Raw genomic sequence first — 55,458 nt, forward strand, 5'->3', positions numbered from 1 at the left:
AAATCATGAATTTTCGCTTTCAATGAGCATAAACATAATGTAAAAAAACAAAAACTAAATAGAAAAAAATACGTACATGTAGGAAATTTAATAAGGAATAATTTGACTGCAAAAAGAAGTTCATCGACCGTTTAGTTATCGAGAAATAAATTGTTATGTGTAAAAATTCGTGGGTCATTTGCGCGTACCCTAACCAACAAATGAGCTAGAACAACAAAAATATGTGCTCATTCGACTCTAATGACAAATAGAGTATTGTTTTAAGCCTAAAACATCGAAAAAAACTCATCAAAATGATTGAATTATTAATAATAGCTATAATTGTGTGCCAGCTCATTGAAAAAACCTACAATTTCGTGTTATTTCGATGTTGGCAGCGCTGAAAATTTAACATTGGAAGTATAGGAGCCCCTCGCGTCCCGCTTCGTCCCCCTCTGAGACTCCCGAACCTCCTTAAATTGTCTCTCTGACACGTGCACCCACACCTACGCACACATTCGCGATTAGACAGACGTCAAGATTTATGCTGGTATCTATTTATCGTGTTGTATAATAACAATTGTTATAAATGTATACTTACTTCTTGTGAGGGCTAATTGAAGTTGATTGGATCACCGATGGCTTAAATTTTAATTTCGAGGATTATGAAGCCGAAATGACGGGCGGCTAAGCCAACTTGAGTTGTACACGATTGCGTGTTTCGATCACAAATGACGATGTCGGAGAAAAAATGTCACGCAGTAAAGCATGCGGAGGTTTCGAGAGATGCTACCATCCAACATAGAGCGCTAGCATAAAATCGGAAAGATACGTTTCACTTTCCAGGAAATAGTCGGCGCGATGCTCACGTTTACTGTAATGAAATTCGAAATGTTCTTGAAAAGTTTCATGAAAAGTAAAGTATAAACCGTCGGGAAAACGTGTAACGGGCCACCAAATTCCTAAATTTATCAAAAAAAAATTTGATTTTTTCTTGATGAAAGGAAAAATATTCCTTCATCTTTGCACAAATTTTCACTCAGTTATTGTGCGTAAGTTATTGTGCAAATAGTTTTCATTCTTTTCTTGATGATACGAAACAAGCGTTGTAAACGAGTTTATTCTCTTTGATCTTTGATTATGCAGGTTTAATTGAAGCAAAGTCTCAAAACTTGGTAACAGTCGAGTACTCGAAGAAAATTAGAGTATCCTCTACAAAGTGATAATAAAAAAACGTCATTACAGTATATTTTGATAAATTTTAATTTATTTTTAAATATTATCTATACTCATTATTATAAAAATTTTACATAATTTTTTGAAAAATAATCAATTGATACGTTTATTATACAGAAGTGCGGTTATGGATGTATTTAAATATTTATTCAGTCCAGAAAACGCCACATGTTTACTATATTTATGTAAAAAAACACGCATGGTACGACACTAGTTTGTATTATTTAAAAAATTGTTTGCCCTCGGCGTAACAAAAACAACGTTGGTTAAAAAAATAATATTTGAAATACGCTGGACTTTTCATTTTAGTTATAATGAGTGCATTCAACCGCTTTCATCGATTTTATTTGATTATTTTACTCGATTACAATATATTGTATTCTACGGATGATTTAATTCATTTGTTCAATTGTATATGATTTAAGAGTCGTTGATTTATCCTGTCAATGTACAATTTCTACTTCCATTAGCTATACATATTATCGTTTTAAATGCTAAGATCTCTAAGTATTAAGATGATTAACTCTACGCTTCTAAATTATTTTTTAAGAATAAAAGTTTTTATAATAATTTCATGTACATTTTTCGATTTGATCAAAACATTTTTTTACGTACGTTTGTTACCATGGTAACTCATTGTTTTAGAAAGGTACATCCTCTCGTGTAAATGCTTCATATAAATTATCATATCTATTTATATATTTATTGTGAAAGCAAAATAGTATATTTTTTCTTATACATTTTATTACTTACAGTCAATAAATTAAAATCTCAAAACAACATTATATCTTACGAACTAAATTTTTAATATGCACTCGAAATTTCTTGTGCTCAGTACATCGTTTGAAAGCAACGTTCAATAACATTTTTGGAATAATAAAACATAAGCTGTGATATCGGCAATCATGAGATGTTTTGATTTCTAATTTTCTTAATCAAATATTCAAAATATTCGCACACTAAATTCCAGAAGTTCTCATGGAAAAATTGCGATGTCTACTGTTTGCATTGGAAATATTTTCATTGCTCGGCGATAAAAAATAAAATTGTTCTTACATTTCTTACTCTAGACTATCAAACGTTAATCTCATAAAATGTCATGGTATCTAGGATCATAAAATAATCATATTATTTGAGAGGTCACCAAGTATGTGTTAATTTAATCAAGTTTCCTTTTCTCATTTGTTTTCATTCTTATTTTTTTCGCTTTATTTCTGTAAAAGTATGTACAATTCAAAAATTCATGAATTTTTTTCAATAATCGAAACTATCACATTATTGATTGAATTTTTATACAAAAATACATGTTTGTAAAATGAAAACCTTCAGTTCAGTCGCATACTAAATATTCGAGCACATTTTTACTAAGTATTTTGTGAACATCAAATATGACTTTTTTTTATCTTAAAACACATTAATAGATTAAAAATTCTATTTTTTACTATCACTAACTGAATATTTTACATTTGAATTTTTCTTCAAAAATGCGAATACAAAATAAAGTTGGAATAGAATTTCAGAAAAGATAAATAATTCTTTAAATCACAAAGCTTACGATAAACTTTTCTCAAAAGTTTGCCAAGTTTTCTTCAGTCTTCCATGGGCAATTTTTTATATGCCAAACGACACGTTTTTCTTCATTAAAACTTCACAAACGGTTTACAAGAAATAAGATGATTAAATTGAATTTGTAATCGCTCTGAAAACTCGACAATTATTTTTAAATTTCTCAGCACGTAGCCGAAGTTTAATAATATTATAACCGATACAACTATACACTTTCTATGCGAATCTCGATTAACTTTATTCCGCGATTATCGTACATGTTCCTAGATCACAGTTCTAGTTATATATCTATGCATTCACATACAATAGTTATATGAGTATAGAATCGACGGAACCGATTATGGTATTTTTCTTAAAAAGAATTTGAGTATTACCTTGAACAAAATTAACAATTCTGTACATTTTTCATTAAAATTATAAATTGAGCTATTTCAGCCATTTTGCTTATAAAACAAGTTTTCATTTTATATTTGTTAGCGCGCAAGTCAATTTATAGGAACAACATGTATAAATTTTAGCAATACTCTATAACTATAATAATTTTCAAGTTGATCCTCTCAATCAGTTACTAATTTGTAACCATTATTTCAAACTGAATCATTGGAAAACATAATCTCGATTCATTTATATTGCATTTAACTATTAAGGTATCCACTTTTACTCTAATCTTTTTTATTCACCCTGTTTTTTTATATTTTATACTCCTGAATCCGCAAAAACACCCGCAATATATCATTTAACTTTTCACGCCTCGTTCGTTGGCTCGGGCCACTTCCAAATACTACTACTTTAAAAGTTAATAAACTGTATGCTTAAGTATGATAATCTATAGTAAATATTTGTAAAAAAATGCAATAAATCTACAAATACGTGTAATGAAAGAGAAAGAATCTCAGTCTATGCGTATGTAAATTAAAAAAATGGGCTATCACTCGCTTCGTCTCTTTGAAAAAACTGCGACACATATTGCTGGGCAAGTCGGATGTCCTTTTATTTTCGACAGAGAGAAAGCATATTTAACTACGGCATAAATACACGTTATACATACAAATGGGAGCAATATTCATAATTGAGCGTGTAAGTATAAAAAAAAGTAAATGTAAATAAATTGTCACTTTTGTACTGAAAATCACGAGCGCGAGCGACGCTCGTTCACGTTAAGATGTGACGCGCATGCATATCAGCACCTGATTTATGAATCAAGGCCAGCTGCATTCATAATCTCAACGAGATGTACAGTTACGTATCATATTTTCCGAATACGTAGTTTAGAAATGGCATGTCACCGATGTACACGAGGATCTTTCCCATCGAATTCGCAACAATTCATATTTTTTTTTATATTATGCTTGTTCGTGCTTGCGTTTCTACATAAACCTATTAAATTATCTCCACGTTCAATAAATAAACAAACAAATATAAATCTACAATTACGCAACGATCGAGAATATAATTACGATAAAAAAGACCAATGTCTTGTGGGATCGTTTACATTGGCATTATTTTAAAATTCATTCATTTTGTATACGATCAACATTGGCGTCGAATAGTTTGGTAACTATATCATAAAAGTATATGTCGACCAGTGATCGCCGTGCAAAAAATTACGATAACATTTAACACGATGCGTTTTTTTTTTACCACAATAGAAAAAAAAAACGCGCAACGTGCGATATAAAAATTTTCTTAATCTATGGGTTTGTCGCTGCAGCCGCGGTCAGTCGATGATAGTCTGCGCTTGGAGTACGTATCTAACTGTCGAGGATATCATCTGTCTCGGCCGAGGCGACTTCGTTGATGGTCGCCTCGTAGATGACGGAGTCGCTGGTTGGGACCTGCTGCTGCTGCTGCTGCTGTGGCTGCTGTGGCTGCTGATGCGGCTGTCGTGGCTGTGGCTGCTGCTGTTGCACGACGGACGACGTGACGGTCGAGCTCGGGCTGTTGGCCTGCTTGCGACCGCTGCCGTTCTTCTCTGGGTTCTTGTGGGTCTGATAGTGCTTCGCCAGATGGGCCTTCTGCCTGAAGCACTTGCTGCAATGGCTGCAGCTGAATGGCTTCTCGCCGGTGTGGGTCCTCACGTGCACGTTGACGCTGTACTTGTCCTTGAAGCCCTTTTGGCAGATGTAGCAGTAGTGCAGGGATCGCTCCTTGCGACCGCTTTTAGGTGAGACCGAGCGACGGCCGGTGGTGCTGCCGCCGGTGGTGCTGCTGGAGCCGACGGCGGCACCGCTGCTGTCTGTACTCGCTGGATTGCCACCGTCGACCCCGTTGGCGGCGTTCTGGCCGCCGGCAGCACCGACCGCGACGTTGCTGTTGGCTTTTCCTTTCGGTGCCTTGGGCTTGCGTTGGTACTTCTTGCCGGGGGGCTTTTTGCTCTTGCCGCTGTTGTTGCTGCTGCCGTTGCTGCTGTTGCTGTTGGTGCTCAAGTTCGGCTCCATCTCCGCTATCGGCTGGCATTCCATCACTGCGTTCGCTGCAAGATAAATACAATCGTCGTTTATAACAACAGCGGAAAAATATATATTAATTATACGTGAAAAAAGACGAAGGAAGAAGCACTCACTCGAGATATCTTGGGTTACTTGGGGCGGGGTTTGGACGACGATGGCACTGACGAGATCGGCGGCGGCCATCGTGATGGTGCCCAGGTTGTCGTTGGACGGATCGTAGGTGTAGACGAGCTGCTGAACCGTCGGCTGTTGACGCTGCTGCTGTTGCTGCTGCTGCTGGTCACCGGTCGAGTTGCAGACCGGCTGGAGATTGCAGTAAGACTCCATGGCGGCGCAGTCGACGCCGCTCGACAGATCCAGTTGCGAAAGAATCAGATCGTTGGAAATGATCTCGGTGCCGGGCTCGGCGCGCACCGGCGCCAAGAATCGCAACACCTGCGAGCCGCAAGCCGCCGCCACGCTGTTCGAGTAGATCTTGCCCTGCAGCGCGTTTCGCAGTAGGCTCTCGTCGGCCGACTCGGTGCTTTGTTGCTGCTGCTGCTGTGTTTGTTCTTGCTGAGGTTCCGTCTGTGGCTGCGACTGTTGTTGCTGTTGCTGCTGCTGCTCTTCCGCATTGTTTCTGTCGGACAGCTTCCAGTCGTTGTTGTTGTCGCCGGATTCTTGTGCCGGACTGAGAGTGGTCGAGACGAAGGTCGTGGCTTGAGTCGAGCTGGGATAGTGCTCGCCGTTGCCAACGTCCGCGACGACCTGTTGATGCTGCTGGTGCTGCTGGTGCTGCTCGGCAATGACGACGACGTTATTCGCGGTAACCGAGCCGACGGCGACGCTCATGTGATCCGACATGGCCGTGGCGTCCTCCATGTTGAAGATCGACTCCATGTTGAAGTCCCCAAGCTGATTCGAGCGCATCCAGTTGTCGGTGACGCAGGCCGAGTTGGGACTTCGACAGTCGAGGCCGTCCATGGAGCTCGGCTCGCTGTTCTCCAGCACGGTCAGGGTGTAAATCGAGCCGTCGGTGTTCTGCCCGAGGGCGGGTTGCTGCTGGAAGCCGTCCGCGTCGACGACGGCCGTCGTCCAGCAGTACTTGTCGACCTCGCTGCCGCTACCTCCGTACTGCTGCTGCTGCTGTTGCTGCTGTTGTTGGCTGCCGTTCTTCACGTCGTCCGTCGCCCAGAAGTTGAGGTTGGCGGCGGCAATGCTGCTCTCCAGGAGATTGCCGGCGGATTGGAGTCGGATGCCGGCGCGCCCGATGACCCCGGCGGTGGTCAGATGGCCCAGCGAGCCGGTGATCGTCGAGACCGGCGGCAGAGCCGTGATTTTGTTGTTATTCGTCTCCCTCTGGTAGTCCTGGGAGGCCAGCCGAGTGTGCACCTGGCCGCCCTGCAGGTAGCTCACGTCGTCGTTTTGAACCGACGCCGTGTCGATCAGGATGTTGTAATACTCGTTGCTGCCGGCCTCGATCGTGGTAACCGGATTCTGGCTAGCCAGCTGATAAAGATTGTCGTGGTGCATCTCCATGATGTACTGCGTTTGCTTTTTTATTCAAAAAACTGCAACAAGAAAAGTGAATAATGTTAATACAATTGTGCTTTATGGAAATTCCATCGATGTATCTATGCGATACATCTATAAGATAATGTATGTATAAGATAGATAACAGACGAAAAAAACGTACTCGATGAGATGAGAGGGGTCTAATTATTAACCACAGTCTAAACCACAGTTTTTATTACTTACTCAAAGGTTTTAGCTACTAGTGTTAAATTTGTAAATATTTCTCTAGGTTGTAAGATAAAAATAAAATGAAAAAACTGTAGTTTTTCAAGCTTTTCTATAGTTGCATAAGATATAATCAATAAGAAAATATAAACAAATTGTAAACACTCAATCCTAACTATGAATAGCAGCGAGAATCTTACTTGGATCATTCTGTTTAAAATTAGACTTAATTATTGGCATCTTTGTATTATGTTTATAGCCACACATTTATATGTACAACAAATAATATTTGAATGAATAAACATGTGTTTCTCAAAAAAAAAAAAATTCTGTAAGATGTAACTTTAAGATACAGTTGTAAGATAATGTATGTATAAGATAGATAATAGATGACAATCACGTGCACAATTAACGACGAGAACTTTTTTTTCAAGATTTCAAGAACTTTTCCTTTTTTTTCAAGATTTTCAACGTGAAAGAAGCTTATAGAGATTAATCTAATAACAAAAGCGTTGAGATAATTAACAATCATGATCCACGTATTCAAAGGGTTGCAATTCTCAACTCCGATGATTTTTAAAGATCGCGCGCGATTGAAAAAAAAAATCCCTCAACCAGGTGATTTATAAGTCGAGGAAAAACAACGTATGAATAGGAACACGCACAACACACACGCGTGTTAAACGTATCTCGACAGTTCTATATTTAAAGCTAATAATTTAATAAATAATTTTCACTCGGGAAAACGTAATAATATATACACTGAGAAAAAAAATCATTGATTCAATGAAATCTAATTTAATATTTTATTTACTCTTAATTCAATCAAATGATTGATTGAAGCGATGAAACTTTGGTAAAATAAAAAAAGATTATATCAATGAAATTATTTCATATATTGTATCCTAAATAAATATTTCATTGAGTCAATGATTTTTTTCTTACTGTATAAACGCCGCTTCTGTACGCACCTATTCAAGTCGAGTATTTAAACACGTGTGTCCGTGTGAGTTTGTAAAACACTTCTGCGTCTGTGTGTCGGGTACTCGCGGTTCTATAGGATATATCGTGTGTAAAAGAGCTCATGTCTGTGGCCTTGACGCATCTGCGCATGTGTGAGTATTATATGCACATGTTTAACTGTAGTTAAGGTAAAAACACCGATTATGGAACGGTGTACCAATTTGTGGAACACCAGCATTTAAATCCGTATAAATAAAGTTTTTGTTAAAATTTTAGCTTGAAAGCAATTGAAAAGTATCAATTTGCATTAGTAATATAATCAATAAAAAATGATTTCGAAGCTAACTGTGTAATAATAATTTTATCATGGAATAAATTAATCAAGTGTGTCTGCAAAGCGCGTTCCATTGATAGGAATACCCAAAAAAACCAGTGTTCCTTCAGTGAAACAATACAAGTTAAGATCGCCCATTGATTTGTTGATTCCAATATTGGAACAATCGTTGATTTCGTTGTTCCTATATTGGAACGTGCAAAGTTTGCATCTATTCCATCATTAGGTACCAAAGATACTTTGTTAATATTACTTATATAAATAAATAAGAAAATTAAGGACAACTTTAAACACAGGGATTCGATATTAAAGGTACAGCGCATCTAATGATAAGTTTGTTTTAAAGTTTTATCAATTTTTCAAGTAGATACACGTGTTTGAAAAGAAGCTGCCTCGAAACCGTTTCATAATCGGTGTTTTTACCTTAACGGTCAACACTTGGGAGAATAGACCGCGCGAGGGACGAAATAAAAAGTAGTTAAACTTGATCGAGTAATATTGGCGCGGCGAGATAAATGAGCTTACGCGTGTCTGTGTGTGCGTGCTTGGCGATTCCGTACTACTGATTAGCAGCTCTCTCTCTCTCTTTCTCTCTCATACTTCATGTATACGGTTCATGGTTCATTGTGCGAGCGCAGCTTTGCGCGCGTTTTATTGCGCGCGCCTTGCATAATTCAACGTCTCGCGCGCTCTCGCCGAGCTTTTCCCTCTTTTTTTCCTTTTTTTTTTTTTTTCATTTTTTCGTTCTCGACGTCTGCGTTGAACCGTCTCAGCAGCGTTCAATAAGTTCATGGAAATTGTCCGAGGGCGCGCGAGGCCACTCGAGAGGTGGTGCGCTGTACGTATATCGGCGCGGGCAGGGAGCTGGACAAGCGATTTACGGCGCGCGCATTAAAGCCGCGCACACGTCCGTCGGCGTGAAAAATACACGCTGTATAATAAGTATATCGACAACGTTTTATACCGCATGGCGTCGGCGCATAGAGCGTTGTTGTATGGTATAACACACATAATGCCGAGAGAGTCGCCGATAAGGCGGGAGCGGTTAATTATAAACACACGATCGGTATCGCGGGCGGCTGCGAGTCCGTATACGCCCGGGATTTCCACGCGAGCGCGAGCTCTGAAAGTTGTGTGTCTGTGTCTGTGTGCGGCTCGTTGAGACAGTATATATATAATCTATGCAGATAAGATCTCTCGCGCAGACTCTTGAAACGGACAAGTGCTCCGCGGACTATATGAGATCGGTACCTATACAGGCAAAGCGCACGAGAATCAATTGTGCTCGCCTTGTTTAGGTACACACGCGCGTATACATACACCACTGCCACGAGTGCTGTTGTTATTCTTTTTTTTTATCCCCGTGGTTGTATTTTTTTTCGCGCACAGCTCGAGTATGTATACATAAGACATGTGTGTGTGTGTGTATCTCATTGAGGCGCGCGCGCTAAGGATTATGTGCCAAGATTGGAACGTCAGGATTAACGTATGCATATATCACCAACGCGGTGATTGATCGCGAGCTTACGTGTGTGTATAGTACGCATGAGATATTGAATGCGAGATGCTGAATTTTTAGAACCTATAAGCGGCAACAAAGCGCTCGTCTGTGTGAATTCTGCGAGGGAAAGCACAAGGATGATATTGTGTCTATTATTGCAAAAGATTCCTGATCAATCTACCACTTCGATTTATATACAATTATTTTTACTCTGCCACTAGTGGATTTAAAGAAAAATTGGTACACGCCATCTAGCGGCTGATACTCAAAGTGATATTGAGGCATTTAATGTGGTTCAAGATTTGTCTACATCTCCAATAATCAATTTTAGGTCATCAGACCATTATTAATGTTGATACTTTCTATCGGGGCTCAAAAAGTTTGCTCCTTTTCCTATTTAAAAATTAAATGTCAGTATCATACGGATGGACCTACTAGTTTCAATAAGTTGAGTAAACCAAGGTGCCGTAAAAATTTGTCACAGATAAAAAAAATGAGTTGAAACAAGGAGGTGCGAGAATGAGAAAGATGACAGATGTTACATCAGCAGTAACACTCTCGCACTGGCTCTCTCGACGAGAAAAGAGCAAAGCAGTTACTTTGCTGGTTTTCATTTTTAAAATCTCTCCCTTTCAGCCCTAGTTTCGATAGATAGCTTTACAGTTCATACGAAAGTGATGATATTTTCGCTCCTACCACTCCTCGCGATAACTCTCAAGCACTTACATTTCTTATTTCATCTTATGACTCGAACCGATTTCATTGATAAGTTCGCCTCTGGACGTAACTAGGGGATTATATTTACAACTGTAAAAGAAAATGTAACCGACAAGAGGAAAAAAAATCATCGAATACATCAAGCATAATTGCTCAACGCTGTCAGGGAAGATGCTTATGAATAAGTTGCACGTATATGCAAGCCACAGGAGAGAGAGAGAGTTAACGCACGTCCATATGTCAACCGTGTACTATATAGTAGATCAGGAATCTCGCGCGAACGAGTTTGTCGTATGGACGCCGTAGCGCAGCAGCTGTTACCAGTGACCATGTGACCGAGTGAATTGCGGACTGGTGTGCAACATATATATAGAGCTATATATAGATATAGGTATATATAATACAACAACATGCGGCTCGCGCAGATTCGAGAAAAGGTGCACTTAATGCGCCTGGCACGATCGAGTGGAAATGCGCTACTTTAGTTATGAAGTCTCTCTTTCGCTTGGCAGCTTAATATAGCAGCGGCGGGGCCGGTTCGCGCGTTCGTTCGTCGCTCGTCGTCGTCGTCATTGGTCAGTTTTGCATGATGTATAGGTATACAGACACAAAAACAACGATAGTTTGTATGTATCGATTGTGCGCGCCCGAGAAGGGGTATATCTTGTAAAAGTTGCGCAACGAGGCTTCCTGAAACTCTCCTGTACCGGATCGTCCGCCAAAGTCCTTAATAATAAACCCCCGGCACTGTTACACCGAAAACTCGATATATTTATAAATAAAAAAAATATATATAACAAACGACGTGGGTACGTGCCGTATTATCGGCAGCGCGCATCGGTACGTCCGGATGAAATCGGTATGCGCGCGTAAAGTTCGTCGTGCGCGGCTACGTATTATATACGGGCGCAATCGCGTTATTTTATGCACGGAGACGAGCTTAGCCATTTGTATCGCGCGCTGCGTGGGTTTATATTATATGCAGCCTTGCGCGACATTGGACCGTAACGCTTGTATATAATATATAATGTACTCGCGCGAGAGAGGACGACGCGTTTTTCCTCGTGCGCGGGGAATTCAACTGCGGAAATTGACTTTTTATATACATGCATCTCGCTCGCACAGGACGAGTATATATAATATATATAATGTACATTGTGTGCACTTAGATCTAAGGCGCATTATATTATATATATATAGAGGCGCTCGATCGCATGTGTATGTGTGTGTGTGTGCGTATATAATGCTTTATACACGGCTATAAGGCTATATAGATATTCGCTCGAGCTCGAGCTGCAGCAGCAGCGGCAGTAACAGCGCCGCAAGAGGACGGAGGGAGATTTGGGTCGCGAGATTCGGAATGCGTATATAGTCGCTGCCGTTGCTTCAGGCGCTCGTAGATCGGAATGCCGCGCGTACATACACTACTACTACTACGGCCGTGTTCGTATGTTCGTATGTTCGTATATACACGTGTGTGTGTATATGTACGCGAATCCTGTACGTATGTATATGCACGTTGCTCCGAGTTTAGTTCTGGGGATATCTTTTCGCGCGTATACATAGAGAGTACGAACGCAGTTATGGGACAGACACACACACTCGTTGCACCGATCGAAATTTAATTCGAGTGCAGCTTCGGCGCATTGTAACGATGTCGCGCGATGCCGCGATCGATCTGCGTGCACATACGGTATATATACGTACGTACGTACTATACAAATATACAACGTTCAAGCTGGGCCGATTCGTTATTTGCATACACGTACGGACTAAGAGTAGTAGCACACAGAGATCGGCAAAACATCGGACGTACGTCGTTGTGTTCGGTATATGTACGCAATCGCTGCGGGTATAAAATTTATACGAGAAACACAGAGTCGCGAGTAAAATTTGCTTCGCTGCACAAATCCCGTTCGGAGACGATCGACCGAGTATATAAAGATTCGCGCGAAGAAAATGAAGGAGACGATCCGTGCTCGTGTGCGTGCGTGTGTACCCTATAGGATGCGCGGTGATAATCGATCGCGGGCTCGATCGATCTCGCGGCTGAGTAGCATATAGCGCAAGAGAGCGAGAGATAGATAAGCGAGGGCTAGCGATACACGGCGTACCTAAGTATTATTATCTCTCTCTGGCTGTATGGTCAAGAAAAGCGCGTTGGAATAGAAAAACAGCGGCGGCGAAGGGAGAGGGAGTGCCTGGCGCGTACGGATAGACGTAGACTACTCTCCTGCTGCATGCACCCAGCTGCCCCGCGAGTTTTCCTTTGTTCTTTCTGGCTGCGGCGCACACAACGGAGCTCGCGGCTCGAAGCGAAGCTGCGCTATATATGTGTGCAGAACAGCCAAGGACGCATGAGCAGCAGCAGCAGCTACAGCAGCAGTGCATTTATATCCTATATACACACACACACTCGTGTGTGCGAGTGTGTCGAAATATCCCAGAGAGCCTGGCGCTGTGCCCCCGTGCCTATATAGCACACGAACGCACACATACGTACGAACGAGCGTGTATGTGTGTGTATATATGCACGTGCGCACGTACTAATACTACTTTATATCCTCGAGAGGAGAGAGAGAGAGAGAGAGAGATAAGCGCAAGAGAGCCGCAACGGGGGGAAATCGACGTTCCACGGGGGATTAACGGTGCTCCTCACGATGCTGCTGCTGCCGAGATCCTCTTCGTGCGAATTTTTCTCTCTCTCTCTCTCTCTCGTGCCGCCTGCACCGATGCACTTACTGCACACACAGGCAGGCAGGCAGGCAGGCAGGCAGGCAGTCGCGGCTTTCTAGGTGAAGCAGATTCAGATGCTGCGAGCGCAGTACGGAGAGCACAGAGCGAGTTGACGATGCTGTATACGCTTGTAAATGCTCTTTGTTCTCTCTCTCTCTCTCTCTGTGCTTCTTGCGCGGAGGCTCTTTTAATTAGGATTCGTTAGTCGAGAGAGAGAGAGAGACGCGACTTGGATGCTGCTACTGCTGCTGAGTGCTGCTGCTGCACACACGATTGGAATGTGTGACGACGACGACGACGCGAGCTCCTGATACTGCTCCTACCGTGTGTTACTGTTGCACCAGCTGCAGCTACTGCTGCTGCACCGATCTCGACGCTCCGACACAAACGTTTTTTTTTTTGTCGTCTTTGTCTCCTTTTTTCTCTCTCTCTGCTATATAGCTGCTGCTGCTGCTGCAACTATCGTAATATAATTGTCGATCGGGTGCAGTGCACGTGTACCTTTCGCACCCAGAGCGCGCCGCACGACGATCATCGTCGCCGCTTGAAAATATTCCACTTCGCAGTAAGGGTATAACGCGTTAAACGCGGGGCTCCTTCGCGAGTCCTGCAACTTTTACTTCGAATTTTTTAACATTATTCGTTATACGGCACACGCTCGAATTACTCTTGGCAACGAAAGGGCAATTCGTGTACGTATACACGCACGCGTGTAGGCAATTATATCGCATTATATGCGCCGCGGCCGCTTGGATGGATTTTAATAAAGATCTCGCTAACAAGTGACTCGTGTAATAAAATGTCGCTCGTTTCGGTGAGCAGGCCAGTGAGGGGCCCGCAATTGCCGCTGGAAACTTATTATAACGCGTGTCTATGTTATACATATATCTATAAACGATATACGTATACGCGGTGGCGTTTTTTACGCAATGCGCTACTGCAAAATATAATAATACAATTTGTTCGTTCTCGAGCAAGTGCGCAGCTATACGTATACGTACTTGTTAAAATCGCTCCAATTTCAGGCGCACATATATATACAAATGCGATGCATGATTTTAACGACTCACACACACATACGCGCGCGGACAACTTCATATACATACGTACGAGCTTTGAGCCATACGTATATGGAAAATGCGCAAAATTATTTCGCACGGTAATCAAAACAGCTCGCGCTGCGCAGTGGGTATATCCTATAGAGAGAAAAATTCAGCGCACGCCGAGCCGTACACGTTGAAGTAATTATTATAATTTTTCCTATATGTCATACACACACACGTCAGTGCTTCGGTAAATCTCTCGACTGCGAGCTGTGCAGTGCACGAATTATTTGCAGCCGAGTCATCGCTCGAGCTAGCTGAATATTGGCTTATCTCGCGCGAATAATATACAGCCTCCGAGTGAGGCAAGCCGCGCGTCGAGCACGAGGATGAAGAATCAACTCGATGACGAGGATGCGATATAATAAGCACGAGTGAAAGGGGTGAGAAATTCATATACGAAATCGCGTCGTGTTGCCGTGTTGTTGTAGGCAGTATGGGCCGGCGCGCATCGAGCTTTGGGAAGCGCTGTACACACAGAACACGGACTTACGATCGGGCGCCTCGCGCACGTGACTCAACCTGGCGCATAATATCGAGCTACTGCTTAGCAAGACATATACACACAGGCAGCTCCGATCGTGAGCTTATGCAACGAGCACAAACGCCCGGGCGCACACAGGGTACCGCTGCTGCTGCCGCTGCCGCCGCTTATCGATCGCGGAAAATCTTTTTACTTTACAACTGCCATGACGGCTGCTGCTGCTACACCGAGTTAGGGGCTTATGAGAGCGAGAGGAACAAATTTTCGGCTAATGGCACTTTCTCGCTGGTACTACTACTACTACTTACTGCGGCCGAGCCCCCGCAGCGACACATATTGAATTAAGCTCCGACGTGTCGTTGTACCGTACCCTCGCGCGCTAATCGCGATGATAATTTTTAGTTATGACACGCGGCACGTCGTCGAAGTCAGCGCGACGAGGCAGCGGCGGCAGTTACGTGCCAAGAAAAATTTCGACATAATATAATTCGCGTGCGTGTGCAAGTGGAGGAGCAGCAGCAGCAACAGTATGAGGTATAGATCACGCTCGTAGCGCGCGTCCTGTGTATAGCTGTCAAGATACGCCATACTACCACCACGTCAATTTGCGCGCGCTCTCAAATTTCTCGTTCGCGATCGCATCCGATACGTATAATCTTTTGATCGCGAAAATGTGTGTCTCTCTCGAGCTCACGAGTTTCTTTGCAAGCTGTAACGTTTTGGCATTGCCACATTTTTTTAATGCCACCGATCGAGATATTATACGCAGACGAAAACCGATCGGTTCCGATCGTTGCATCCGGACCATATGCTCGGTCACAAGATGTTTATATACCAGCGAATCGGCCGGTGTTTACACTAACGCAGATGGCGATCGATAGGTCTCGAGGCGAGTGTTGCGTATATAGAAAAATGCGAACCCCCGCACGAGCGGCCCACATTTACGCAGCGCACCAAGTGCGGCTTGGCTGGCCTCGGCTCTGCTGACGCGTCGCGATCGGCTTACGTCCTCGGGCTGTAGGTGAACGAGCTTTGCTCCTAACGCACCAACAACAACAACAACAACTGCAGTAGAAGAAGAAGAAGAAGAAGATCCTGATCGACAATCGGCACAATATGCATGTTTGCGGTATGACTATTGTTTCGTCGTGCGGGAGGGCCGGGGCCGCGCGCGAAGAAAGGCTCATTGTTGAAATCTAGGCATCATCGCGCGCGAGCGCGGCTAAGGCCAACGTATCATCATCCCGCATGTATATATTGTACGGGGCTGGCTTGAGCAACAATCCCAATAGATTAGAATGTTATTGTTGTGTCAGTCAGCTCGCGAGAGGATCGTTGAAAATCAAAAAATATAAGGAAAAAAATGAACAACAACAACAACGGGCGAGTTGAAAAATTCCATCGAGATCTCTCTGCTATGGGCTCGCGGGCAACGCGTATTGTGTTCGAGAAGCTCTCGCTTATATGCGTGCGGGGCAAAAATCCAACGTACGTGGCGCGGGGGAATTCGTGTGCGTGCGTGCATTCATGTCTCTCGCAGGCGCAGCCATTACTACGGCCTCCCGCGATTTCTGCGGTGCATCGAGGCTGTTTTTACGCACTTTTACAGTTAATAAATCGCTGAAAGAGCAGCAGCTTATCGGATTCGGGGCTTTCCGGATCTGATCGACACACCTGTGTGAATTCGTCGAGTCGAGATTTATCGATATATGTGCTATATGAGACACGAGTCGATGCGTGTGTGTGTATATAAGCTCGTATTATATATCCTTGAGCTCACAAAATCACCGCATACCAGACTTGTAATTTCGGGATCGCGTCTGCGAGCTTAGTCACTATAAATACTATTACATCGTAATAGTTGAAGCTGACTATCTGTATCTCCTGTTATTGTAACGGCCGAATATGACTGGACGAAAAAATATTATTCATCCAGCGCGCGATGTCTGATCTTTTTGTTCGATCGAAACAAAAAAAAAAAAAAAAACATGTAACCGCGAAACAAGGTCGAAATTCCTTTACAGCCCTGAAGAAAAAAAAATTATCAGACGCGCGGTAATTACCGAATTACCGTGCATTGGGTAATAACGCGGCGGGGCTTGCATATCGCTCAATGCGGCTTACATAATAATTACAGTACTTCGGACTGAATCTCGCGGGTATTATAATGCAGAAGGCGAGTATTTACGACCTTACGCGATCCGACTTTAATTGGTTTCGAATTTAGGATCGAGTCTATATAGCTACTGCCCCGCGCGAGAGAACCGATACTCTCGCGGTGTCTGTCTAGTAAACCATTAAGCGATTCTCTCGAAATCGGCAGATAATTACTCGTAGCGTTATAAAAGCAGCGAATTTTACGCTCCGTCGCGTTTATTAATTGTATTTTTATCCTACTTATTGCGGCTTCGTCCATGCAGATGATAAATATTTTTACCGTTCGGAGTAAAAAAAATATTGTAACAAAATATCGTTTCGTTCATACGGAAGCGCACTCGTGTTCGCGCTTGATTTTTTTCTTCGATAATTAACGATCAGAATCATAAAAATTCTCATCTATAGATTGATTCTCTCGATGAATTTGAAATCGTCGTTAGTATAGAAAAAAATCAAGAGCAGATGCATCGAAAATTTCAGGAAAACCCGACACCGACAGTCCGATCGACAGCTTGTGTGTCGGGATTTCATTCAAAAAAGCCGCACATCAGTCACATTATGTATGAGCCACAGTCAAGATCTGTTTTTTTCGAAAAATAAACGCGTTATTTGCTCGTTATAAAGCCGCCACTGCGTCCACACATGCTCGCGCTTACGTGCTAAGTAGCAAGAAAAAAAAAGTAATACATATTATATTCGACCGCTGCCGCTGCTACAGTACATCGCGACACGGGTGCAAGCGCGAGTTTATTATATACGGATCATCCTGCTATCGTACGCGCGCATACTTTTTCACACGTGCGAGATGTTTTTCCACAGTTTTATTGAGGTCATTAGTCTCGTTGATTGCTGCTGCTGTTGTATATGTCTTCTGCGTGTATGGACGGCGGCGCAAAAACGTCGATTCACTCGTCGCACAGCTCCGCGGTATATAATAAGCCGCCGAGATGTTGTTTTATTAAGCGCGACGAGGATCTCCGTTGGAGCACATCGACTATTAGCAGGATTTTTCGGCGAGCCACGAGAGAGAGAGAGAGACGGCGAGAGAAAATAATTGTTTTTCGCTATCCTCCTCGCGAGAGAGCTCGCAGCAGCGCTTCAACTATATATAGCGGAAGTGCCACTTTCCGTGGCGTAAAAAAAAAAAAAAAAAAAAAAAAAAAAAAAAAAAAAAANNAAAAAAAAAAAAAAAAAAAAAAAAAAGAAACAGAAAAAAGTCCTGTATACGTACACGCGCGCTGCAACACTCTCCTTTATACAGATACGCGTACGTATGTAATTACTGCGTCTGTGCGTCTCGTGTGTATGCGTATATATATGTGTGTGCTGCGTGTGAGAGAGTGTGTATCGCAATAAAGCCGCGCGAGTATAAATAGAGCAAAGGCGCGTATACACACTTACACACACGTATACACTGCGCGTTCGGCATATAACTGACAATTTCGAGCCGCGGCTCCGCGCACTAAAAAAGTATATACGCGCAATAATATATTCGAGGCTAAAAAGATTTCCTGACAAATAATTTCCTTTGCATCGCGTACATGCATGTGTGTGCTGCGCGCATATACGTCATACGTGCAGCAGATACGCGAAAGCCGCGCGCGCGCGCGTGTAACGCTCTTAAATGTGCATTTTACGATGCGTAATCCCAGTATTATTATATTCGAAATTTCAGTAGTGTAATTTTTTTTCTCCTCGATTTCTCAGCAAGTAGTATTCCGTACACGAGCTGCTGCTGCGCGTATTTATACCGATTCGTTTGTATCGGAGTGTGTGTGTGTGTGTACTCTCGCGAGCTTTTTTCACTTTTATCACGTTGTAATTGTCAGTTGTACATTTATATACATACACCACATATCGAAAGGACACACAAGGCGCCTCGATATTGAGCAACCTACGTGTTAGTTTATAATTTCCACAGAGAGCAAAAGTGATTATAATCTATCATCGATTGGGAAATCAATGGCGAGATTTTTCACACACACACACACACACACACACACACACACACATACATACGTACTCGTACACACGTGTGCGGCTACATTATACTGGAGTATCCTTTTAAACACATGCTAGGGGATCGCTGCAAGTACGCGACAAGACCTTTAAAATAAGGTCTATTTGAATCGGCGATCGGTATAATAATAAGCTCTCCGCATATATAGAGTATAAATCGAGCGATACATTTCGACACGCCGAATATAGGTCGAGAATTTTTTTTTTTACAGAGAATAGAAAATTGTTTTTTTGTTCAACATAAAGCAAAAAGAATCGGATAATAACTGCGCTCGCATATAGCTGGTGGTGCGTCGCCGCCACTGCGTTTATGCAGTATATGCAAATGCGAAAAGTTTAAACTGCCATTAAGATCGAGCGAATCACAATAGTGTAGGCTTCGACAAGGCATTTCTATATAATGCACGGACGACGACGACGACGACGTACAGCATACAAAGGGACTCTCGGCTGATCATGACAATTAAAAGAAATGATGATTTTTCTTCGCGTCGATCGGTTGGCACGATAATCTTGCGAAAAGGATAAATAAAATCATCATCGTCGTCGTCGTCGTCGCCATGGAAGATCGTCACCTCTTGACCTACTTATGCACGCGCAGCTTGCCCCCGAGCTCGGCTGCTATATAATACGTACGGCAAGAATACGTATACGTGCCTGCGATCCACACATATACACACACTCAGTGGATGTATTCCCTATCGCGTCTTTGTCAGGCGAGCTCCGCAGCGATGCAGTGCAGCGGAGAGATTTTGCGGGCGCCGTAGTGTGCAGACACACGAGGGGGATCGTCCGGGGGGGATCGGTATATAATACAATACACGTATAGACACACTGCAGGTATTACCGTGGTAGCTCCGCTTCTTTCCGACGCTTTATTTTTTTGTCGACGATCGAGTAACGCGAGACCGTCATCGTCCTCGTCGTCGTCGTCGTCGTTGCACCGAATGAAATTTGCGGTGTACGAATTCGTCGACGACCGGCCTCGAGACATGGACGAGCGATATAATGTGAGAACGTCGTGAAATTGAAAATTTACGCTCCGTAGTTTCACTCGGGGGCCAGCAGCAGCAGCTCTCTTTCCAGAGGGGGAGGTCTGCTGCTGCTGCTGGCTTTCTTTATTATCATTATGCACGTTGTATATGCGTCGATCGCTCAAGTCGAATTGCAACATCGGCGTAGCGGCGTCAATGGCTCGCATGCATACGTACTTTTCTTGAGAGAGAGAGACGCTATAAATTCAGACGATCGATATTTAAGCACTCGAAAGAGAATACTCGAGTATCGTCGATTGTGGTGGCGGGCCCGCAGTCGTAATCGAGCGAAGATTTTCGCACTCGGGATAATTTCCTATCGTATAAGCGCAATATACAGCGCGAAATGAGAGAAAGAGAAAATGGACATCTTTGACGCGCGGCGCGGCAGCCACCCTTTCTCGGGTTCGGGACATTAGCGCGCCAAAAGCATCCCAAAAGTAGTATTAATCATTTTTCATTGCCGTATAATTTATGAAGAAGTAAGTGCGAGGATGAAAATGCGACGCGTATAATATTGGATTATTATTTTTTATGTATTTTTTCCCGCGTCATCCCGCGGGACAATAATCGTTGCTGCGCATTTCTCTCTTGCATTGCAGTCGTAACACACACACACACACACACACACACACACAAGACTCGGAGTGATGAGAAAAATTTTCGGTACTCCGTTGAGGTTTCGCATTCAAATGCATATAACGCAGGCAGCAGCAGCAGTTGCGTCTTATTATATCGGTTTAAGTAGACGCGTATACGTGATAATATTCAGGTAAAAAAAACGCGCACTACTATACGCACGATATAAACGACGCGGTCGAGACAAGGCCGCCCATACGTACGAAATGTATATAATGCGAATTATATAGGATATACGGAGCTGAAATTCTTCTTTTCGGGCGCTTCTTCTCTGCCTTCTTCTCTGGCTGCTGCTGCTACTCGAGCTGTTGCGCGCGGCAGCGGCTATTCCCCCTTTTATATTGCTCTACGTCGATTAACGGTACTCTCGAGCAAGCAGCAGCAGCAGCAGCGAGGCCTGTGCTGCGGAGTCAGAGTCAGCGCTACGGAGGCTGATTCGTTGCTGCTGCTGCTTCTGCGCGAAACCGATCTTTTTGCAACTCGCGGGCTCACGCACATACATACACACACATTAGCAGTAGATGGATGCCGCACACAAGCGAGCTCGCTCATATACATGTCTTATAAGCTGATCGCGGCAAGAAAAGGAGAGAGAAGAAGAAGAAGTAACCATTTTTTCGTCGTCGTCTTTCGAGTAAATTAAAAAATTCATCGCTACCGTGTACGTGTCTCGGTGCGGTATATGCACCGAAGCTCTCGCGATCGAGGGACTCCAAAGTGCAGCAGCAGCAGCAGCAGCAGCAACTCGATCGCAGCTTCTGCTCGGCGGCTGAAAATCTTTATCCTCCGCGCGAGTAGCAGCAGTGTTGAAACAACTCGTATATATCCTGTATAATAGGCCTCGGCGAGTCGAGCGCCTCCAGCAGCGGCGAAATATATATACATAACACATATAAATATATATAAGCCGCATGATTTACACCGGCAGCACCGCGAGCAGCAAAGAAACGATCGTCGATATTTTTTTTATTTTTTTTTCTCTCGCTTGTAACGTTTTAGCTATACGCGGAGCTCGATCTACAGCGTGCGTCGCAGCAGCAGGGAAATACATCATCGATGCAGAAACGTTTTTCCATGAGCGCGGCTAAAAGTTTACGAAAGCCAATGTTTATTACGGCTTGATCGGGCCAGTCAGTCATAGTCTTGAAGAGAGACAGAGATGCAAAATATTATATAGGCGCTACATTAAGCGTCCGCGCGATGATTCGCGCCACGGCGCACTGTAACGCTAAATGGCAAGGTTAAAAATAAGACGTTTCTTCACTTGATAGAAGCGCGGTATATAGGTACCCTATCAGACGCGTTGGCTCCTCTAGTCGCATTGTGCAATTCACTCGCTGCAGCTCGAGCATAATATATAGTAGTATAAAGACACGTCCAAGTGCCGCCGCCGAGTTTTCAGCCATATACACGCGTGTACTACTGCAGCGCAGCGCTTATAAATTGATTGAGTTTTAAGATGCAATGGCTCGTCTGTCATTACATCTAAATTGAGTACGAGGTTTTCTCTCTCTCTCTCTCTCTCTCTCTCTCTCTCTCTCTCTCTCCCAAGTATAGGTAAAAACCATCGATTTTTCAAGCAAAAGCTCCGCGCGCGGCACGTATATACTCGCGAGTCTGTGTGTGTGCTGCAACGAAACCCCCCAATAACATGAGTCATATTATTACATGTGCCGCGCGCGCGCGCGGTATTCTAAGCGAGTGATTTAAGCGTCACGACTTTTTGTTACACTTTTTCATCCATCTTTTCTGTAATTTCGTACGTTTTGCGAGCGAGAGAGTGAGATACGCGCTCAAAAATACAAAAGTACGGTGGTAGCATTGCATACATACAGATATGGCAAAATATATACACACACGCATCTCGCGCTCTCGACTTCGTGTCTCGATTCAACGCGCCAAACGATCTTATAATATTGCGGAACGGTATAATTCGCTGCCAATGTTCCTCGAGCTCGATTACCCTATAGAAGCTGCTATATATGTAGGTGAAATTTCATTTACACGATTCGGCCGCCTTTTTTTCTCTCTCTCTTTAAAAGTGCAATTTTTTCTCCTGCGCAACCCGGCTCGGGAACGAAATGTATATATACGTATAACTTGTATATAGTTTTTTCGTTCCCTCGATCGAATTCAATAATCAAGATCGGCACAATACATATAGCGGCCGGTTCGGTTATATAAAAACAGCAACGAAGACAAAAAAGAAGCCTTTGCAGCTCCGAGCGCAGAATCGCACATAATAAAAAAATTGGCAATTATAAAAAGCTTTTCGCGTTTCAAGTTTTTCGCAGCGATCACGCACATCGCGTTTACGGAAGTCGAATCGAATCGGGCAATCGGCAGCGATCGAGGATATATATTGCGGTCAGCCAGCTATATCGCGTCGCTCTCTCTCTCTCTCTCTCTCTCTCTCTCTCACGATCATTATTGTTGACATTTATCGCGAAATTAATAGAGACTCGAGTCTGGACTTATAAATATAGAATATACATTATATTATCGAACAAAGTTTGCGACTCGCTGCGCCGCTGCTTCAAAAGCTACATATATATATATAGCGCGAGGATAATCGCCGCGAATAACTGCCGCGCGTGCTGAGCATTAAGCAGTTTGTAAAGCCGGCAAAATTTGTAAATTATTAAACTTTACGATTAAGGCCAGCATATTTTATACATTATAATCGCGGGTTGAAAAACGTTTGTCTATTTAAGCCCTCGACTTTCTAAATAATAATATTTAAGTGCTCGCTGGGCCCGCGCGCGCGCGGATCGTCATCGCGTACACCGTATAATACCTCAGAGTTGTAATGTATAAATACGCGCGCGGGGTCGACTTTGCGTGCGCGCGCGCTCGGCGCGAAAATCTACACAAACGCCATTATTATTACCGATCTCTGTAGGTACAAGGATAATATATAATATGCCTAGATTATGCCCGCGCCACGAGTATAATAATCCTCGCGCCGACTTATAAGTTGGAAGGATTTTTAGCCCTCGAAGCGCATTTTCACATCGTTGCCGCGGTGTACATGGTATCGCCAGCTCGCTGAGAGTACACAGAGAAAGTCGCGGCGGACGAGGCTCGCGCCTAATTTATAGAATAGGGATAAAGTAAAGTAATCTATTGCAGCCCCCGTCGGCTTGCGTAGGCGGCCGACGACGTCATGCAGATATAGTATCAAAGTTATACTCTGAGGTACTCGAGAGATGCGCCACCGTACAATTCAGTGCACATGTATCGATACACCTGCGTGCAACAGCAGCAGCAGTCATCAGTCCTATCGCGTAACGTACGAGCAATTGTGCTGCTGCTGCTGCTGCTGCTGCTGCTTTGCGTGCGGCGTATTATATGGTCGCGACACGAAATTTCAATATAATTTAAGCGCTCGTGAATATTTGCTGCATCTATATAGCTGCATATAGCGCCTAATACACACGACGATGCTGTACAGGAGAGCAACTACACGCGGGGCAATTACCGCTACACACACACACACACACACACACACACAGAGCCAATGTGTGTCTGTTTCGCAAAAAGGCCGCGTCAAGTGAACGAGCTCTCTAAGTTCTGAGATGCGTTTTTGCAATCCGCGACGATCGAATAATTATATAGGTGCCCTGTAGCGCGCGCGAGATGTGCCGACACAAAATACGGCAGCACCTCGACGCGTAGTACACTTGCGCGCATGTATAATATGGTCTATGCGCCAGGCATGACTTCTATTTTACATTATATATATTTTATTATACGTAGTATAAGCGGACGGGCACGAACAATATGCGGGACATCTGCGCTTCCACGCTATGCTCGTATAGTTGTCGAGTCGAGGCATTTTGATCTCGCAACTTATGGACGCGAAGGTGCATATACGAGCGCGCGAAAACGTGCAGACGTATGTACGCGTTTTGTGGCTATAACGCGATTGAATGATTTTTAGTGCGCGCTTGAATTATCGGGCTTAAATAAATATATATAATAACACATAATGTCCGCGCCGACAAACGCGCAACCGATCTCCGCGCGGAAAATCGTGATCGCTCGGGCTTTTACGACTCGCGCCTCTTTTATACTCGCAGGTACATATAGACGATTTATCCAAGTGTTTATATTCGTGAGTGCGTAAAACTGCGCATTCGAACGAGAAGTGCATATATATCGCGTACGCGCCAAATCGTTCGGCCGAAATTTCGCATTGCCGAATCGGTAAACAGCTCGACGCGTGTGCTGCGGTATAAAAGAGAGAGAGAACTCGAAAAACAGCGCGTCGAGCCCTTCTCACGACACCATCTCGAGGCGGCCCAACCGGCAGAGTGCATAAAATAGCCAGAATTTCGAGCGCGAGGGGGATGTTCGGTCCACATACACAGGCGCGCGCGCGTGCAGAGGCCGAAAAAAGAGGAGGATAAGGAGAAGAAAAAAACATCCCAGCCAGGTATCCTTTTACGTAATTGAAAATACCGTTAGTCGGAGCTCGCTTGGTATCTCGAGCTTCTTCGTCGTCGTCGTCCTTCTTCTCCTCCTCCTCCTCCACCTCATCCTGCTGCTCGCCTCTTCGTCCTCTTCGTTTTCTTCTTTTTTGCATTCTCCGCGCTATTACTGTTCAAGGAGAGAACGACGAAGAAGAAGAAGAAGAGGCAAGGGAAGAAGAAAAATAACGAACCCGTTTTTCGATACATCTCTCCGCCTTCTTTTTTTTTCCTTCTTCTTTCTTCGTCTTCTTTCGTTTTCTCTCTTGACTGTGCGGGCATTTACAGGTCGTGTTAAAGCGAGGCGACATTGCGGTTTTGGAAGTCTAGTTCGGTATATACGCGAGAGCGAGCTCGGCCTTTCTCGAGGTCGGCTGCGACCAAAAAACTTTCTTATATAAAAATTCAATCAACGGCGGAAGTGCGCCGATTTCGTACTTTACCGATCTCGTATACTGCATTGTCGTGTACTCGCACACACACACACACACACAGATAGACAAGCCAATTTATAATTGCTCCTTGCCGCAGGGCTGATAAATTTTCGGCTCTTTGCCGTCGACAATTATAAACGCGCAGGCAGGCAGACATTGATCTCTATTGCACAATCCGGAGCGCGCGCATATGAGCCGCTTGCGTAACAAAGCCCCGATCGGAGCTCGGCGCACAGCTATTTGCTCTCTGTATACAAACACACGTGCGCGCACACACACACACATATGTGTACGTTGGTCCATGAATGCATATAATTACGTGTCATATACACATTGAGAGTAGTGGATTAAAAGTAGCAGTGCCGATCAAGCCTCTAACGACTCGGATCGCGTGGATTTATATGTATATCGCTCCCCGGCGAGTTGGTCTAATTGCCATTCTATCCATAAATTTTGTCAAAATGATGTTTCCATAATGAGTTTTGCGCTCCAGCTATACACAGTATAAACACGCACGGCTAAAGTTTGAAAAGTAGCCATCTCCATGCGCTGCAGCAGCTGCACTAGCGCAATATTTCGCTAGATCGTCGTTGTTGCGTCGCTCGCGCGCGCAAAATACATCGAGCGTCCATTAGCGGCCTCGCGAATAAATTTGAAATAACAAACGCGTGTGTATACGTCTCGCTCGGCCCATAAAGCTCTTGCTGCAGCGCACAGAGTCGCAGAATCTAACTACATATGCATATAAGTATCACGATCTTTATACCGCGGTATAAAACGTGCTACTCTTCTCGCCGTATGGTATAGTTGTGAGTGAGCTACATTCAAAACTGCGCGATAAATTCCCGCTCTCGTTATAAATGCGCCTTTTACGGTGTCCGTATGTGTGTGCCTGCGATGCTCGGGACGCGCGGGAGTGTTAATTAAAAGCAGCGAGCTTGTACGGCGGACGGATCCGTACCGTGCCAATTGCGTATATGCGAGTAAAAAATGAGCCGCTTCGCAGGTTGACTGAATTTATTCTCAGTGTGTGCCATCTCTCCTGCTATCGAAACGAATAGGCAATTTTTCAGTCGCTTATCGCTGCAAAAATGAATGTTTACCGGTACAGATACGCCGGCTTCGACTGTGTCTTTCGAACAAAAAAAAAAAAAAGGGGGAAGAAGAATCGCTCGACAATTGGTGTTCGCGTACACCTAGATGGTTCACGGCCGACGAAAATTAACATCTCGACGCGTCGCAGGTACAAGAACCATCCGTAAGACGCGTCACGCTTGCAGCGTCGAGTCGCACGTGAATTTTTTTTTCTGTTTCCTTTTCTTGTTTTTTTTCTTTATGCATTCAAATGAGGACGAGAAGCTCGTATATGCGCGAAGCGAATTCCATCGAGCAGCGAGTCTGCGGGCCCGTGTGGCCGCATGTGCCGTGCCGGATTTTCGTGTATATAATATATACCGCCAGGCCCAGCACCGAATATATACGCTCTTAAAAACATTTACGGCTTGATGAATTGTTAACGCCCAAAGTTACGTTACGAATTAAAAATTTTCGCCGGAAAAGATGTTATTGGAGTCGTATACATTTTCGTCCTTTTTTTTTTTTTTTTTTNCTTTTTTTTTTTTTTTTTTTAGTAACAGGACCTCGAGGTGCGCTGCCACGCCGGTACATATCGCGCGCGTCGCGTGTACGTTTATTATATGTTTTTCGGGCCACGGCGCATCGAGTACGTTATATCTTAACGATTATGCCGCTGAGCATACAGTGGAAAAGTTTCTCAAAGTTTATTTTTGTTGATACAAGGTGTGCAGTATACGTATATGGCCGGGACTCCGCGAACTTATCTCGATCTCTGCGGGCTTATTGCGGACTCGATTCGCGCAATTTTTCACCTGAGCCAGGCGCACACAGTTTCACGCGGGATTAATTTTTCTTCGACCCACAAATAAATACGTAATAACAAAAGTGTAAAAGAAAAATCGCTTCCCCTTTTTGTCGGAGCCACTACTCGCCGAGGCCGGATAAGATAAGAGTCCGCGATCGCGGCTCTCTCGCCGGGCGGCGGCTGCTGCGCGTACATATTATATTGGAACACATAGCCTGGGGGTAATTAAATGCGCACCGCCGCCGCCGCCGATGATAAGTCAACTGGCGCAACTTAATCAATCTCTTTCGATGGGTACATATCGCGGGACTCGAGCAAAAAAAAGTATCTCTCGCTTAATCGATCGGTATATGCCAAAGAACATATTTGTGTGTGCATATTAATATGTAACGCAAAACTTTGAGTCGAGCCAAGTATACGACAACAATAAAAAAGACTCGGTTAAAATTAAGCGCGTGTATGTGTGTGGGTAACAACAACTACAACAGGATAGATCTCTCTGTCTGTCTGTCTCTCTCTGTCTAAAATAGCGCATGAAAAAGCGTTTGCACAAGTCACGATTTCCCCGTGGCGCACGCGCTCTGGATGAAACACGCTAAAAAAATTGGCCGCGGCGCCGCGTTTACAGCAATACACACACTTACACACAGGCCGCGCGGCCAAGCCATATAATACCCATGCACACACATACACGCGGGTTTATACGATAAAGTAAAAAATCGGGCTACGTATATATATACGCATATAATACAAGCTCATTATTTCACATTTTCACGGCAAAAAGTTCCTTAATACCATAACGTGTCTTTTACGGCGCGGGCCCCGCGTACCTACAATGAGAGTTAAAAAGAAATTAACGATCGCTCCGCGCGCAGTGCACGCGGCTTTAATATTGTTATATGTATATATGTGTGTACGAAACATTTCGGACAGTGTGTCTGCGCGTAGGCAATATAAAAGCAGGACGCACGCAAATACACACACATACACATACGCCTGCATCGTGTCCGTGCATGGATATACATCGTGAGCGCATATTATGAGTGTATATTATGAGCCAAAGCTCGCACTCGGCCGCGGCGACGGCGGCGGGCAGCATAGCAGGGATATGCGCGAATGGTGTCAGCCATGACGTAAGAGTTCCGTGTTCTAATCCGGACTTGCCGAGCGAGCACACAAACACACAGACAGGCTTTTATAATGCGCCTATATGGATTTCGAGCAGTTTCGTATTTTCCGTGAGAAGTGCGCCTTCGGGACTTTGTGAGAATTCAACGACTTTTTTAATACACTTTTTTTATTGTATGCGTTAATTTACTTGCCATTTTGGCTACAGGTGTCGCTTCTTTCAATATCGTTTTAAATCGTAATTTGGTTTGATTTGACCAATCGGGGGCCGTTTAAAAACGCTGTAAATTTAAAGCCATAATTTTTAGATTTAGTATACCTCGCTCATAATAGTACGCACGAAACTTTGTTTAATTTTTCCTCGGCAGCGGTCATAAAACAAGAGAAAAAATAAAATAAATAACGCGCGTAGATATGAAATTAGCCGAGCTCTCGCGTTACATCTCGCTTTATTTGACATGTATCACGATAAAACGATGGTAAAAAAAGAACTACGAATGCAAAAAGATGGGCGAATCTCGGAACGTATTCCATATAACGGTCGAGTTGCGCGATTAATCGTTCGGATTAGCGGGCCATGTCTAACGATATACTCGCACACACGCGCTCAACACACACATACGCACATACACACACACACGCAGAAACGAGCGCAGAGGCCGCTATTATAATTGTTTTCACTTTCCTTTGACGCAATAGTCATTAATACGAGCCGCGGAGTGTGTATATTACTGGCCGAGCAAACGCACACACACACACGCAGACATAGAAGCGTTCGTATATAGCATAGCCGAGCTTCTATTTTGATTTAGAAATTTTCATTATTACGAGACGCACGAAGTCGTCGGTAGAGCCGTGAATATATGTATCCGTCATTGGCCGACTGCTCGGGCATGTGTCTGTGTGTGTAATACCCTTGTTACGCTGCACGGCTCGCTTGTATTCATAACATGGAAATGAAATGAAAAAAAGGAAGAGTCGGGGTAAACGTGCATTAACAAACTAACAAAAAAAGGTAAAGGTAGCAGAGGATGCAAGCTTATATTATACACGCATACGAAAAGAAAGAAAAGAAATAAAAGGTGGACTGCGAAGGATAACGAGTGCGTGGCGGGAACGAACGGCCTTGCGAATGCCGTGGCGCGCACTTAAAAAAAAAAAGAGCAGCAGCAGCTCGCGCTTACATATCACACACACGCACATATGGACACATGTGGGCGACTGCAGGTTGTATTTGTACAATACAAACACACGCACGCCCCTTTCTCGGTCTATTCAGCGCGTATCCGCGGTATATGCAGTCGCAGCTTTCTGGCAGCGACGATCGTGTGCACTCCTCACGTGTGCACCGCTGCAGTACGCAAATGTCTTCTTTCGGTGCGGTATTTGCTCGATACTTAAATTATATCGCGCGTGCCCTCGAGCTGTTAGAGGCGCTTCGCTATTGCAGGCGCGTGCGTAGCATATAAGACCTAAACCACCACTCTCGCTTTCGAGCTCGCTCAAAGGAGCTTTTTATATTAATGCGTGAGTACTCGAGCGCGTTTATACGTACACCGATTTCGCGCGCATTATTTTTCCATGCGCGCGCTGAAAAGATCGGTTGTCGATCGACCGCCGATCTTGTACACTAGAGTCACAACGACATATCATCGACATATATTGGAAATATCGCGCGCATCGGTACGAATTGCTCGAGAAATCGTTTATATTATCGTCCGGATCGGCGCAAAAAATGTGCGGCAGTAGTACACACGAATTAGTATTATGCATCCTGCAATCGGATAATTATTATTACGGATGGCAAAAAAGCCGTCGTCGTCGCTGATTTTGCCGCAGCTATATACAAACGATAATGCATCTATCGCGTACTGAGCCGAGTGCGTGCGTATGTTTGTGCGCGTATATATATCTATACAGCTATGTACGATAGACGCGCGTGCGACGACGCGGAAAAACACGTTCCATGAGTATACATACGCGCTACTACAAGCGAGTTTTTCTTCTTCAATCAGAAAAGCAGCAGCAGCAGCGCGGCCGCATAGCGCGCGTACCTGCACACACACACACACGTATACACACGTAGATATATAGACAAGAAAGAGAGAAAACTTTCTCCACTAGAGCAAGTCAAAACGCTCCGCTCGGCGCGCGCGCGCGCAGTATAAATGCATGTGCAGTATGCATGCATGTATGTACGTACGTACGTATATGAACACTACGTCGAGCTCCAAAGAAATTTCCCGTTTTCTTCGCTGCCTGCCTGCCTGCCGTAGTTGTAGTCGTCGTCGTCGTCGTCGTAGCGGCTGCCGTACCGCGTGCGAACTGGATGGTGTGTTTTCACAAAAATTTTCCCTCCGATACATTTAAACTTCACATACACACACACACAGATACGTGTACGACGAAGCGGTTGACGCTCGCAAAACACATACACTTATAGATACCTTTAGAAATATATATACAGACACGCAGGAAAAACTGGTGTACTTATATATTGAAAATTCTAATGATCCTGATTTTACTTTATAATTATAGGACTCTCTTCGGGTCTTTAAGTATATTCCTTTATGTAAGTATACGTATCATTACAAGCGCTACGGTGTGTACGTGTGGGCAGCGCGACATTCGGCCTGGCTGTCTCCTGCACCTACACTACGTACTTTTCGTTGATATTTTTTTTGCTTCTCTCTCGTGGCTAAATCTAAATATTTATGAATGGGCTCGCGCGCGCGCCGCGTATGCTGCAGGTACACGTGAATTGTTAGAAATCCAGTGCACAAAACTCGCCTCTATACTCTAGAAGTTCGAGAAAACTAAAGCCACAGTCCGATGTATACGTGCAGCTAGTCCAGAGCTTAAAGTTTACTTCGCGAAGAGGATTTTTATATTGTATTATAAGAAGCAGCAACAACATTAAGTACATAGCTTTTAATGAAAGTCACAGTCGTTGGACTTGCCGGGAAATCGCAGCTGTTCTGATCTGATTCGTTTTCCAGTGTTCATTTTTCATTATACATAGCTCGAGCACTGGTGCATGTGTGTGTGTGTGTGTGTGCATCCTCGTTCGAGGCAGTACAGCTCGACTATATACGATATACAATATAACTCGACGGGCGCTCGCCGCGAACCGATCGCCGCGAGCAAAATTAGGATGCAAAATTTTCGCGTGTATTTGTTTTACTCTATAAATTTCTGGGCTCGAGAAGCCGCGGCGCGCTGCGGAGATTATAGGAGCGAGGCGCGCGCAATTGTAAATCGATTACATACCTCGCGATCCGCGGGTCCGCGGCGAGCGCTTATAACTATACATTTATATATTGTTGTTTTGGGATTAGCATTGAATCATACCGTATTAAAAGCGTCGTCGTCGCGGGCCTCATTGTTAAAGCAAACAGTTACCCGCGAGCTAAAAGACGGACACAAACAAACATCGAATTAATATTTATGAGAGCAGGTAGAATACACTCGTGCGCAAAAATTTTCGTCCCATTGTCGCGCGCGTAAAGAATACGAGCGCGCGACATCGTAGTGCAAGCTCAGCACGTGGCCTGTAATACGTAATAATGATATGCGCTTGATATTTTTATTTTTGTAAGTTTAATTTGGAGCCACGCGTGGGAAATCCTTAGAACGCGCGAAAAATTAACCGAATACGAGCTAGTTATAATAAGCAAAAATGTCGAAGGCGCATATAGCGCGCGTGACGCGCTACGCGTATATAATATGCAGATTTGCCAGCGATTTGCGGCGCTCGTTTCCCACAGCGAACTCATACATGTATAGGATATTATACTATGTGTACGAGAGCACCTGCTCTCGATATTACTGACCCGTGTGTGTATGTGTGCTGGGTTAAAGGAAAAAAAAAAGAAGAAAGAAAGAAATATATATCAACCTGCGCGCGCCTTACATATTCATAAGCGGACAGCGCGCAACATGCTTCGAGGCGTTTTTGCATACGAACAACAACGCGGCCCGTATAGCGCACGAGACCCCATTCGACTGCGTTGGCCTTTTTTTTTCTTTATACTCCATCGATTATGACACGCATCAAAAACATTATTATCAGATTATCGATGTGTCGAGATCGGCCCGAGCGATCGATTCAATTCCTATACAAATCTAAACGCTGTCCAGCTGCGAGATCGCCAATGCGGTATACGTATCGCGATTCGTGCATTGAGTGCAGCGCGACAAGCCGCATAAGCTATACGATCGAATTCCGAGGCTCGATTCGCGAGATTTATAATACAATGATATTTGCCCGCTTATATTACGCGCGCATAATGCGCGTTTATGCGCGCCGAGCGGAAAAGAACATAATTAGGCGAGTATCGAGCATAAAAAGGCTCTCGCGACCAACCTTTGAAAGAGATTATATTGTGCAACTTTCTGCGCTCGAGTTATAAACAATTCTGAATACGCGTAACGATCCGAGTGCCAAAGTCTTTTTTTTTCGTTGCTTATTTACGCGTTTACAATCACAATCACACACACGCACACGGGTAGTTGTACTTGTAAAGTGTGCGGCCTATTAACATGCGCCGCAATGCGTTTTAGTTTCTGTGTATCGTACTTAAAAGTATATATGTATATGACGAATGCGCGATTCGTGACGAAATTAACATCGTATTTGGGAATCCGGAGCACGAGAGTTAACTGCAGCAATAATGCGCGCACACGTATATATATACATAGGTAGTATAAAGGCCCCGATGTATAGGGGAATAAAATTCGTGCGTACGACATTACATACAGCCTATCAATAAGGATCTGTGTGTGTGTCTCATAAGCCCGGGCCATAATACGAGGCTTGTCATATTGTTTTGTGTATATATGCGCCGCATGCGCGCGGTTATATTATACCAGGACAGAGCCTGCTGCTGCTGCCGCCGATGCAGTTTTCCCCCGGCTCAATTAACATAAACATTTGTTATATAAATCGATGCATGTTGCGCGCTGCAATAGGCCAATATAATAATGCCGCCGCTCCGAAATGCGCGGGGAGGCCGCCGCCAATTCGCCGCATGTGCACTAAATCGTGTATCGCGCTCCAAACACAGAGAGAGAGAGACCAAGTGATACGTCGTGATTGAAGCATATACATGTATAATAGCAAGTGAAAATATAGCGCAACCGAAAAAGAACACAGCTCGAGAGAGAGCAAGGATATTTTCGGTAGCGATGTTGTATTGAATTCGCGGAGGAGCTTGTTTTGAAATACATAATATCTCTCTGTGTATAGCTCGACGTGCTGCTGCTGCAAGTTTGTTTGTCTCTATCATCGACACAGAGCAACGACATGCCTACATTTGTGTACACATAGACACACAGACAGGCGTATATTATAAGCAGCATAGCTCATAGACGTATATCGTATAAGCGGCATGTGGAGCGGGCTCGACGGAAAGCTGCTATTTAGTTCATCCGTTGCTGCAGCACACACACACACACACACACCAGGCCCATACAGGCGCAAAATATATGTATCCATATATATATTTTAGCATACAATGCAACGCAACGGCATAGAGGCCTATTTCTAGCCTTTTTTTTTTTGCTGCCGCACTGCCTTTTTTTACTCGTGTAAGATCGCCGCGCCGCCAACGACGCCATTGGTGCTATGTGTAGATAATACGTGATCGCATAATACACACTTATATACATAGGAGTACTGCGCAAGAATATAACACCACGGCCTATCGCTTTATATTTCGAGCCGGCATATACATGTATTGTACTGGCACACATATATAGATATTAGAGTAGCATCTCGACTAAATGGGTGTACACATACATGTTGATATGTATGCTACAATCGGAAGGCGGGGCCAAAGTTCGCGAGTCGGCGTGGCTCGTTCAAGCGCGGCGCATGTGTGTATGTTATACGTCGCGCGATATTACGCGCACCAGTGGTTCGTATACGGAGGTCCAATCGCTGCTGTGTCGCATTCTCAATTATGTCAGAGCGAATATCGAGATCGGTGAGCTACGCGATCGCTCATACATTGTATATTATATATGGTAGCCGCGCGCAGATGGCACGTCGTATAATGGATCGGCATCCCGATCTTTGCGCAATGATACAGGCACAAATGTGCTCGAAAAGATCGATTGGAAATCGGTTGTGTGTACCGCATCGATCCGCGATATCTCTTCTACCTGCTAGATATATAAACGATACATACTGTAAGTGCGCGGCTACGGATTTGTGTCGCCGATCTCAAGCTTTATACTTTTTTAGCGTCTCTCGAGTTCTCGCGCTCGCCCCGAGGAACAATGAGGCTGCTTTCAACGATTGAATATTTATGTGGCCGCTACTGCTACTGCTGGCCATTGTGCGCGCATTGCGAGAGCTATTTTTCAAATTTACGGCGCTCGAGCGAGGCAGCAGCCCAGGGCAACTAAACTACTGTACTACTGTCGTCTCTTCTAGAGTAGTACATTGCAGCAGTAGTATAAGCTATTTTGTTAATGAGCTCAGCTCAGCGCTTGACTTTTGCAGTAGTGCGCGCCTGCTTGATTCTCTGTCACGCGTACGTGTCGGTCTATACTATACGTCACAACCTACCGAACATGCAAATATAGCGCTGAATTTCATCGCCAGGAATACACCTTGACTCAGCGCGTACCTTACCTACATATACAAATATATACAACTTGTGCGACATGTACACGAGCACTTGAGTCTCGAGCTTGTCGTACCGAAAACTGACTCACTACAGCAGCTTTGGTATACGAGATTCTATATATTATATAGCTGCCGCGACGATCGACTCCGAAGTCGACCTTTACCGCGTAGCAGCCAGTAGGAGTGCGAAGCAGCAGCGACTTCGCTCTTATACACAGTGTATTTGTGTGTGTATGTATACACAAGCGGGGGCCCACTAAATTTTTACATAACGAGCAAACCTGTTTGTCTTGTACGGTGTACTACTACTACTACAACAACACACAAGGCTCGCGAGCGGACGTCAAGAGCTGCTGCCGAGACCGATTGACAGTGTAGCTATATACGTGCGTAAAGCTTCGCTTTTTTTTTTTACTTTGTTTTATACCTGCGGCTCGCTTCGCTATGACCAAAATAGACGCGGATCGAATCTCGAGGCTCCGCAGCGAATTTTGACGCGCGCGGATAAGCCGCGCGAGAATTCGTGTCCCTGATGGCGGATTCACCGAGGAGCAGTATAGCTCAACAACGGCAAAAGCGCACAGAATGTCCCCCGCGTGCCACCGATAGCCGCTGCTACCATATACAAGACGTTGGCGTGTCAATTTTGCGCAAATAACCTCGAGTCGAGCGAGAGAGAGAGAGAGAGAGAGAGAGCCTGAGCTCTCTTGCTGATTACTCTCAGACGCGGCAGCAGTCGATCCAAGAGAGTGAGAGAGACAGATGAGAAAAGAAAATAAGCGACTCGACTCGGAGTGGTTTGGCTGCTGCTCCTCTTTTATATTATTATACACATATATATATTATGTACCTTGCGGTGATGATTCTCTCTCTCTCTCGCTCGGTGCAGCAACGCACATTATAAATATATTTATACCGGAAACGCGCCGAGCATTATTTCTGTATTGCAGTGCTGCGCGCGATATTATAAATAAATAATATATGTATACCGAGTGTGCATCGGGTATTGCGTACGTGTGGATGGGCTTGCGGTAAATTCTGCCGAAAATATAAGAAGCGCAGGACAAAGCCGAGAGAGAGAGAGACAGAATATCAAACTAATGAGTGCATTGTATAAGGCAAGAGAAAACCTATATACCTGCAGCTACATACACGTGTGTGTGCGCAGTACATATACACAAGGAGGAAAACTTTGTTGGCGCGCGAAAAGATACGTGTGTGTGTGTTGTAGTAATAATATAGATGCTGGAAAAAGAAAAAAAAAAGGCGCCGCGATCGTGTGGGACGATATATACATATAGCACACGTGTGTGCATAGCGCGGACTGCAACTGCATCATAGGTAGGTACGTCTACGCGCCGCTGAGAGTTTCCCACGCGCGCTTATAAATTAAGAAGAGAGAGAGAAAAAAAAAGGACCGCGCGAGCAGAAGCCGACACTATGTACTGCTGCCTACCACTACGGGGACATCGCACTGTTGTGACTTTATAAACAACACACTGCTGCAGCACAACAAACAGCTGCGCATGCATAGACGCGCTAGATGCATATCAAAAACTAGTCTCGCGCCTGCCTGCCTTGCCTGGCTCGACTGCAGTCGAGCTTGGAAATCTCTTAATTTCAACCTATAGCACGTGTGTACGTACGAGTACCGAGAAAACTGCTCATGATTATGATATTTTTACATACAACACATGCACACACGTACGGATCGTTGAGCGCAGGATTATTCAAGTGGGTCAGTCGCTCGCGGAGTCTGCGCGGACTGCTCATATATATACGTGCGCACGATCGTTCAACTCGATATTACTCGATTTATAATATATAATATTGTCTATATATAAAATTATAGCTATACAGCCCATTGCAATAATGTGTATATAATGTACAATAAAAGTGGCAGCATTTAGCTATTTAAGCCGCGCTAACGGACTCGACCGTATAGAACGATTGAATCATGAGAAAAGGAGTCGCTGCACTCTTGCGCGGACGAGCGATATCGTGTGCTCGGCGGTCGAGGTCTGTCTAGCTATATGCCACACTGCGCAGGATCGCCAATGAGCATTGCAATTTTCCAACGTGTGTGTGTGTGTGTGTGATGGATCGTATATACATAGACACGTGCAGTCGCGCTTATGGCGCATACACACACACGGCGAATTGATTAGGCTCTAGCTGATCGCTGGATCACCGGCGTTATTGGCTCGCGCATTGCTGCGTGCTTAATTGTGTGTAGTACGGCGCGTCTCGCTCTTACGTGTGTGTGTGTAAGTACCGGTAATAAGGACTCGAGCCGGGCCCGGTGCCGCTGCTGCGTGTGAGAAAGTCATTTCAGGGCACCTAATGCCTGGCTAAATGTTTCGCAACGCCGCTCGATTTATACACATCTATCTCGTGTATTATATAGGACTGTTGTACGTATGTGTGGAGCCACGAGTGCGTGACTTACTGCTTTTTTAATATTTTTTTACAACTATATGGGCACCGGAAAATTACGCTTTTGCCACGCGCGCGCGAGACGTTATATGGTACGGGTATTATCGGCCGAGCTCGAGATTCGAGTCGATCGTGGACGCACCTTATTATACACTTGCTGCCGCTCTGCGACTTATAATTGCCCGGCCCCGCGAGCACACTGCTGTATATACACGCGCGGCAGGATCGATCGCGCAGGACAAAATTTTTGCGAGAAACCAGTTTGCCGCGCTCTGACACAGAGAGAGATAGAGAGATGGAGAGATTCCTTGCTCGTAGGATATATGCGCGCGAGGAGCTTTCTGCGATATTACGAGCTCTCTGTCTCGTCACGGCCCACGCAAAGACGACGTATGTATGTGTGTGTGTGTGTGTTTTTTTTTTGGGAGTCGCACGACTCCCACAATCCTATAAGTTGGAGAAAAAAGTTCCTCCTTACGATGTATATAAATGTAGGATATGTTTGTGTCTATATAGCCGAGAGAGCTCGATTTATACATATTGTATGTATATAATACCACGTGTACAGGCCCATTATATGGCATATATAGCGGCGAGGCGCGAGGTGTGTTCGCCATCTACGCGCGCGGCTGGACTCCAACTTGTATTGCGGAGCGGTGATTTCGCAACTCTTATACTACTACTACCACTGCTGCTGCTGCTGCTGCTACGGCCCCGACGTGTATTAAGTTTATATTATATGGCTTTATAGCCGTTTTCCGCCGTCGTCCGCGCGTCGAGTCGATCGTTCGACAAAAGTCAGGAGCTACTGTGAGCCGAGCTGCCACAGCTAAACCGGAATAATAATAGATAAATGCGACGTCGATGTATTAAATGGCACGAGAACGATTGAACAAATTTACGCGTCTTGGCTTTTTTTTCTTCTTCGGCTTAAATTTGACACTTATACGAGTACAATATGGTAAGGGTCTGCGAGAATCGAGATTCTCGCGAGAAATCTCGTCGAGACGAGAATTAGGAATTTCTCGTCTCGCTACTCGAGAATCTCGAGAAGTCGAGAAATGATGCGAGAACCCAATTGACAATGTATAATAATAACTCTACATTCAAATTAAGCATTTTTCCGAATATTATTCACTTTCATAATGTTCGGAATACATTATATTCATTTTATCCTAAGTGTCACAGCACCGCTATCGAACGGCATTCGTAAGCGAAATTGCTTAATCTTTAACTCGCAGCAAAATTTCTGAAACGCACTTAAAAAAAATTTGTAATATATTATCGATAGAAAATTTTCTCATCTTTCTGTCAGTATGCTCAGATTTTCCGGAAAATTCATTTTTGTCAGGAAAATTTCAAAACCAAACTTTCAAAATTAAGTATCTTAAAAACGGCTTTTTTAAGGTTTTTTTAAATAGTCTAGATCAAAAACTGAGAATATTTTCTATCGAAACACGTGTTTTCCGAAGAGAAAATTTTATATTTACTAAATTAATTAGAGTGATGAACGTGAAAAAATGCGAGATTCTACTACGCGGGTACTACGCTTTGGATCAGCGTGGTTCCTATATATAACATGTGAAAATGTACTAACCATGCATCTGGGGCCCAGGCTGACCCTTGCATACCTCGTCTACTGGAGTTTTACGGGAATATTAAACATATTTCGTTGAAACTTGTTACTTCGGGGTTTTTGGGGTCGCTGGAAACGAATATCACAACGAAAATGTACCACCATGTACCTGGGGCCCAGGGCGGGCCCTATATGGAGCAAATTTCCTGAAGTGTCCTAGCGCTCTGACGCGCGGCATTTTTTGGCCAAATCACTAAATTTCTAACTCGCTGTAAAAGTATCAAAACGTACCTCAAAAAATTACTAACTAATAGATTCAATAGTAAATTTTCTCAGCTTTTCGATGGTGACATTAGATTTTCAAAAATTTTCCATTTTCACCCGGAAAATCGTCATCAAACATTCAGAGCTCAATATCTCGAAAAATACCACTTTTTTGCTTTCTTTTGTTCCAATCGAAAGATGAGGTCTTTTTACATCGGGTATGGTAGTTTTCAGAGTGTATTTTTGATGAAAACTAAGGAAAATACGGAAGGTTTTAGTTAGCGCTCGGCCGCTCGCCGCGGTTTCCAGCCGTGCGCGGCTCGTTGTAACTTGTAACTCGCTCGTATGACATTGGAAAAATAAATAAACATGTGATTTTGATAGGAAATTTTTTCAGCTTTCTTATGGTGTAGTCGGATTTTCCGATAATTTTCATTATCACCAGAAAAAGTGTACTTGAAGGTCTATTTTCTTCCTTTTCCGGCGAAAATGAAAATTATCGGAAAATCCGACTACACCATGAGAAAGCTGAGAAAATTTTCTATCAAATTAACATGTTTATTTATTTTTCCATTGTTATACGAGCGAGTTACAAGTTACAGTGAGCCGCGCAAGGCTGGAAATCGCGGCGAGCGGCCGAGCGCTAACTAAAACCTTCCGTATTTTCCTTAGTTTTCATCAAAAATACACTCTAAAAACTACCATACCCGATGTAAAAAGACCTCATCTTTCGATTGGAATAAAAAAAGCAAAAAAGTGGCGTTTTTCGAGATATTGAGCTCTAAATGTTTGATGACGATTTTCCGGGTGAAAATGGAAAATTTTTGAAAATCTAATGTCACCATCGAAAAGCTGAGGAAATTTACCATAGAATCAATTAAATAGTTATTTTTTTAGGTACGTTTTGATACTTTTACAGCGAGTTAGAAATTGAGTGATTTGGCCAAAAAATGCCGCGCGTCAGAGCGCTAGGACACTTCAGGAAATTTGCCCCATATAGGGCCCGCACTGGGCCCCAGGTACATGGTAGTACATTTTCGTTGTGATATTCGTTTTCAGCGACCCTAAAAACCCCCGAGTGCAGAAATTAGACTCATTTTTACCGATATTTAGCGAAATACACATATTGACCAATTCGTGAGTTCAAGATGCATCCCTGAAATGCGTTTATTTCACCCACAGGGTGCAAATTTTCATTTGTCCCTCATAAGTTTTGTTCACAAAATTCCTAGACGCTCTCCCGAATCGAATGCCGAAGACCGCATCTTAATTGGACTTACTGTTCAAAAGATCGGAGATTTGGCCGTTTTTAATGCTTTATTTTCTCAGCTATATCGAAACATATTGAGCAACAAGCTTATTGTAAAGAAAATTTTAAACTTATTTAATTATTCATATAATTAATTATTCATTTGTTTTACCATTAATTTGATGTATTATTAATTATAATTAATTATTTTAATATATTTTATCAAATAAAGTTATAGAAACTAGAAAAAATCAAATTTCCCGACTTCTCGTAATATTTCTCGACTTCTCGTATCATTTCTCGACTTCTCGTGTCATTTCTCGACTTCTCGTATCATTTCTCGATACGTCGAGATTCTCGGCAGTCGAGACGAGAACTAAAATTTCTCGTCTCGTCTCGTCTCGAATGCATGTTCGCAGACCCTTACAATATGGTCGTTAGCAGTAGTCGATTGAGTTGAAATGACGGGGGGTCAAAATGTAATTCATCGTTTTGATTGGACTTACGAAAACAGTACGCTGGATTTTTGAGTCTTTATTGTACCCGAGTTCTGAATAATTAGTGTAAGGCGTACTAGGTGGATCGTATTACATTACACTCGGATCGAACTCAAATTTTCTATTCAATTCATTGTTATATGGGTCACGCTGCTGTGTCAGTTCAATGAGGTGTTAATGCATCTATCACCTACGTCACATCCGTAAAGAATTGGATCAATTGATTGATCGATTACTCGTCGCCAGATGCCATTTGAATGAAAAATTAATTACTACAATTCGTAAAAAAAAATAATTATAATCATAATGGTTTTAATTATTTTTTCTTCAAAATGCTTAATCGAGCGCGAGGCTCGCGAGCTGTATGTAATATATATATCGAAGCGAGCCCAAGAGGCAAGGATAAAAAAAAAAAAAGAAATTGCAACAGCACGCGGAGAACATGTTATTGTCTATATACTGCGCTCGGCGCGCATACACACACACACTCGCAAACACATGCACTCTCTCATATGAACGTACATCCAAGTCGAAGGCAATACTAAGGTTCGCTTTTTCTATGCGCGCCAAAGATGTTCCCGCTCGTGCTTGTATATACTATATAGCAGCAGTAGAAAACTTTCACTGGCGTGCGCGCGGCTAGGCGCTCCGCTGTATATACGTGCGTGTGCATGTTTGTAAACTACGTACACATAAAAATAAATACACAAATGTACAATTATTATACGTAGGTGCTTGTTAATATTTTTTTCTTTTTTTCTTTCTTTTCTTTTTAGTGGCACTCGTATTACGAAGCCTCGAGTCGCGCGTCTCAATCTTAAGGCGTTTCGAATCCAGATGTCGAATTAATTAGATACAGTTCTATGATTTATGATCACGGAATTTTGGATGATCGGGTTAATAGGAAACAATAGGCGTTTTGAGATTCATTCGACACCAGCTTGATTCTTCGGAAAAGACATCGGGGTATCTGTTACTGAAGAGGTCTTATTACCTAATTTTGATCATACAAAAGAACTCCAGATGGCTTTTCAGATTTCCGTTATTTCTGGTCTTTTCTTTCATCAAACACATGATTAATCAAAACCAATAATTCGAAATACATGCAGGTTAAGTTTTCCCGTCGTGAATTAAAAAAAAAAATTAAGAATACCAAGGGGGGGTAGGGTCTTGTTCGATGGTTTTCGAACTGCATTTTAAAATTTTTTTTTGAGCACATAGTAAAATGAATTTATCTATAAATTATATACATTATAAATAATCATTTGAAGAACTTTTGGTTAAATTTTCAGCTCAAAATAGCGGAAATGAGCTAACTACACCAAATCTTCTCACACAGCTGGAAAAAATGATTGATTGCGGTGAACCCTGCAACTGAAAATCTACTCGACTGATTCTTTCCAAATTTTTCTCACTATTAATCTACATAAATTATGAGGTAATAACGTCGAGATATTTCGTTTAAAATGATTTTTGAGTTTTTGGCCTCATTTTGAAATGAAAAAAATGACTTTTTTGACAAAATGAAGGCAAAAATTCATCGTAATTGTTCGTAAAAAGCATTTAAAAATGAAAAAAGTTAAATTATCTCGACGTTATTACCTCATATATGAGTACATATATATATATCATCTACTTAAATAGGGTATAAAATATGAAGTGGATCGGTCGAATATATTTTAAGTGATGGTGTCCACCGGATTTTTTTTACGTTGCATGTGAAAATTTGCCGTAGCCAACTTATTTTTCAGTATTTTGGGCTGAAAATTCATCTGAATATTCTTCAAATAACTATTAATTATGTAAATGATTTATAGATCAATAAAATCAATAAAATTTTTTTTTTGAAATTTAGTCAAGACTCTACCCCCCCGTAAATTCATGTATGATTATCAAATTTTCAGACACCGACGCAGGCGTGTTCTTTAACAAGAAATAAATTTGAATAAATAAACTTTTGGAAAATGTAATAATGAAGAAGATTTGTAAATTGATGAGTAAACTCAAAATTTTAGTTTATCCACGAATCTTCGTATTTGTTGTTACGAATCGAAAACTAATCATAGCAGTAATCAAAACAAACAGCTGGAGTTTAGTTTAAAACTACGATAATTCGTTAAGCTAGCTTGTAAAATTGTTTGTAAAAATATTACCTTAATAACGTTGAAGACGAAGCGTTGCCCTCCGCTGCGGTGAGGCTCGATCAAAGGCTAAATATATCGCTAAAAGGAGCACTTGTCGCGGTTTCTTTCGCCGGTCTGCTCGATTCGAAGTATATTTACACCGATCACACCATAACAGCACTCTTGAACGACGTAGGCACAATGTATTAAGAATTACCGTGCACGGACACACTTTATTTTATACACCCAATTATATGCACCTCACCCACTCGATCGTAGCACAGGAAAAAAAAATTAATACCCCGTAAAAAAAAAGTACCGCGTCGCGTGCGTGCGTGTATGTGTGTAGCTGGCTCGAGTCACGATAGCCGACTAATTGATCGAGGGGCCCACTCGTGGTCCACTACTGTCCGTGTACACCGATTCGGCTGTTCGTTGTCTTGCTGCTGGCTATACCCGTATTACACATGCGTAAGACGAAGAAGTCGTGCAGCAGCGAGCTGCGGACGTCAGGTGGCGCTGCGGCGTAGGCTATCTCAAGACGATCCTGATGGTGCTACTACTTGCGCACACAGATGTGTAATGAGAATTTATGCGCGCACTGTAACTGCTCCAAATCAAATGACCGATGGCTCGAATGGATAATGAGATGAAGCTGCGGAGCACACACACACACACACACAGGCACGGTAAGCGCATGTGCAGGATGGTCCAGCAGCAGCGATCGGCGCGGCTCGAGATCGTTTCGTTCGATCGTAGCGCACCCGTCGATGGACGTCGGCCTCGCAGCTGCTGCTACTGCCCAATGAGTTGCCGATCCTGTGCAGACTCCTCGTAGCTTGACTTGGGTCGCTTCGCGCACAATTCCTACCTGTCGCGCGGAGTCATCCGTGTGGGAGCCCTTGCAGGCAGATCGATCGACAGGCCGATCGGGCGCCGCGCGTCCAGATGGTAGCGATTTTTTAATGGTCTGCTATGTTATTGTTGTTGTCGTTCGCTCCTCTCGCGGTGGCGGCGGCTGTCTCGTGCGTCGCCACGTTCGCATCGAGAATAAAGTAAGTCCTGCCACTGTCCTTATTGCACTGTGCAGCGTCGATATACGTGTGTGTAGCCAAGAGTCGAGTATGTATGCGTGTATGTGTGCAGCTGAGCAGGCCGCTAACACACACACACAGGCACATGCACAGAGGAACGCGGAGTCGAGGCACCGCTCGGTTTTTTGACCGAGTCCGAGTCCACAAGTTGGGCACACGATTCACACGCACACACACACACGACACCGGGATACACAAACACACACACACACACACTATAAGAATTACGTTGGCGTTGAACACACACACAGACACAGGCACACACACACACACGGATGACAGAGGAGCCGTGCGCGCGTGGAGAAGAACCGTTATTGCCGAGCACTGCACGGACGGACGCGCCGAAGCGCCTCTCTGTGTGTATGTGTACTGCTGCTGCTGCTGCTGCTGCTGCTGCTCCGATCGGTAAACGATTTTGCAGCTGCGCGCAAATCTCGGCACTCGTATTACTTCGACTTCACAACTTCAACTTTTGCACGACTGCTTGCACATTGGCAGCAGGTAGTAGTAGTAGTAGTACTGGTAGCACTCGTCGCGCAGCCAATGTCGACCGCACGCACACACGCGGACGCGACAGATATCCGCGCACTTTGTTGTGATTTTTTTTTTGCTTCTCTCTCGTCGTTGCTATCGGTCGATCTGTCGAGAGAGAGCAGAATGCAGCTCCGTATACGCAGTGCGTGCAGTGCAGCTGCGATATATCTCGCGTATACAAGAAAGAGAGTGAGAGAGAGAGAGAAAGAGGGATAGATAGATACAGAGAGAGACAGAGAGGGAGAGTAAGGCCCGCACGGAGAACAAAGTCCTCGGACTAAGTCTTCGGCTGGCGCTGCAAGGCTGTACTGCGCCTGGTTGGGCCCGCGAGCGCGCACTATGGCAGCGCAGCGCCAGCAGAATCCTCCGGAGCTATAGAGGCCTGGCTGCAGCAGTACCTGCGCGCGTGTATCTGTGTGTGTGTATATACGAGTCGCTGCACTCACCTACACGAATGCACAAGTACGTATATACATGCGTACCTCTTTCGAGGTGGTGGTAAATTCTCTCTCTCTTTCTCGCGAGCGATCCTCGCGCGGATGTATGTGTGCGTGCCTGTATATATTCACCTCGCTCCTTTTCGGTCTACAGTTTCGCGCAAGGTATATATATAATACAACGTATCCCTCCTCGCTCGCGAGCGCGAGTATACTTCTCGGTGTCTCTCTTCCCTCTCTCTCTCTCTCGCGGGCCCCTGAGCCACCTCCTTTACTACCTCCTCTATAGCGACTTTACCATACACTCTCGGTGTGTGCGTATATTTTCATTCCTCCTCTTGACCAGGTGAGTAAGAGAGGAGAGCGAGAGCGAGAGAGAGATGGAGGACAACGCACATGCTTGCAGGTAGACGAACCCTGCACACACACACACATACACGCATACGTAGAACATCTGTACGAGTAAACACGCACACTTGCTCGCGCGACATGTGTGCGTGGATCGCATGTATATCTCGCGAGCTATCGTCATCATGCACCTAAGCAACGCACGCAGGCTTGGAAGAGATACAGAACCATTCATAAAGATCTATATCTCACGACGTTGACCGGAAACTCTCTTACGTCCAATTGACCTGGAAATATTTGATGGATCGAGTCTGCATTACCCGTTCAGAAAATACCGAATTAACACATGTGGCCATATCGATGAAAATTTTCATCTGTTATTCGATCGTTTGGTTTTACTATTACGACGTCGATTAAGTATACTTCTTAAAACTCCGAATACAATCGAATTCTCGTAATAAGATTTGTACGTGACGCGATCGAATATAATTTGATTTTCATTAATATCGCCTTCCTAACCCGAATTCCTCGCGTTATAAATTAAATGCATAATACACCCTCGTACGCTTGACCGCGTCACACATTTATGTATACGAATAAAACAGACGCACGATAAAAACCGTAAGGCACACAGCACACGGGCGATGCTGTGTACAGTATACGGTATAATATCGGTACACGAGGCCCCAAAGAAGTATACACAGACACACATTATAAGAGGGAGGCTTCGTTCATCTGATTAGTCACTTGTTCCGTTTGTAAATGCGCATGACTTTCTCTCATTGTCTGCGCGAGCTGATGCAGTCTCTGCTCTGACTGTAATGCAGCGAGCGAGCGGCGGCGGGGGAAGCACACGAGGTGCGCTTTAAAGATCGCGCGTGGTTCTTCTCACGCTTCGCGTACGCCGCGGCGTCGGCGGCGTCGGCGTTGGTGCACCCACTGCTGCAGTCCACACACGATCCTGATACCGACCTATACACACACATACTCGTTTCTCTCAAAATCATCCGTGTGAGTTGCTGTGTGTGTTTGTATATCTAGGCCGGCCGCTATACGTCCATGCGCGGCTCATATTGTTGCTTGTATTTACCATGATGCCGCGAAGCGAACACACACTGGCCAACTCGGCCAAGTGCCTCGCCATATAATACACACCAAGCGCATAATGGCCTTTTGGTGTATTTTCACAGCTATACGATCGCCGATGAAAAGCTCGTATAACTATCGTCTTACTCGTCTCGAATCTCTGTCTTTTATTCGACTTTTGTTTACCGATAATCAAATCAAATATCCTCAAAAAAGACGTAACAGAAGCTGCAACAAGAACCAAGTTAGTTGGACGAGCCACGAGACTAGCCGAAAATTTGATTCCGGCTGGCGTGTCAGCTCGTCTCACCTACACCCATAAAATAGCTGCACAGATGAGGTGTTTAGTCATGTCTTTCATTCGACTTTTGTTTATCGATAATCAAATCAAATATCCTCAAAAAAGCCGTAACAGAAGCTGCAACAAGAACCAAGGTGTTGGACGAGCCACGAGACTAGCCGAAAATTTGATTCCGGCTGGCGTGTCAGCTCATCTCACCTACACCCATAAAATAGCCGCACAGATGAGGTGTTTAGTTTTACGTTCATTGTGATATCTAATACCGCCTGTCATCCGAACGTATCATCTTTAGAATTAAAAAAAAAAAAGCAGTAACAATAATAATCAAAATAATTAGTCGTACTCGTATGGAATCGTGCTATTATGAGAGCTCATTGCATTATACATCCAAAGGCAGCAATAGAAGCGAGCGCGCGCGCATGAGATCGCGAGAGAGCCACGATCATCGTCCCTCAAAGTTTATTAAACTTTTCGATAATCACGATCTAACGGTTCTGCTTCCATCTTCTCTCTTTTCAGCTCTTACGCATGTATAGATGCTGCAGAAAGAGGGAGAGAGAGAGACGGTATACAAAGGCTCGACGCAGCGCAGACGTAGACTCGAACGCGCGCATAGCTTTGCGTGTACGTGTTTTACGCGTGTACTACTCTGCGCGGTCTGATGCAACAAATTAGTCTCTCTCTCTCTTTGCACATGTATAAATCTCTTCTCTCTCTCTCTCTCGAGGTAACTGCATGCACTTCTCAGTCTATATATATTAGATATACAAGCGCGCGCATCCGAACGAAGCTCGCTCGGGATGGCTAATTTCTCGGCGATAGGTCAACGATAAGAATGTATAATCGGTATATCCGAGTCCTTACTATAGCCGCGACCGCAAAAGCTCGCCGCGATATATGCCGCGAGACGCATCGAAATGTATAATGTACAACATTTATACGAAAGGATCCTTTATTGTGTTGCCTCGCCGCGCGCTCGAATTTCGAATCGACGGGGCGCGCGCGAAAAATCTTGTGAAACCTTTTAGCGATCCGAGAGAGGTGCGCGCGAGTATGCATTACACCGATATAATACCTTTATATATTTTACACGTATTGCTTCTTCATAATACTTGGCCCGCGTCGATTCGAAGTCTTACAAAATTTCGCGATTATAAATGTATACGTGCTATAATATACAGACCCCGACGACGACGGCGTCGAGCGAGGATCGACGAGCTACTCGAGTAATATATATATTTTACCGTCTCCGAAAGCGAAGCACAAGTATTCTCCCTCTTTCTCTCTCTGGTAACAGCATAATCATGTGAAGTTTGCTCGTCGTGTGGTGGCTGCTGCTGCTGCACAGCGCACAATAGGTAGCTCCTCCGCTCGTGTTATATGCGCGGGCTATATGCATTCGATACGCGCTGTACATAATTTTCCTTTTCCAACGGCGCGCGCTGCTGAAAATCCATCGAAATTATTACAAGTTAGCTGAGCGCGTGTTTTTGCCTATGTACGACACGAGGTATACGTGGTTTATCTGCCTCGCGAGCCTCTACATATAATATATATTGGGTTACAGGGGCTGCATATGTGCAGCTACAGACGTGTACTCGGGGAAATGTATATATGTATATTATGTACGAACGCGTTGCGCGTTTATTCGCATGTATCGGGCGCCCCCGTCGGCCTGCGCGAGAGACAGGCGGAATGGGATTTTTTTATTTTCAATATTTATATATTTGATACTTGTTTTATCTCGCGGCTCCGTGTTTATTATGTTTTTTTATGTTTACTCTTGCGCAAACGTATACATCGAGAAGTATCTCTACGACGACGAGCTATGTTCTATAAAGGAGCCCGCACAGCGAATTCGTCAATATTTTCTGTTTTTTTTTTTTTTTTTTATAAATTGTTATATGCACGCTTAAGGCTGAGAGCGGAAGCTCAACTCGTTTCATTTTTCAGGTGCTTTATATTTTCACATAGTTTTAGAAATACGAGTGTGAAGAGACTCCCTGGGATAAGATATAAGCGCTTTTTCTTACCGAAATAAACAAAACTTGAAGCGATCAGAATGCGCGATGAAAAAACTTCGATTGTTGTGAAAAACACACATTACATCATTACATCTACACGAGAAAATTTTATAGACAATTTTAAAATGAAAAATAATACAAATTACTCTGTTAAATAGTAGTCGTACAAAGTCATTTTAGTGAGCTTTCGAAAGCATGACAATTAATAATTTTTCTGATAGTTGAATATTAATTATATTGTATTTTACAAATTATGTCAATTTTGTTGTTCATGTCATCTTTCATCAAAAGACAAGAACTGAATTTAAGTTAACTTAAAGTTTAATTTTAATCACATCTTAAAATGTATCAATTCTTATTTATAGTAATTCCGAAAATATCTTATCACTTGCGAGTTTTCCTAAAAAAATTCTCGTTCGCCATCTGCTGGCCATTCATCAATCTAGGTGGTTTTTGAGTTTGGCCAACCAACATGATTGTTTTTGCAATGTCTATAGTCAGTGGTGGATTAGAAAAAGTCCCTCGCGCAAATAATCATTTGTCGCTCAGTTAATTGCAGTTTAGTTTTGAAAACACTGCAAATTAAAATCGAAGCATAATTAAAGTGGGACTGTGGAAAGTACTAAAAAGGTGATACATCGATTAAGAGGCCTTTAATAAATTTAATGAATGTGAAAAACGCTTATTGGTTTAAATTAAACAATTAAATGGTTTTCACATTAGTTTATTCAATTTCAATGTACTGTTTGTTAGGTTTTTGTTTCACTTTTCTAACACTGTTTTCAGAATTAAAAAAGTCTTTAATTTAATTGTTTTCTGTTGCTAAAGGTCAACTATTAGAAAGTTTACAATTTACAATTATCGATCGTTTTTGAGAATTTTATAGATTATTTTTTGGTGTTAACTTAGAAGATACACAACATCTTTATCATCTTCATGGTCTGTTATTTGGTGCTTCAAAAAATCAGATTTATTTCCAAGTTTTCCCTCGCCCTTGTCGTATTCTTTGCAATCTATGTGGGTGGTCCTTTGATGTCTTATCAAACTGCTCTGATGCCCAAATTTTTTCTCGCATTCGTCACAGGGGTAATCTTTGCGACCTTCATGTACTGTTTTTTGGTGGACGCGCAAATGCGGTTTATGTCCAAATTTCAGTTCGCACCTATCACATGCGAAATCTTTGCGACCTTCATGTACTGTCTTTTGGTGTTTAAATAAATTCGATTTAAGACCAAATTTCTTCTCACACTTGTCACATGTAAAATCTTTACGACCATCGTGTACTGTTTTTTGGTGGAGTTGCAAAGTCACTTTTTGTCCAAATTTCTTCTCACATTTTCCGCATGCGAAATCTTTCCAACCCTCGTGGACTGTATTTTGGTGCTTCAACAAATTTAACTTTTCTCCAAATTTTTTCTCGCATTTGTCGCATCGGTAATCTTGGCGACCCTCGTGTACTGTCTTTTGGTGTCTTATCAAATTGCTTTGTTTCCCAAATTTTTTTTCGCACTTATCGCATGCGTAATCCGTCCTACCTTCCTGAATTGTTCTTTGATGATCGAGCAAATGCGATTTTCTTCCGAATTTTTTCTCGCACTTTTCGCATACGTAATCTTTGCGACCTTCATGTACTGTTTTTTGGTGGACGCGCAAATGCGGTTTATGACCAAATTTCATCTCACATTTTCCGCATGCGAAATCTTTGCGACCGTCGTGTACTACCTTTTGGTGGCAGAGCAAATTCTGTTTTTGTGTAAATTTTTTCTCACACCTGTCGCATGCAAAATCCTTAAGACTTTCATGGACTGTCTCTCGGTGCCTGATCAAACCGCATTGTATCCGACATTTCTTCTCGAACTTGTCACATGCAAAATCTTTCCGGCCATCGTGAACTTTCTTTAGATGGGTGAGTAAACTCGATTTTGTTCCAAATTTCTTTTCGCAACTGTCACATGCATAATCTTTGCAATTTTCGTGTACTGTCTTTTGGTGTCTTATCAAATTGCTTTGTATCCCAAATTGTTTTTCGCACTTATCGCATGCGTAATCTTTCCGACCTTCATGGACTGTCTTTAAATGTAGAAGCAAAGCAACTTTTCGTCCAAATTTCTTCCCGCAATTGTCACATAAGTAATTTTTGAAAACTTCGTGGAACATTTTGTTGTGCTTCAGTAAAGTTGATTTATTCTCAAATTTTTTCTCGCACTTGTTGCACGTGAAATTTTCGCGATCTTTATGTACCAATTTTTGGTGCGTAAACAAGCTTGATTTTTTCACAAATTTTTTTTCGCATCTGTCGCATGCAAAATCTTTGGGGTCTTTGTGCACCGATATTTGGTGTCTACTCAAATGACTTCGGAACTCGAATTTTTTATCGCATTTGCCACATTCGAAATCTTTCTGATCATCGTAAGTTGTGTCTCGGTGTGTTATCATATTTGATTCAAGTGAAAATACCTCCTGGCAAATATCACGAACGTATTTTTTGTTGTCTGAAACAACAATGCCATGTTCACTTAAATTATTTTCCGATACAACTTCCTCGGATTTCTCCTCACTTTTATCCATTTCAGTTCTTTAATTAAACGATGGATTCTTCTATTTAAGAAATTCAATTTGTAAAATCTATCTTCTGGTACTAGTATGGCTTGTTTCATTGGGGAAGATAATATTGAAACTAATTTGTTTTCATTGTAAACATGATTACTATTCAAGGGACGATGTCAAAATCATTTATGATCTTATTGTTTACAATTAAGTTACCGATTTATCTATTACCCGTACAATGTTTGAAAAAATTTTAAATCTAACTTAACAAGGTTTTTTCCAAGAAACGTTTGACCTTTTAAAACTAAATTTTCTTAAAAGAACTATTTGTATTATCGAGTCAATAGATTCTTATATAATACATCATACATTATGAAAAATTTTAATATTTACCTGAAAATTTGCTGCCCCAATCCACTGCCGCCTCCATGCCATGGCGTGGTTACTGTGCTCTATTATTTGCTCCTGCTTTGAGTAATATTTGGTATTTGTACAGTAATGTTACATAAAAATATAATAAAAAGGTTCATAATTAAAGATGGTACCCTCTTAGTAAAGAAAGTATACATTTTTATTATATGTTATTTTGAAGTTTCCCATACATTTTTCTCGATGTTTTAACCAAAACTTTTTGGTTAAAATAATCTAGCAATAGTTAATGATATTTTTATTTTTTGCTGCATAATATTTTGATAACTTTGAAATGAGAAAATATATCCTTCTTGCATAAAAACTCACAAATTTTATATAAAAATGGTGTTTGGTTATCAAAAATATTCACGAAACTATTTTAAATTTTTAGATTTCTTCGATCTAACAATTTGATATTATTATTTTTTTAGTCATTTTTTAGCACGGTGCAGTTTAGAAATAATGATAATCATTAGTCTATCCTTAAATAATCTTTCATAAACTGAATATTAATTGCACTCGAAAACTAGTTACGAGAGAAAAATTAATCGTAATTTATAATTATTAGCAAAATCAGGTGTTCATAAACAAATTCAATGTCATGATTGAAAAATTTACTTTTTTAAATTACAAGTCTATATGATTTGTTTATGTATTCAGTTCATTCATGAATATAGGACTTTAATAAAAATGTGATTGCACGGGCCAAGTCTGAAAAATAATTAAAAAACAAAACTGACCACACCTTGAATTTTGTCTACGTCGTTGCTAACGACCCATCAATAGTAATTGAACTTTAATATTATTTAATGAAATTATTTGTCAACTTTTCGTAAAAATGTATGACTTGAAACGTCAACATTTTATTTTTCAAATATGCTAAGGACATATTATTACACATAGTTTCAATAACAATGAGATTATAAACTCAACGAAAATTTGGTGAGAACTCGTTGATTCTCAAGATTCGTCGGACCGAAAACAGATCGAAAGCCACGATTCGTTCTCGCGAAAAAGCCGATCGTCCGCACGAAAAACCCTCGGACTCCGCGTGTACTAAATAGCTTATACATAGTGGCGCGAGCGAGGTATGTATAATTACCTTTATATTTATACATACACGAGCCGGGCTTACGAAAGCATGTCGTGGCGATTAATTAACTGCGCGTTGCTGCTGCTGCTGCAGAGAGACGTGCTTTTTCATTTAATGTTCGAGCGCAGAAACTGCAACGCACCGTGTGGTGTGCTTCGCGCGCGCGCAGCAAATTTTCCATCATAATTTTTCCCATTCAAACTTGGTTATAATAATGTAGATGTGAGAAATAATTTTTCACAATTTTCCGCCTGCGTGCTTATCGCTCTTTGATTAAAACGAGCTCGCGAGCTGCGCGCGCTATTTCAATAATCACGAGATAGCAACTTCAGCGACTCCGAAATGTTGGTACCTATATACGTTCAAAACTCTTGCGCCATCGCAGACACTATGAGCCTTGCCTTATGCAAATAACGAATTGTAATTTCGCGAATCTGATGTCGTTGGCTCGAACGACCTTTTTTTTCAACAAACCTTTAATATATATAATATCATATGTACGGTAAAACGTGAAGTACGTACTTCTCACGTTTGCACTGCACATACTCGATGTGTGCAGCGATCGCCTATATACGTACATACGTACTTGCAGCTACAAAATTCTTGTAGGCATATCATTTCTTTATATGCGAATATATAAACACATTATACACGTGTGCGCGCTCATGTGTACGTACGTGCGCGCATATACATACCAATCGACCTGTAGCGGTATTTTTCGCTCGAAGGAAGATTCTGCGTGTTCATCGATCTTCGCTCGCGACTCGCGTACATTGCCGCGCATAAGCCCGTCTCTCTCTCTTCTTCCCTCGTTTCTTGACTTAATTCCATCGAGTCGAATGCAATTACATTTGAACTCTTAAAATGATTTAGTGTATGTGAGAACCAATTCCGATAGGACACATAATAAGTCATACTTATTGGTAGCAACTTTTTATAAATCTGCATTTAAAACGAATAAATTAAGTCAGCCGAGGCATAAATGAGCACTGCTTAAAACGTTAATCGCATAAATGAAGATATGATATCGACAAAGACGCGCACCAACAAATGTGTTTGGAACACAAATTGATCACTTTGTTCGTACAAAAATATCTGTCTCGATGGCATTGTTTGCCAATTCAATCGGCAAGAGTTCTATGATTTTCGGCAATCGAATGTTTAGTTTTTAAAGCTAATTTTCAATATCAGTTATAAAGAAAAATGAATTTTTTTTACAAGCTAATAATAAAGACTAGTTAAAATTTTTGTTAGTATAAAATTTATATTATTTTTAAAATATTGAAAATAATCGCTTTTATGGCTATTTTTCGGTATTTAAAATGTTAAAATAGCCAGCGAAAAAAATATAATAAGTCAAAAAAACTGAGACATCAACATATCTGGAAAAATGGGTTACATAAGATCACGAAGTAGTTTTGATCAAATCGATAATTATCTATAAAACCCATTTCTATTTACACATCAGAATTTACTCAAGATATGCACAGTAATACAATGCGATTTATATAGCTATTTACAAAAATAGAAAAAATAGAAAAAAAAATAGAAAAAATAGTGTTATCAGGGACTGAAATTTATAACTGTCACTCGAAGTTTGTAGTAAAAAATAAATGAATTAAAATGCATTACCATTGATTGACTTGTTTATGCTCATTTTTGTATGCAATCATATTAAAATTATTGGGCGCATTTTGAATAATTTGATTATTATTTCAAAAATGTAAACTAGTTTTAACGCACTTAGAATACGGTAATGCTACTTTAAGCTTCTACCACTAGAGGGCGAGTACCTTTATGTGTAAACCTGCAAGTGGAAAAGTAAAAATGATTGTATAAGTTGAAGCAGTGCGTGCCTGATTCACTATAGAATCTGAATCAGGAGACAGTAATACCTGGTTCTACTTCCTAAGCAGATTGGTTAATTTGATTTTCGAGCGTTCGACTGGCACATCATAAATGATCATGCGCGGAAGTCGACGCTCTTTCAAAGTCACAGAGACTCCTTTTGTCTTGAAGCTTTCATTGCTGATAAACTTATAGAGATCCTGCTCGGATGCAATTTCAATGAAAAGACGACCAGTCCTAGACTTGTTAACCGATCGAATAAAACATAAATTATAAATTTACAAAATTAAAAATACTTAGTGCAATGTGTTTGAATAGTAATTTTTCACAGTCAAAAAATAATCATTTGATATAATATGAAAAAAACGTGAAGTATTATATGACCATAAAATTTTTAAGAAAT

The 55,458-nt window shown here is 42.7% G+C and overlaps 1 protein-coding gene across 1 annotated transcript; it reads right to left on the reverse strand.

Annotated features, from left to right (window-relative positions):
• Positions 1-2,109: 2,109 nt before the first annotated feature.
• On the reverse strand, positions 2,110-43,753 carry LOC106658530 (myb-like protein AA). Its single transcript, XM_023461406.1, has 3 exons — positions 43,363-43,753; positions 5,345-6,781; positions 2,110-5,254 (listed from the first exon to the last, which is right to left on the reverse strand). The coding sequence occupies exons 2-3, from the start codon at positions 6,747-6,749 to the stop codon at positions 4,533-4,535; spliced, it is 2,127 nt and encodes a 708-aa protein (XP_023317174.1). The 5' UTR covers positions 6,750-6,781; positions 43,363-43,753; the 3' UTR covers positions 2,110-4,532.
• Positions 43,754-55,458: the final 11,705 nt, after the last annotated feature.

The sequence above is a fragment of the Trichogramma pretiosum genome, unplaced genomic scaffold (genome assembly GCF_000599845.2).
Source record: "Trichogramma pretiosum strain Unisexual culture from Peru unplaced genomic scaffold, Tpre_2.0 scaffold2, whole genome shotgun sequence".
NCBI lineage: Eukaryota > Metazoa > Arthropoda > Insecta > Hymenoptera > Trichogrammatidae > Trichogramma > Trichogramma pretiosum.

Bases quoted from the DNA above. Each gene is read 5' to 3' on its own strand.
- LOC106658530 (XM_023461406.1), bottom strand. From the start codon at position 6,749: ATGGAGATGCACCACGACAATCTTTATCAGCTGGCTAGCCAGAATCCG. The intron at 5,255-5,344 runs GTGAGTGCTTCT...TTTATCTTGCAG, and splicing joins AGTAACCCAAGATATCTCGA to CGAACGCAGTGATGGAATGC.